This window comes from Diorhabda sublineata, unplaced genomic scaffold, assembly GCF_026230105.1.
Source record: "Diorhabda sublineata isolate icDioSubl1.1 unplaced genomic scaffold, icDioSubl1.1 Dsub_131, whole genome shotgun sequence".
Lineage (NCBI taxonomy): Eukaryota > Metazoa > Arthropoda > Insecta > Coleoptera > Chrysomelidae > Diorhabda > Diorhabda sublineata.
In genome coordinates, this window is record NW_026614058.1 from 1 (window position 1) to 55,663 (window position 55,663).

At 30.3% G+C, this 55,663-nt stretch overlaps 5 protein-coding genes across 5 annotated transcripts; 1 reads left to right on the plus strand and 4 right to left on the minus strand.

Annotated features, from left to right (window-relative positions):
- Window positions 1-15,627: 15,627 nt before the first annotated feature.
- On the plus strand, window positions 15,628-16,602 carry LOC130452070 (enhancer of split mbeta protein-like). The gene has a single exon (XM_056791394.1). The coding sequence runs from the start codon at window positions 15,691-15,693 to the stop codon at window positions 16,222-16,224; it is 534 nt and encodes a 177-aa protein (XP_056647372.1). The 5' UTR covers window positions 15,628-15,690; the 3' UTR covers window positions 16,225-16,602.
- A 1,386-nt stretch (window positions 16,603-17,988) lies between these two features.
- Window positions 17,989-28,967, minus strand: LOC130452072 (mucin-2-like). The gene is made up of 3 exons (XM_056791396.1): window positions 28,932-28,967; window positions 23,514-23,696; window positions 17,989-23,392 (listed from the first exon to the last, which is right to left on the minus strand). The coding sequence occupies exons 2-3, from the start codon at window positions 23,686-23,688 to the stop codon at window positions 18,177-18,179; spliced, it is 5,391 nt and encodes a 1,796-aa protein (XP_056647374.1). The 5' UTR covers window positions 23,689-23,696; window positions 28,932-28,967; the 3' UTR covers window positions 17,989-18,176.
- Window positions 28,968-31,385: 2,418 nt separating this feature from the next.
- Window positions 31,386-32,731, minus strand: LOC130452071 (uncharacterized). The gene is made up of 2 exons (XM_056791395.1): window positions 32,653-32,731; window positions 31,386-31,984 (listed from the first exon to the last, which is right to left on the minus strand). Exon 2 carries the CDS (start codon window positions 31,976-31,978, stop codon window positions 31,466-31,468), a length of 513 nt encoding a protein of 170 aa, XP_056647373.1. The 5' UTR covers window positions 31,979-31,984; window positions 32,653-32,731; the 3' UTR covers window positions 31,386-31,465.
- Window positions 32,732-33,115: 384 nt separating this feature from the next.
- On the minus strand, window positions 33,116-35,317 carry LOC130452069 (uncharacterized). The gene is made up of 3 exons (XM_056791393.1): window positions 34,676-35,317; window positions 34,392-34,562; window positions 33,116-34,080 (listed from the first exon to the last, which is right to left on the minus strand). The coding sequence occupies exons 2-3, from the start codon at window positions 34,558-34,560 to the stop codon at window positions 33,197-33,199; spliced, it is 1,053 nt and encodes a 350-aa protein (XP_056647371.1). The 5' UTR covers window positions 34,561-34,562; window positions 34,676-35,317; the 3' UTR covers window positions 33,116-33,196.
- Window positions 35,318-35,945: 628 nt separating this feature from the next.
- On the minus strand, window positions 35,946-49,384 carry LOC130452073 (espin-like; the record flags this gene model as incomplete). The annotated part of the gene is made up of 5 exons (XM_056791397.1): window positions 35,946-38,497; window positions 38,554-38,750; window positions 40,643-40,972; window positions 41,026-41,357; window positions 48,833-49,384. Coding segments are annotated over 5 exons (1,667 nt in total), but the record flags the coding sequence as incomplete, so codon positions are not given.
- Between the last annotated feature and the right edge of the window lie 6,279 nt (window positions 49,385-55,663).

Below are 55,663 nucleotides of genomic sequence, written 5' to 3' on the forward strand. Positions count from 1 at the left end.
TTTTTGCCATTTTTTTCTTGGAAATATCTTAATTTGGGAAAATCTAGATTTTTACACAATTTATTCCTTGGAATTTTTAGGTTTTTCTCTCCGAATTTCATAAATCCAGAAGTTTTTCGAGTTTATAACATTTTTCATGATAAATGCCACAAAGTTTTTGGGTTTTATGCCATTTTTTTTCTTGAAAATGTGTCAAATAGGGAAATTTAGGTTTTCTCACAATTTATACCTTAAAATTTTTGGGTTTTTGTCCCCGAATTCTATAAATTCAGAAGTTTTTCGGGTTTATAACATTTTTCTTGATAAATGCCACAAAGTTTTTGGGTTTTATGCCATTTTTTTTCTTGAAAATGTGTCAAATAGGGAAATTTAGGTTTTTTCACAATTTATACCTTAAAATTTTTGGGTTTTTGTCCCCGAATTTTATAAATTCAGAAGTTTTTCGAGTTTATAACATTTTTCTTGATAAATGCCACAAAGTTTTTGGGTTTTATGCCATTTTTTTCTTGAAAATGTGTCAAATAGGGAAATTTAGGTTTTTTCACAATTTATACCTTAAAATTTTTGGGTTTTTGTCCCCGAATTTTATAAATCCAGAAGTTTTTCGAGTTTATAACATTTTTCTTGAGAAATTCCACAAAATTTTTGGGTTTTTTGCCAATTTTTTCTTGGAAATATCTTAATTTGGGAAAATCTAGGTTTTTACACAATTTATTCCTTGAAATTTCTAGGTTTTCTCTCCGAATTTCATAAATCCAGAAGTTTTTCGAGTTTATAACATTTTTCTTGAGAAATGCCACAAAATTTTTGGGTTTTTTGCCAATTTTTTCTTGGAAATATCTTAATTTGGGAAAATCTAGGTTTTTACACAATTTATTCCTTGAAATTTTTAGGTTTTCTCTCCGAATTTCATAAATCCAGAAGTTTTTCGGGTTTATAACATTTTTCTTGATAAATGCCACAAAATTTTTGGGTTTTTTGCCAATTTTTTCTTGGAAATATCTTAATTTGGGAAAATCTAGGTTTTTACACAATTTATTCCTTGAAATTTTTAGGTTTTCTCTCCGAATTTCATAAATCCAGAAGTTTTTCGAGTTTATAACATTTTTCTTGAGAAATGCCACAAAATTTTTGGATTTTATGCCATTTTTTCATTGAAAATATCTTCAATAGGGAAAATCTAGGTTTTTACACAATTTATTCCTTGAAATTTTTAGGTTTTCTCTCCGAATTTCATAAATCCAGAAGTTTTTCGAGTTTATAACATTTTTCTTGAGAAATGCCACAAAATTTTTGGGTTTTTATGCCATTTTTTCTGGATTTATACCCAATATTATTGCCAATTTAGTAAAATTTTTTGATTTTAATCTACAAAATATTTAATTTCTCACTAAACTAAACATTTAACTACCGTCCTCCATTACAAATTATGATGATACGACACCAATAAGTTTCGTACGATGTCTACCCACCATCATGGAAAAAAATTACTGAGCTCCTGCACGTTTTCAAAGTGCTTTCCATCACCGATCCCCAACCAGGCTGCTAGAATGGAAACCACATTTGAAGAAAACCTTCATTTTGTATCGCAACTCGATACAATCTACTCACTATGGCCAATAACAGCAAACCACAACCATATCTGCTCGAGAGAACGCAAAATTTTTCAAAAAAACTAATTTTAAACCCAAACAAACTCGAAATCGCTAACATTTAGAAGCATTAATATATGAAAAGGTTCAAGAAATGAGTTTTTGAAGAAATTTACGAAATATCTTCGTACCTCAGCTCGATTTTTTCGATTTGGACGTGAAGAAAATTCAAGATGTTTGCGATAGGAGCAATTCGGTGAATAGCGCCTTCTCGGTTTTATTTTCTTTGGTTTTCGAGGGGGAAGAGCAAAATAAAGCAACAAGATTCACTTCTCGTAAACCGTGAGAACTCCAGACAGGTGTTTTGGAAAGTAATCATAACCATTTATCTGGGCTATACAATTAAGCTACCGTATTACTGACGTGGCCTTCTTTTTTAGGACCAATAAATTAGTTCCCCGTCGACGTTTTTTTTCTTATTATTTCAATAGTTCGTCGCTAATTTCCTTTTGTAAAAATAGCTCAAACGTAATTATATTTTCACTAAAATCAGCTTTAATACGCGTCGCGATTAAATTTGACTTAGATTAAGTCAATAGTCGGCGCTTGGTTTAATTTTCCGTACACTTGTTACAACCTCCGGTACTTTGTATGGCTTGAACGAACTGATGGGGTTTTCCCCGTAGGATATTTCCCGCGAAAAAATGTTTCTTTTCCCGAGAATGTTATTTTTGAGGGTTTTACGTGATACAAAGATTGATTCCGCTTTAATTGTTGAGCTGAATTTGTTCTATATTCGGATATTCGGTTTTCAAAACGGAACTCAAGTTTTTTTGGGCTGGGAATGGGATAGATCTCGAAAATTTATGATATTTGTCAAAAAAACTTATTATAAACGCAAAATGTATGAAATCTTATGGTGAAAATACGGAAATTTACGAGGTTTTTTTGATAAAAATTTAGAAAAAACCTAAATTTTTTCATTTTTGAAGATTTTAAAGGAAAAAATGGAATGAAATTCGTGAAAAATGCTATAAACCCGAAAAACTTCTGAATTTATAGAATTCGGGGACAAAAACCCAAAAATTTTAAGGTATAAATTGTGAAAAAACCTAAATTTCCTTATTTAACACATTTTCAAGAAAAAAAATAGCATAAAACCCAAAAATTTTGTGGCATTTATCAAGAAAAATGTTATAAACCCGAAAAACTTCTGAATTTATAGAATTCGGGGACAAAAACCCAAAAATTTTAAGGTATAAATTGTGAAAAAACCTAAATTTCCCTATTTAACATATTTTCAAGAAAAAAAATAGCATAAAACCCAAAAATTTTGTGGCATTTATCAAGAAAAATGTTATAAACCCGAAAAACTTCTGAATTTATAGAATTCGGGGACAAAAACCCAAAAATTTTAAGGTATAAATTGTGAAAAAACCTAAATTTCCCTATTTAACATATTTTCAAGAAAAAAAATAGCATAAAACCCAAAAATTTTGTGGCATTTATCAAGAAAAATGTTATAAACCCGAAAAACTTCTGAATTTATAGAATTCGGGGACAAAAACCCAAAAATTTTAAGGTATAAATTGTGAAAAAACCTAAATTTCCCTATTTGACACATTTTCAAGAAAAAAAATAGCATAAAACCCAAAAACTTTGTGGCATTTATCAAGAAAAATGTTATAAACCCGAAAAACTTCTGGATTTATGAAATTCGGAGAGAAAAACCTAAAAATTTTAAGGAATAAATTGTGAAAAAACCTAGATTTTCCCTATTTAAAACATTTTCAAGAATAAAATGGCAAAAAATCCAAAATTTTTGTGGCATTTCTCAAGAAAAATGTTATAAACCCGAAAAACTTCTGGATTTATGAAATTCGGAGAGAAAAACCTAAAAATTTTACGAAATAAATTGTAAAAAAACCTGTATTTTTAAGCTTTTGCCTGCTTGTGGTCCAGTAATTGTTATTATTACTATTCAGGGTGTCTAGTAATAACTGAAAACCAAATTTTCGTCTTCCTTTCAGTTTTTCCAGGTTGACTTTCATCGTACACTAAACTTTGGCCTTTAAGTGATCCTTTTTTTAATAAAATATCATATTTGATGTTGTTTCGATGCAATTTTCGAGATTAATCAAAAAAAACTTGCTATGCAACGTAAAAATTATAAAATTACCGGCTGTACAAGATTCCCGTCTTTTTCTAAACACCCTGTATTATCTTTATTATTATTATAATTATTATTATCAATTTATTGATTATCCTGATATATAAATTAAAAAATTGTTAAAAGATACGAATATATCTTGACGATTGTTCGTAGTTTTTGATTTTTTGTGATTCATCAAAATATTAAACATTCGATGTTACTTACGAATGTCCTGCTGTTCCAAATATTTATAATCCTGCGCAAATATTTACCTCTAATGAGTAAATTTTGTATTCCAACAAAGATTTAACAACTAACTACACAAATATTTTCAATAAACGGCACTTCTCTTTCAATACAGAAGAAATATTTTTAAGCAAAAGTGAGGTTATAAAACTGAAATTCAAATAAAACAATTTTCACACTATTAAGAACGCACTGGATTTCGTTTTATACATTAAACTACACTACTACGATATATCGGTCCACAATTTTCGGCTAACTAAACCCCCGTGTAGTTTTTCCCCGGATTTATAATATTTAACCCCTCATTTTTATCATTATCATTCTCTTTGGCCAATAGGAAGACCGGAACTAGGAAGTGGCGAAGGGCACGTGCCGTAAGGACAGATGTCTAAGGGTGCAACGTTATAAACAATAAACACCATCTCATTGCTTATTGTATTTTATTGGAGGGGAAAAATATACATAGGGAGAAAATTAAATAATCTATGGGAATTTAGGAGTAGATTTATTCCCATGAAAATTCTTTTGTACATTTCGTATAGTTTATGGAGAGCTCGAAATTATTGCTTACATCTAAATTAAAAGACCCTGTATGTATAATTTCTATTTAAAAAGCCATTAAAGAGATTTCAAATAAAAAGTATTTCAATTATATTCATAAAATTGGAAATTATAGAAATCTTCTTAGATTCATTCGTGTCAAGAAAATGGTTAGTTAGTTGATCCCCTCACTAATAGATGGCCGTACAAACCGTTTCACACTTTCGTCTTATGAAAAATGATAACTATTTGTGTTGATAGATAAATAAGTGTAGTTTTTAAAACATTAATAAGACTAATTATTTTATTTAAATTGTAGTTTTACAAGGAAATTTGAATTGTTCCGACCAGAAAAACTTTAATTTGTACGAGGAAATATTGTTGCAGAATATACGGAATATACAAGATTAGAAATAATAAATTTGAAAGAATTAATAAAAAAATTAACCAGGTTTTAGAGTACGAGCAGAACAAATGGGACGGGGTGAGGGTGTAGGTCGCGATCTACATCCATGTAAATTTACAGAGACGCTTTTAAAATTCAAACTCATTCGATTTACATCGATGGTTACCGCGCGGTTTAGCTGCTTCGCTGTGATTCAACCTTTCACTCGAAACTCCACATGAAAGGTGTCGTTTTTTAGTTAACTGACTGTTTCTTCTTCTATTTATTGGGTGGACTGATAACCGCTTGTTTGGTTGATCCTATCATCAGTATCCGAACTTGTTTAGAACCGCTGTGAATAAATGACAAATTGTCAACATGGCTGCCAGCCTTCGTACGAATATGGTGTTCTATTTAAAATAACAGTCGATTTCCGGTAGAACCGGAAGTCGGCCATCTTTGAAAATATTTTAGTTAAAAAGATTGTATCCGAAAACCCAAACGTAGAAATTTTCATGATTTTCCTATAAGTACTTCGACATATACAGATAGTTTTAGCTCGTCGTGGGACACCCTGTATACTATATCAATTAAAATAACCTTCGTTAACCATCCATCAAGAAGGTACAATACGTCCATCTTTTCACACAAAGGGAAGCCAATTTACAATATTTATTGTTGGAAAGAGATAATTTCGTGTTGTTAGACACGCCACGGGCTATTCAATCTTCTTTTTATCTTTCTTAGGGGTTCGAGAGGGTAGGTAAAAAAACTATTATTAGGAACGGCGTCAAGTGAACAAATACATTTTCTTACCCTTAAAGTTAATAATATTTTTATTTAAGAGAACGTGTCCTATTTTTAAAGAAATTGCATAATGTGCTGCCTACATTTAGGGGCATCACTCTTACTAACCTAAATATATCTCGCTAATGCTAAAATTTACGTAAATAAAAATTTGATTATAATTTAATTAATCCAAGAAGTTTAAGTTTTTTTTCTCAAAACGCACGTGTATGTTATGAGATCTCATTACGTGTAAATTGTCGTTAAATGTCACTTAGAAGGAATGTTGATAGTGCGATTTTTGACGTTCACAAACAATGGCGTAGAAAAATTAAACGAATTTTATAATATACTTATATCTCGAAATGATCTGACACTCATAAAAACGTTGGGATTAAACATTATCCTTGTTAGGATCAGGTATTAATACAAAAGTCATATTGCAATTCATATATTAACTGGAAGCTAATCACTTTCTTAGATCTATTTTTTGGTTGTTGTTGATTTTCAATTCTGTACTACGCCTGTAGGTATTAATCAAAATTGTCCTGACAAAGATAAGAAAATGATAATGGTAAATAAAATCTCCTCTTGAATTATAATAATGACTAAAATACAAATTTTTTTGTCGTTGTCCATGCCTATCGAAATTACGTGATTATAGTTTCTTAGATGGTTGCGGCGGCGGATGGGCGAAGAAGGGGGAAGGGGCTTAAAGAGAGAAGTGAAGTGTGTTGGCACGGTGCTGCTGTTTTGGGAAGTTTCTCGACTTGCGGTTCCCACGCTTCTGGGGCGTGCTGCGGGTAGGCGAAGGGAACGGGGAGACTAAGAACCGAGACTACTACCGTGCTGTGCTGGCGTGCGAGCACCACCTGCCTCTCATCTCGGAACCACGTGCTGATACTGTTAAAAGAAGTAACGGAGGAGGCGGGAAATCATAACGAAATTTATTCGAAAAGATAAACGATTTTTCTTAAAAATCCTTATTAATTTTTCTTTATTTTCTAGAATATTATAAACATTTATTTCAGTTTCATAAACTACTGTCAAAAAGTGATTTAAATGATTGTTTTTTTAAAGTAAATCTCTAAAAAGAACTTCAAAATCGTTCAGTGGAAACAACATGGCGGATTTTCGATGACAGTTCTCTCGACGATAATTAACAATTTATAAATTGATTTCGCAGTTTCCTGAGTTCACTATTAAAAATGTTTTAGTACTAGGACGCTTTTATTTACAAAATAATATTTACATACATAGAAATAAATATAAAGATGTAAGGAAAACTTCTAGATCTACTTTTTACGCGCTGGTTGTTTTTGAACGTCAAAAACATAACCTCACTAAAAATGACTTTTCTAAATGAAATAATTCGTATGAATATAAATTTAACAGTCTCGATTCATTTATGTGTTTTTAGGTTTATTTTATATCAAAAAATATATTAGCAAACTGAATTGAATATAATTAATGTGAAATAGTTCAAATTTGTCATGTATATTTCGAATTTCAAAGTATGGAACTTAAATATATGCAGACATTTTCTTATTATAGAAATTAAATATTTATTAATTTTGCACGGTTAATTAACAGTTTTTGGCATCATGTTACATCAATATTTTTTTCACTAAATAATCAAGAATTTTATAATACTTCTCAATAAAACCAAACCAGTTTTTATAATAAACAGGATGTCAAAAATTTAATGATTCATATAGTCGGGAAGCACAACTATATAAAGTACAAAAAGCGACGATGAAAACAAACATTTGTTGTGGTAAACGTTTCGAATTATAAGGAAAATATATATTTTTGACCGCTTTTTCGTGATCAATAACTTTGTAGTTAGTAGTGATTGGAATATTCGATGCGAAGAATCACAGTTCGAAATCAGCTCCTCGACTAAATTTCGTACTGAACGTTCACACGATCTTTTTGCTACTTTTAATTATTTTTTATAAGAAAATATAAACTTATATCGACCGCTTCATTCCAAGAATGACACAGCCGAAATTTATGAATGAAATCGAGATAAAAAATCAAAATTGGAAAACGTTTTGTTACGATCTATCGAGTGGAACTTAATAATTTTTTAGTCGCGTTCAAATTTTAAAGTACTTCATTATAAAAAGTTTTTACTTAACAATAAAATTCACTAATTCAAATAAATAAACGATGAGTCCACGTTGACAGATATGTTTATACGGGGGGTAAACGATATTTTTCGTTTCTTAATTTTGTTAGGTTAGGTTAACTATATTTCCATAAATAAATGTTGTATTAATATTATTTACACATTATGTAGTATTTATAAAAACAAATTCTGTGAAATTCAATATTTAAATGACGCATTAGCCACGTACTTATATAAAAAAGAAACCCACGACCACGCATCGCATACACAACGACGTAAAAAAATGAACCGGCCGTAAATTGATATGCACGGCGTCACCATTTTACCATTGTACACAAATGAATTAGTAAATTGTCGATGTATATCACACTAGACGAAAAGCAGACCTGACAAAATGCGTCCTTTGCAAGGACTTTTAATGTTTACTTAAGAAATACATGACAGAATGTGCTGGTGTCAGTTTCCGTTCGGTACGACGCGGCGGTCTCACGGATATTGACATTTCTTTGGGCCGATTCTTCACCTACAAACCACGTGTTCGTCACGTTTAAATTATATCGACATTGAAAAAACAAAATAAATATTAAGTAACGCCGTAGAATCGAAATTAATAGTCCGTTATTTTTCAATAACTCAATATTTTCGTATCTTAGTTAAATCTACTTGTATAAATTATATATAAAACAAAAAAATTATGGTTAACCTAATAACAAAAAACTACGTTTTATCAAACACCCACGAGTAATATCAATATTTCGAACCATCCCTTTTTACCCACCCACTTTATCAAACAACGATCGTGATTGCATGAAATCGGCGGCATTTTAAATAGTAATCGTGAAATCTAGAAGGCGTGGGGTTCGTGAGAACCGCAAGCGATGCGATTCGGCAACGCCGCCATCTTCTTGATTACTACTTCCGTTAACTGATTGAACGGTGTCCGGTCGAGGATGCAGGGAATGTATACATATATTCCATCTCGTAGTTTTCGACATATTTTTACATATACAAACGTTGCTAATTATTAAAAAAAAAAATTGTTAACCCGTGCAACGTCACAGTTGATAAAAATGATTGTAAGAGAGATAGCGAGATCGTTTTAGCACCTGTCCATCTATCCCACGGTTCGCCGGAAGTCCAATTATCCATAGCCATCTCTTCGAATTAAAAACCGGATTAGTTCAAGGCGTTTATTCTCGAGATCAAGTCAACCGTATGCGGTAATTAATTAATATAAGAAAATATTGTACTTAGAGAAACGGGACACAAGAAGAAGATATAAATAATAGAATTGCAATAATTAATTATACCGTGAATACCAAATTCATAAATATCTATTTCATCATGATGAGTAAATACACTATAAAACTTCACAGAAATGATAAAACGTCGGTATCAGTGCTGCCAACATAAAACGTTTTTCCACTAAATCCAAGCATGATTAGAGCATTATAAGTGGTTTGAAAATTGACTAATTTAAAGGTTAGATTCGATCAAGCAAGTGATAAAGATCGTTTATCCATTTTTGTTTTAACTGTCATACATTTAAATATCCGTATCAGCCGGTCCTGGAGCGGGTTTTGTAAAATTTTTACTATTCTTATAGCGTCCCCTGTATATAGAACAATTTTGACATTTGACATTTATGGGTATTGACGGAACGTTAAAAGTAGAATTCGTGCTACAGAAATGAAAGATTTAAGACTAAATATACGAATAGGCTAGTTGACAAAATTTGGGAATTAGTTTAAAACTATAACTTAACATCTATTTAACCCCAATAATATATTATTACAAGAAAAATGGATTTTATACGTTAGTATTTTGAGTTTTTAGAAATGAACTTGAAATTCACCGTGAAAAAGGCCACTGTCATGGCGTCTTGAATGAAGTAACGCCTCGCGAAACAGCAGTGTTTGTTTACTACAGTTAATTGTGTTTTTTAATAAATAATAAACTCGTATTATAAATACTGTATAGTGCCCTAATGTGGAAATCCAACGATAAAAACGCCAGACAAATTATTCATACACGTTCCAAACAATAAAGAGATACGAAGAAAGTGGTTAAAACGGGCAAGGAGGTAAAATGCTGTTACTTTATCAACTAATTCCACAAATTATTTCTGTGAAGATCATTTTGATGTAAGTACCAAACAAAACTTGATGTATCTATTTATAAACGTACAGTAAAAGTTATGAATTTTGCAAAATCTACCATAATATACCACACATAAAATGTTACGACTTAATTAAATTAAAGTTATTGAAACTTTGTATTCGCTAACCTCAAAATCAGTATTTTCATTATACAGTGGGTAAATTCGACTCTCTGACTAGTAATTGCTAATTAAATAAAACTTTGTTCATTCTTCACATAATATTTATATATAAGTTTTAACTCTGCGGATTTTCGATGAACAAAAATAGTTGTTAATTGTAAAAAATTTGTCATGCATAACGGCGTTAATTTTGGGCAAATTACCGCAGTTTGCTTTTATAAATTCTGATTCTATGGCAAATTGTACCTGTCTTTCAAGATTCAACTAAAAACGAACTTATTAATTTAACAATATTTGTTGAAAACTCGAAATGACTATACGAAAATATATATTTCGCAACGTGTGACGTCACGCTTTTCTGATTGGTGTTCAATGTCACGTGATTAAACGCCTCATTTTGTCGATTTTATTTTATATAAAAGTTGTTTTTTTATTTAATAATTATCATTGTTAATCATTAGAAACTCAAATCCATCCGATTTATTCTTAGTAGAAACAAGCCTTTAGATAAAACACCGTACTTTAAACCGATTCTAGAATAATCCTACGTCTAGTTTTTTTTGTTTTTATTGTAAGATTTTCCCACAGAATACAAATTGTTTATAATGTCGGGCACTTGTACATAATCACACCCATTAAACGAGCTGTATACAACGCTGCAATATTATAAAAGTTGAATATACATCGGTAGCATCTCGCTATTAATATTATATTAAATGGATGTGGTCAAATATTGAACACGAAAAGGCAGGGGCGTAGCAACAATAAAATAGTCCAGGAATCAGCGGTTTAAAAAAATATGAAACTTCGATTTTTATAAAAATTTTAATTCAAGCTCTATTTATTCAAAATGTACGGGGGATTCTTATTTTTTAGGGATGAAAATGAATTATTTTTTATAAAAATTTGAATTCAAGTTCTACGAAATCTTCCCTATACCGAATCATGATTTTTGTATTTTGGGGGTTTAAACTACCCCTTATGAAGTTTAAATGTATTATTCGTAAATTTATATTGATTTGAGAATATTTTTAGATATTTCAACTACAGTTTTATTATTTTCAATGAGCAAAAATTGTAGTTAAATTTTTTTACTGAAATAAAAAGAAATTAATTTGGAAAATAATTATTTTTCGTTATTACTAATATTTTCTTTGTATTGTCGTCCATGCAGCTTCACATTTTTCTTTTTTCAATAATTCAAAATTTGTGTCACGAAATTTTTTTAAAAAAAAAAGTAGTTTTTCGATAATAACTCGCTCAATTTTCAAGCTAGAAACTTTTTATAAAAAACGTTTCGTAGGGAATTTCAAGTACTTTAACGACATATCAAATAAAACTTTTATAAACCCCCGGTTTCGAAAAGGGTGCGGTTCAAAGGGGTTGCATTACCAATATTTGAACTTTGAACTAATGTATCTCGTACAATTTTTATGATACAGAAATTTTAAAAAATTCAATATTTTTAGCAAGAAAAACTCTACAAATTATATTCGAAACGTTTTTTCATAAAACGATTAGTTTTTGGTTTAATTAAGAAAAACCCAGATTACAGAAATGCAGGGCTCAATTTAATAGTTTTGACTAAATATGGCATGTTTTTTGGTGTTTTTGAAAAGTAGGAAATTTTTTTAGTAGAGATTTAGATGCCTGGGGGTCAGATCTGGACTATACGATGGATCCAATAACTATTGATTGCCTTTTTCTTTTGGAAAGTGAAACGGTGGATCCATCCCAGTCCAAATATGGATTTTAATAATCAACACGTTGTTTTCGATCGATTCTGATGTCTCATGGTCAAATATTGAAGCAAACAGCCTCAGAAATCTCACGCAATTGCAATTTACGATCAGACGTAACGAATTTTTGAAGTATCCACCTCAATAATCGATGTCTGTGTGACCACCAATAAAAAATTGTTCATATCGATAGTTTTGAGCTTGTACAGTATTTTTTTCAATCAGGAAATTGGTATTTCGTATTAATATCCTTTCTATACTAAAACCGGTACGTTCTGGTGGTACGATAGAGACTAATTTTAATAGTTTCCATAAGAAACGTTGCTGCAGGTATTTTTTCGACTTTCCCACGGTGTATGGTAATAGAGAATTCGAAAAAAACGATCAGAAACGACTTAAGACATGAACCAGTCACGAACCTACCGTTCGGAAAATTATAAATTAACTCGTTCCGTATAAAAAACGAAATGTTTCACTGAAGCTTCTGGTGAATTACGCATATTATAAACTGCTCCACCGAAAATTGCGTTCATAAAACTTTATATCGAATTTATGGTTTAGTTTGAGCGTTTTATCGAAAAACAAAAATGATAATTCGAATTTATAGTGAATCTACTTTAAATATTCGTCTAAAAATCGACTAATTTGTTGCCAAAAAGTAAAAAATTGATAAATAGAATCAGGTCACGTGGAAAACGCTTCCTCGGCATTCGTCGGGACAAAAGTCTCGTTAGAGATGGAGCCAAAGCGTTGGGCGAACTTCTTGGGGATCTATGCTCAAGAATATTTCATATTTAGAGGATTTCCCACCAGAAGTTTGGTTAGAATTGATTGAATTGGGTGCAATTACCAATAATTGAGACTTTACACCTTCGACCGGTACAGTTTATACCCAATTCGACGTCGAAGTTTCTTATTTACTGCCAGGATTCCAAAAAGGTTGTTTGGAAGGTTTTTTTCCCAATTTTCTTTAATAATCCTTCGTTCTAGATTTTGTCGAATGCTTTGGCGATTTCAAGAAAGCGCCCGAACAATATTTTCAAAAGATTCACACGCTCCTTTCTAATTGGATGGACTTATTCATTGGACACATGTTGTGTGCTCTAAATCGGTTCTTTAGTATTGAATTGGCATCCAAAAGACCGTCCGTACGATGTTGTTACTAATAAAACAATTTCTGATGGGTTTACGGTACGTACGTGTGTTTTTGCCTCGCCTAGGCCCGATTAATTCGTCCAAACGCGGAATTCCAAACACTTTTCTCGGTGTACAAAAAGATCCGTCCTTTTCTATGTATCCAGGTGGTGCGTGTGTTGTACGGTGTAAAGGCATCTGTAAATAGAAGCACTCGTGGGAACGTTCTCGTTTCAGAGTCTCACGAAAAGGAGCCCTCCGTCAAGTCATCCGTGCCCGGCTCGGATCACGGCTCGTGTTTTGTTTCTCGCGGGGCGGCGGCAACGAAAGCTCCGTCTATAGTTGGCGCGGGCCGGACGTTCGACCGGCATGCGAAATATTTTATAGGGGGGTCGACGCCGAAGTCTCCGAACACGACGAAATTATTATTTTTCGTTAACTAATCACGTCGATGTTCGAAATTTTGAATTATCATATCGTGAAAACGTTTGAAAAACAAACTTTAATCAAAACTACTCAAAACCGCGTAAATATCAATTATTTAGTCGAAAAAACCGAATACGTCTGTTAATTACAGTGAAAAAAAAAGTGTTTCACTTTAAAATTTTATTTTCCGATACACGAATTATTCGGAAATAATTAATTTTATACAGATTATGCAAACTAATAATCCGAGAAATGAATCGCTTGATCTAATTCGATGTTTTTATAAAATAAAATGAAATCGACGTTCAAACAAACCTATTTACTATTTTTGTCTGTTAATTTCGCCATAATTCGAATCGTTATATCATTAAAATTCGAAATATTGCTAAGAAATACAATAGAAAAGTTTTTTCATCACCAAACTTGAGATTGAAACGCCGGAAAAATTTTTATTTTCATTTAATTTTCGCTTCTAGGAGCCTGAACGTGATCTAGAGGCCGCGTAGACCTCCAATATTAACAAAATTTCCTATTCATCGAATTCGTAATTTTTTAAATTATTTAACAGATTTCAGTACTTCCAATATGCTCTCGTACAACGAGTACTGACCTGTATTAATGCATTTTATAAATATATGTACAAATTTCATCTCCTGCGTTCCTAATTCTCTACCAATGCCTGTCCCCTGATGATTTTATCGATTCATTATATGATATACCACTATTTTCTGTGCCCCTGATCTTCAATCAGTTTTTCCTCAATACCCGTTCCGTCTCCTGATAATTTTAGTTATACATTAGATGATATACAACTATTTTCTGTGTCCCTGATACTCTATTAGTTTTTTTTCTCATTACTTGTCCACTGACGATTTAATTTCACTTTGTAGGTACGAATAATTAACGAGACAAACGTTTTTTTGACATGCTAAACAAGAAAAATCGAATAAGAAAATGATTTTTAATTCTTAAATCCAAAGTCCGAAATCAAGAATGTGTTTTCTCAGTGTAGGAGGTTTAGTTTTAAAAATGTTAATCGGCAAAATCCAGTTTCTATGGGAACGTGAACTATATTAATAATTATTCAAGTAGCTGTGTGAGTTAAATTATGATAATGATTTATAAAATACGTTTACCGAGTATATACAAAAAGAAAATGTCGATGTCTGTCTGTTACAAACCACGCCGTTATTCAGAATTTAATACGAAATTCTAATGACGAATGTTATTATTTCATAAAAAAATATAGTGTTGAGAAAAAAATATTTTTTTCCCGCTCAATTCAGAAGGGGAAAAAAATTAAAATTCCCATAGTTGGGTCACACGCTCAGCACCCGTCTCGCTACGTAATAAATGTAGTGCACCCTTTTCAGTTCATAAAAACCACCAATTCCACTACATCGATAAAAAGAGATGGAATATAGAACTATACTAACGATCAGGGACGGCCTAAGATTAATTCTACGCTTTTCGTTAAAAAAGTTTTACAACTTTTAATTTCTGAATTTAGATTTAAAAAAACTGATCAGATACTTGATTTCAAAATATAATTGCTAAAATATTTCAGTACATGAAACGTTAAATTATATAAGACAAACTCCTATAATAAAAAAATATGAGAAATTAATCGATTATAGATAAAATTTAATACATTTCGATTTAAATATAAATAATTTTAATTGTAGTCTGCTTCTTTTTCGTATATTGAACATTGAATTGGTCCAATTGGCTCGATTGGTAAATTCTGTCAGTCAGTCAAACCAAATAGTGGATTTATTGAAGCTGCAGCTAAGGATTTAGTCCTGTCTGGACTGAATAGCTTCATAAAAACTTGGAGTACGTCAAAAAGTTGCTGATCCAACAATTTGGAGAAGTGGAGCTGGCGGGATCAGCTAAAAAGACCTACAGAAGCTCAGCTTCAATACGAACTGGTATCTTCATACTGTAGACGCCATTTAAATGATTTTGGTTGAAATATTCATTTATTAATTAATATACTAGAATTGCCGATGTCAAGTAACGGGTAAATTATTTCATGAATGAAAAATAATAATAAAATTAATTGCAGTTAAATTGGTATAAATTTTGTCCTGACGCCGGACCTGTCCAGTTTCGTTTCTACCCATTCATATAATACAACCTGCCCCACTCTTGTACGTTAACCAGGAACATCCGTATAAAACTAAAAAGGACCAAAACACAAGTTCATTCTTACGTCTAATACCCGACAATCTTTAATATATATACCGAGTGGTCGAAAAACGTTTTACGTAAAATGGCGCCTACTTCGTTTAGCACGAATATGAGTGAATTGAACGAGGAACCGATTTCTCGGACGTACCAATACAGAAAAGTGATGAAACCGATGCTGGAAAGGAAAAGAAGAGCCAGGATAAATCGTTGTTTGGACGAATTGAAGGAACTGATGGTGACGGCTCTACAAAACGAAGGCGAAAACGTATCGAAATTGGAAAAAGCCGATATATTAGAATTGACGGTTCGACATTTGCATAATTTGAAAAGTCATCATCAATTGGTTTTGTCTCCGGAACAATCGTACGCGGATCGATTTCGCGCGGGATTTACGCAATGCGCTCAAGAGGTGACGCATTTTATTACGAATCCATCGGACGTCGTGGATCCCGATGCCGGTAGGAAACTTCTGCAGCATCTCGGCGCTTGTGTACGTCAATTGGATTACGTGTCGCACAATTTCAACGTCCACTACACGCAGAAAAATAATTTAGTTTCCGTATCGTCGGATACGAAGACAAAAGATAATTCGGCGACTATGTGGAGACCGTGGTGAAGGAAAAACTATTTTTTTTTTTTTTTTAATATATATTTAGTGAAGTTTGTGATTTTTTTTTAATAATAGTTCGTTGTAAAGGTAACTATTGAATATTTTATTTGAAATTACTAACATTTTCGATAGTTTTTTTTAATATTATCAGTGCAATTGTTTTTAATGAATTTTATTTATTTATAAACTGAAATATGTTGGTAGTTTTTAATAAAAATTGTCTTCCGTAGCTTTAATACTGTGATAATACGATAAAAATATAATTGAATTTTTAATTTAATTTTCCGTTTCGATATTTGCAATAAAAATAATGGAAAGTGTCGTTTTGTATCGATTTGGCACTAATAAAATGTTTTTTTTTATATAAATAAACTATTTTTCGAATATTTATTTTCATTTCCGCCCGTATTTCAAATGAGAAAATTATTTGTACGACGATTTAAACAAAATTTCTCGTACGACCCTTCGTTTCTGAGTTGTAGGAGTTTAAAGTTTCGAAATCAAAACTGTTTTTTCTAAATTATACGTTCCGACGTTCGTCCTGATAGATTTCTCCGTTCCTTCAGCCGATTTCTCGATAAAAATTTGTTCAATTCGATAAAATTGGTGGTTCAGGATGTTTTTTAAATCGTTGTATGAAATCCTTTGCGTTGGTTTTCGTCCTGGTAGATTTCTCCGTTCCTTCAGCCGATTTCTCGATAAAAATTTGTTCAATTCGATAAAATTGGTGGTTCAGGATGTTTTTTTAAATCGTTGTATGAAATCCTTTGTGTTGGTTTTCGTCCTGATGGATTTCTCCGTTCCTTCAGCCGATTTCTCGATAAAAATTTGTTCAATTCGATAAAATTGGTGGTTCAGGATGTTTTTTAAATCGTTGTATGAAATCCTTTGCGTTGGTTTTCGTCCTGATGGATTTCTCCGTTCCTTCAGCCGATTTCTCGATAAAAATTTGTTCAATTCGATAAAATTGGTGGTTCAGGATGTTTTTTAAATCGTTGTATGAAATCCTTTGCGGTGGTTTTCGTCCTGATGGATTTCTCCGTTCCTTCAGCCGATTTCTCGATAAAAATTTGTTCAATTCGATAAAATTGGTGGTTCAGGATGTTTTTTTAAATCGTTGTATGAAATCCTTTGCGTTGGTTTTCGTCCTGATGGATTTCTCCGTTCCTTCAGCCGATTTCTCGATAAAAATTTGTTCAATTCGATAAAATTGGTGGTTCAGGATGTTTTTTAAATCGTTGTATGAAATCCTTTGCGGTGGTTTTCGTCCCGGTGGATTTCTCCGTTCCTTCAGCCGATTTCTCGATAAAAATTTGTTCAATTCGATAAAATTGGTGGTTCAGGATGTTTTTTTAAATCGTTGTATGAAATCCTTTGCGTTGGTTTTCGTCCTGATGGATTTCTCCGTTCCTTCAGCCGATTTCTCGATAAAAATTTGTTCAATTCGATAAAATTGGTGGTTCAGGATGTTTTTTTAAATCGTTGTATGAAATCCTTTGCGTTGGTTTTCGTCCTGATGGAATTCTCCGTTCCCTCAGCCGATTTCTCGATAAAAATTTGTTCAATTCGATAAAATTGGTGGTTCAGGATGTTTTTTAAATCGTTGTATGAAATCCTTTGCGGTGGTTTTCGTCCCGGTGGATTTCTCCGTTCCTTCAGCCGATTTTTCGTCCGTTTTACTACATCCTGGATTCACCATTTCCTTTGTAGTGATTACAGATCTCCGAATACAAGAAAAGATTTGGTTTTTCTCGGAGATATTTGCTCGAACCTATACTTTTTAGATCGTTGTACAATCCAAGGATCCGTTCGCTATAAAGAAACATTCTGAAAAGAATTACCATAAATTTTAACCCGGATAAATACAAAATTACAACAAAAAACGAATTCCACAAGTATATTTAAAAAAAAAAAATGAAATTAACATCTAATTACATACACAAAACGTAATTTATTTCTCAGATTTTTTCGTTATCATTATCGATTTCGTCATTTTCTTTCGATTCGTAATCATCGTAATTATCATCGTTATAATCATCATCGTAATCGTCGTTTTCTCCGTAATCATCTTCATCGCCATAATTATAATTGTCTTCGTCGTTTTTATCGTCTTCATCTTCGGCTTTTATGGGAAGTTTGATAACGCGTTTATCGTCTTCTGATGGTAGTTCTGGTCTATTGGGTGCATTATCCCCTTTATCGTTGTCACCATTTCCACTGTAATATCCATAATCGTCATCGTCGTCGCCGTTATCTTCGTCATCTGTTATAGTTCCTCCACCGCTACCTTCTTTATCTATGATCTTTGTAATTGAAATTTCCTTCGGAGTAGTAACTTCATTAACATCTGTAGCTTCGTCTCTTGTCGTTTTTGTATCTTCTACATCGTCGTTAATTCCTTCCGAAACGTCTTTTATCTTTTTCGTTGTTCCAAGCGTCATTCTTCGCAGATTGTGGATTATTTTTTTGATTATATCCAATATTTCTAATCCTTTTCTAAATTTTGTGTCAGTCGCGTCTGTGGTATCTGTATTTTTATCGGTAGTACTTTCGTCTGTATCTACTTCTTCGACTAATTCGGTATATTCAGTTTCCGGAACGCTACTCGGTAGCTTTTCCAGCTCCTCCGTTTTTTCTTTATCATCGTTATCGCTAAATCCTTCAGTTGATATTTCTATCGTACTCGTACTTGTTACTTCTGACTCCTCTTTCAATTTTTCTTTTGTTGTTTCGATATTAATAATTGTTGCGTCTGTTTCTTTAGTTTCTATAATCGTATCTTTGATATTTATAGTTATTTCTGTTATTTCCTTTCTTGTATTCGATTCTGTTGAATACGATAATTTTGGTATAGCTTCAGACGTAGATTTTGACCATCCGCTACTTATTTCTTCTTGTTTATCTTCTCTTATAGTAGTTTCAACAGATTCACTGCTTGTCGTTTTTTCTAATCCTTCTGGTATTTTCGTAACACTCGTAGTGGTTACGTTTAACGTAGCTGTTATTTTGGGGGATTCTGTAGATACTAATTCAGTGCTGGTTTCTTCTTGTACTTCTTCTGATGTTTTTGCGACAGTGGGAGTAGTTGTTGTTGATTTTGATAATTTGAAGCTTGTTCTTTGATGTAATTCCTCTGGTATTTCCATAAAACTATCAGTAGTTTCTGTCTTTTTTAGTGTAGCTTCTGTTTTTGTAGATACTGCATCACTATTTGTTTTTTCTTCTAAATCTTCTGGTATTTTGATAATACTGACAGTAGTTTTTCCATCTGTATCTACTGGAAACGAATTTCCATCTGTTGAACTCGTTAATTTTCCCGTTTCTGTTGCTAGTGATATTGTAGATGCTTTTTTATTGTTTTCTTCATCTTCTGTATCTTCTGTTATTCCACTATCATCGATAACTGTTTCTTTTTCCGTTGAAAACGATACCGAATTCGAAGATATCGTTGAAACTGTTCCAATACTTGATTTTTCTTCTAAATCTTCTGGTATTTTGATAATACTGTCACTAGTTTTTCCATCTGTATCTACTGGAAACGAATTTCCATCTGTTGAACTCGTCAATTTCATCGTTTCTGTTGCTAGGGATACTGTAGATGCTTTTTCATTGTTTTCTTCATCTTCAATATCTTCTGTTATTTCATTATCATCGATATCAGTTTTCCTTTTCGTTGATAACGATACCGAATTCGAAGATATCGTTGAAACTGTTCCAATTTTTGATTTTTCTTCTAAATTTTCTGGTATTTTGATAATACTGACAGTAGTTTTTCCATCTTTATGCACTGGAAACGAATTTCCATCAGTTGAACTCGATAATTTCCCCGTTTCTGTTGCTAGGAATATTGTAGATGCTTTTTCATTGTTTTCTTCATCTTCAATATCTTCTGTTATTTCATTATCATCGATATCAGTTTTCCTTTTCGTTGATAACGATACCGAAACCGAAGATATCGTTGAAACTGTTCCAATATTTGATTTTTCTTCTAAATCTTCTGTTATTTTGATAATACTGTCACTAGTTTTTCCATCTGTATCTACTGGAAACGAATTTCCATCTGTTGAACTCGTCAATTTCATCGTTTCTGTTGCTAGGAATACAGTAGATGCTTTTTCAATGTTTTCTTCATCTTCTGTATCTTCTGTTATTCCACTATCATCGATATCAGTTTTTCTTTTCGTTGATAACGATACCGAAACCGAAGATATCGTTGAAACTGTTCCAATATTTGATTTTTCTTCTAAATCTTCTGTTATTTTGATAATACTGTCACTAGTTTTTCCATCTGTATCTACTGGAAACGAATTTCCATCTGTTGAACTCGTTAATTTTCCCGTTTCTGTTGCTAGTGATATTGTAGATGCTTTTTTATTGTTTTCTTCATCTTCTGTATCTTCTGTTATTCCACTATCATCGATAACTGTTTCTTTTTCCGTTGAAAACGATACCGAATTCGAAGATATCGTTGAAACTGTTCCAATACTTGATTTTTCTTCTAAATCTTCTGGTATTTTGATAATACTGTCACTAGTTTTTCCATCTGTATCTACTGGAAACGAATTTCCATCTGTTGAACTCGTCAATTTCATCGTTTCTGTTGCTAGGGATACTGTAGATGCTTTTTCATTGTTTTCTTCATCTTCAATATCTTCTGTTATTTCATTATCATCGATATCAGTTTTCCTTTTCGTTGATAACGATACCGAATTCGAAGATATCGTTGAAACTGTTCCAATTTTTGATTTTTCTTCTAAATTTTCTGGTATTTTGATAATACTGACAGTAGTTTTTCCATCTTTATGCACTGGAAACGAATTTCCATCAGTTGAACTCGATAATTTCCCCGTTTCTGTTGCTAGGAATATTGTAGATGCTTTTTCATTGTTTTCTTCATCTTCAATATCTTCTGTTATTTCATTATCATCGATATCAGTTTTCCTTTTCGTTGATAACGATACCGAAACCGAAGATATCGTTGAAACTGTTCCAATATTTGATTTTTCTTCTAAATCTTCTGTTATTTTGATAATACTGTCACTAGTTTTTCCATCTGTATCTACTGGAAACGAATTTCCATCTGTTGAACTCGTCAATTTCATCGTTTCTGTTGCTAGGAATACAGTAGATGCTTTTTCAATGTTTTCTTCATCTTCTGTATCTTCTGTTATTCCACTATCATCGATATCAGTTTTTCTTTTCGTTGATAACGATACCGAAACCGAAGATATCGTTGAAACTGTTCCAATATTTGATTTTTCTTCTAAATCTTCTGTTATTTTGATAATACTGACAGTAGTTTTTCCATCTGTATCTACTAGAAACGAATTTCCATCTGTTGAACTCGTCAATTTCATCGTTTCTGTTGCTAGGGATACTGTAGATGCTTTTTCATTGTTTTCTTCATCTTCAATATCTTCTGTTATTTCATTATCATCGATATCAGTTTTCCTTTTCGTTGATAACGATACCGAAACCGAAGATATCGTTGAAACTGTTCCAATTTTTGATTTTTCTTCTAAATTTTCTGGTATTTTGATAATACTGACAGTAGTTTTTCCATCTTTATGCACTGGAAACGAATTTCCATCAGTTGAACTCGATAATTTCCCCGTTTCTGTTGCTAGGAATACAGTAGATGCTTTTTCAATGTTTTCTTCATCTTCTGTATCTTCTGTTATTCCACTATCATCTATATCAGTTTTCCTTTTCGTTGATAACGATACCGAAACCGAAGATATCGTTGAAACTGTTCCAATATTTGATTTTTCTTCTAAATCTTCTGTTATTTTGATAATACTGTCACTAGTTTTTCCATCTGTATCTACTGGAAACGAATTTCCATCTGTTGAACTCGTCAATTTCATCGTTTCTGTTGCTAGGAATACAGTAGATGCTTTTTCATTGTTTTCTTCATCTTCAATATCTTCTGTTATTTCATTATCATCGATATCAGTTTTCCTTTTCGTTGATAACGATACCGAAACCGAAGATATCGTTGAAACTGTTCCAATATTTGATTTTTCTTCTAAATCTTCTGTTATTTTGATAATACTGTCACTAGTTTTTCCATCTGTATCTACTGGAAACGAATTTCCATCTGTTGAACTCGTCAATTTCATCGTTTCTGTTGCTAGGAATACTGTAGATGCTTTTTCATTGTTTTCTTCATCTTCAATATCTTCTGTTATTTCATTATCATCGATATCAGTTTTCCTTTTCGTTGAAAACGATACCGAATTCGAAGATATCGTCGAAACTGTTCCAATTCTTGATTTTTCTTCTAAATTTTCTGGTATTTTGATAATACCGACAGTAGTTTTTCCATCTTTATGCACTGGAAACGAATTTCCATCAGTTGAACTCGATAATTTCCCCGTTTCTGTTGCTAGGAATATTGTAGATGCTTTTTCATTGTTTTCTTCATCTTCAATATCTTCTGTTATTTCATTATCATCGATATCAGTTTTCCTTTTCGTTGATAACGATACCGAATTCGAAGATATCGTTGAAACTGTTCCAATTCTTGATTTTTCTTCTAAATCTTCTGGTATTTTGATAATACTGTCACTAGTTTTTCCATCTGTATATACTGGAAACGAATTTCCATCTGTTGAACCCGATAATTTCATCGTTTCTTTTGCTAGGAATGTTGTAGATGGTATTTCACTGCTTGTTTCTTCCAGTAAATCTTCTGTTATATTGTTATTACTGACAGTAGTTTCTTTATCAGTTTGATCTAGTATCGAAGCAGTTGTATCTTCTGCTATTACTATTTCATCGTTTGTCTCTTCTGTTATTTCGTTTATATCAACGGCAGATTCAGTCTCAGTTTGTTCCGAATCTGTGGGATTCATCAATTTCGTTGTAGTTTCTGTTGTTGTAGATTTCATTTCTGAAACTGTTGATTCTTCTGGAGTTTTACCATTAATATCATCGATTGTTTCACTTGTCGCACTTGGAATTTTTGTAGTTGGTCGTTGAAGCTCCGCTGTAGGTATTTCTTCGTAATCCACACTCGGTTGGCAAATTTTGTGAACGAAACATTTAGTTTCGCAACATTTAAAACCTCTCGGACATTGGTAATCGGCGGTGCACTCAAATTGCGACGTTTCTTCCCTCGGATACGGTTCGGTGCATCGAAATTCGCCGAGAACGCATCTTCCCGGTCGATCTGAAACAACACGGAGCCGAATTTTATATTGTTAAACGTTTTTATCGCTAAAAACGTTTCGGGTTTTATACTACTAAATAAATTATTGGTTTAAACCTTCCGGGAAAGGATTTTTTCTCACCTCCTCTGTCGGCATGTTTTTGCTTGAAGGTTTTCGGAGATTTGACTTCCTGGAAGTTTCCAATTGGTCTGTCCGAATAAATAATATCGAAATAGTGGCCGTTCCATTTGTAGAAATACTTTTGTGTGTGCGCTTCCACAAGAACGAAGACGATAAAATAGAAATTGCTTCTCATGTTTGGATCTAAAAGAAAAACGACTGAAATTTTGAAATCAGACTCCAAATATTCTAATTTTGAGAAAAAAATGTTCTATAAAGTTTTCCAAAAAACTCAATACTTCTCAAGTTATTGGCAATTAAAAATTCGGAATTTTTCATCGGTTTTTTGCAAAATATCTCCGAAAATGTGCATTTTAACGAAAATTTTGTAATGACAAAAATTGTAGAAAATGAAAAACTGAACAAATCGGTTCTTTATTGAATGTTTCAAGTGCAATATTAAGCGAGATATTGAAAATCGAAATAATTTTTTATTTTGTCTGAAATTTAATCGATGTATTATTCAATGCCATCTAGCGGCGAGCAGATACATTTTATCGTTTTCCGTCTATAATTAACTTTAATACGAAAAGTTTGATGGATTCTAGTAGTTTGGCTGCTTTAGGACACGTATTTTTCAAAAAAATCACGATTTTAAGAGAAATTTTCGAATTTTTTAAAAAAACTAGTTTGACGAGTATGACACCAATATAGTCCGGTCAAATTAGACCAAAAAATTATGGCGAAGCTACATGAATTTCCATCAAACTAAAAATCGACAAAAATGCTTAAAATACAATTGAAAATAAAAATGTTCCCAATCATTTCCGTGTATGGAAAAAATTTTATTCGAGTTTAAAGGTCAAAAAAATGAGTTTTCCGCGATTATCTTCAAAACTGTGAGTTTTATCATGAAAATATCTTAGACAAAAATTGTAGATCTTAAAATTATCTAAAAAAAACGTATTAATATTTTTTTTCCCAAGAGCCACCGTTTCTGAGATATAACGATTCAAAGAATAAAAAAACAAAAATTTGGTTATTTCACTTTTTCACATAAAATTTGAGGTTATGTGAAAAAGTTGTAAGTCTTTTTATTACCTACAACTTTGCTATTTGACTTTTTCCCAAAGGACTTTTAGTTTTTCCGGAAATCGCGATAAACAAAAATTCAAGGTCAAATGTGAAAAACATGAGTTTTCTGCAATTTTCGCCAAAACCGCGAGTTTTATCATGAAAATACCTTAGACAAAAATTGTAGATCATAAAATTATCTTCAAAAAAAGTATTAGTACTTTTTTTCCTACGAGTCACCGTTTATGAGATATAACGATTCAAAAGTTTTAAAAATCAAAAATTTGGTTATTTCACTTTTTCACATAAAATTTGAGGTTATGTGAAAAAGTTGTAAATACAAAAGTTGTAAGTCTTTTTATTACCTACAACTTTGCTATTTGACTTTTTCCCAAAGGACTTTTAGTTTTTCCGGAAATCGCGATAAACAAAAATTCAAGGTCAAATGTGAAAAACATGAGTTTTCTGCAATTTTCGCCAAAACCGCGAGTTTTATCATGAAAATACCTTAGACAAAAATTGTAGATCATAAAATTATCTTCAAAAAAAGTATTAGTACTTTTTTTCCTACGAGTCACCGTTTATGAGATATAACGATTCAAAAGTTTTAAAAATCAAAAATTTGGTTATTTCACTTTTTCACATAAAATTTGAGGTTATGTGAAAAAGTTGTAAATACAAAAGTTGTAAGTCTTTTTATTACCTACAACTTTGCTATTTGACTTTTTCCCAAAGGACTTTTAGTTTTTCCGGAAATCGCGATAAACAAAAATTCAAGGTCAAATGTGAAAAACATGAGTTTTCTGCAATTTTCGCCAAAACCGCGAGTTTTATCATGAAAATACCTTAGACAAAAATTGTAGATCATAAAATTATCTTCAAAAAAAGTATTAGTACTTTTTTTCCTACGAGTCACCGTTTATGAGATATAACGATTCAAAAGTTTTAAAAATCAAAAATTTGGTTATTTCACTTTTTCACATAAAATTTGAGGTTATGTGAAAAAGTTGTAAATACAAAAGTTGTAAGTCTTTTTATTACCTACAACTTTGCTATTTGACTTTTTCCCAAAGGACTTTTAGTTTTTCCGGAAATCGCGATAAACAAAAATTCAAGGTCAAATGTGAAAAACATGAGTTTTCTGCAATTTTCGCCAAAACCGCGAGTTTTATCATGAAAATACCTTAGACAAAAATTGTAGATCATAAAATTATCTTCAAAAAAAGTATTAGTACTTTTTTTCCTACGAGTCACCGTTTATGAGATATAACGATTCAAAAGTTTTAAAAATCAAAAATTTGGTTATTTCACTTTTTCACATAAAATTTGAGGTTATGTGAAAAAGTTGTAAATACAAAAGTTGTAAGTCTTTTTATTACCTACAACTTTGCTATTTGACTTTTTCCCAAAGGACTTTTAGTTTTTCCGGAAATCGCGATAAACAAAAATTCAAGGTCAAATGTGAAAAACATGAGTTTTCTGCAATTTTCGCCAAAACCGCGAGTTTTATCATGAAAATACCTTAGACAAAAATTGTAGATCTTAAAATTATCTAAAAAAAACGTGTTAATACTTTTTTACCTTCGAGCCTCCGTTTCTGAGATATAATCATTCAAAAAGTTGTAAAAGTTCTGGTTCAGATTTACTGTATTTAATGGGTATAATGATAACAGGAGAAATACCAAAGCTGCAGAACAACATCGTCGAACTCTAGCAACATCTTCGTCAATAGATAATTTCTTACAAGTCTCAGTTCATTCCATTGTAAGAAAAGTTATTGGCGAAACCATTAAATACGACAACTTTTACAACTATTTGAATGATTATATCTCAGAAATGGTTGGTCGTAAGAAAAAACCTATTCGTACGTTTTTTGTAGATAATTTTATGATCTACAATTTTTGTCTAAGGTATTTTTATGATAAAATTCACCGCTTCGCTGAAAATTGCAAAAAACTCATTTTTTTGACCTTTTTGATATTTACTTTTTTTATTTTTTGAATCATTATATCTCAGAAACGGTGGCTCAAAGGAAAAAAGTATAAACATGTTTTTTGTAGATAATTTTATGATCTACAATTTTTGTCTAAGGTATTTTTATAATAAAACTGACGGTTTTGGTGAAAAACTCATTTGTTTCACATTTGACCTTGAATAAAATTTTTTGTATACACGGAAATGGCGGGGACCATTAAAAATAAAAGAATTTTACTGATTTTCAGCTTGATGAGAATTTATGTAACTTCGAATGTCTAAATTGACCGGATTATATCTTTTAATCATTCATAGGGGTCGATAAATTTTTGTTTTTCTGGATTTCCGGTAAAACTATGAGTTTTATGGAAAAAATCGAATAGAAAAGTTGTAGGTAATGAGGAGAACTACAACTTTTGTATTTACAACTTTTTCACATAACCTCAAATTTTATGTGAAAAAGTGAAATAACCAAATTTTTGTTTTTTTTTATTCTTTGAATCATTATATCTCAGAAACGGTGGCTCGTAGGAAAAAAATTATTGATAAGTTTTTTGAAGATAATTTCAAGATCTACAATTTTTGTCTAAGGTATTTTTGTGATAAAACTCACAGTTTTGGCGAAAATTGCAAAAAACTCATTTTTTTCGCATTTGACCTTGAAATTTTGTTTATCGTGATTTCCGGAAAAACAAAGTCCTGTGGGAAAACGTCAGATAGCGAAATTGTAGGTAATAAAAAGACCTACAACTTTTGTATTTACAACTTCTTCAGATAACCTCAAATTTTATGTAAAAAAGTGAAATGACCAAATTTTTGATTTTTTATTTTTTGAATTACTATATCTCAGAAACGGTGGCTCGTAGAAAAAAAAGTATTAATACGTTTTTTGTAGATAATTTCAAGATCTACAATTTTTGTCTAAGGTATTTTCATGATAAAACTCACAGTTTTGCTGAAAATTGCAGAAAACTCATGTTTTTCACATTTGACCTTGAATTTTTGTTTATCGCGATTTCCGGAAAAACTAAAAGTCCTATGGAAAAAAGTCAAATAGAAAAGTTGTAGGTAATGAGGAGAACTACAACTTTTGTATTTACAACTTTTTCACATAACCTCAAATTTTATGTGAAAAAGTGAAATAACCAAATTTTTGTTTTTTTTTATTCTTTGAATCATTATATCTCAGAAACGGTGGCTCGTAGGAAAAAAATTATTGATAAGTTTTTTGAAGATAATTTCAAGATCTACAATTTTTGTCTAAGGTATTTTTGTGATAAAACTCACAGTTTTGGCGAAAATTGCAAAAAACTCATTTTTTTCGCATTTGACCTTGAAATTTTGTTTATCGTGATTTCCGGAAAAACTAAAAATCCTGTGGGAAAACGTCACATAGCGAAATTGTAGGTAATAAAAAGACCTACAACTTTTGTATTTACAACTTCTTCACATAACCTCAAACTTTATGTAAAAAAGTGAAATGACCAAATTTTTGATTTTTTATTTTTTGAATCACTATATCTCAGAAACGGTGGCTCGTAGAAAAAAAAGTATTAATACGTTTTTTGTAGATAATTTCAAGATCTACAATTTTTGTCTAAGGTATTTTCATGATAAAACTCACAGTTTTGCTGAAAATTGCAGAAAACTCATGTTTTTCACATTTGACCTTGAATTTTTGTTTATCGCGATTTCCGGAAAAACTAAAAGTCCTATGGAAAAAAGTCAAATAGAAAAGTTGTAGGTAATGAGGAGAACTACAACTTTTGTATTTACAACTTTTTCACATAACCTCAAATTTTATGTGAAAAAGTGAAATAACCAAATTTTTGTTTTTTTTTTATTCTTTGAATCATTATATCTCAGAAACGGTGGCTCGTAGGAAAAAAAGTATTGATAAGTTTTTTGAAGATAATTTCAAGATCTACAATTTTTGTCTAAGGTATTTTCATGATAAAACTCACAGTTTTGCTGAAAATTGCAAAAAACTCATTTTTTGCACATTTGACCTTGAATAAAATTTTTTTGCATATAAGGAAATGGCGGGGAACATTCAAATTTCATTTTCACTTGTATTTTAAACAATTTTACCGATTTTCAGCTTGATAGGAATTTATGTAACTTCGAATATCTAAATTGACCGGATTAATATTGACATTGAAAAGATTTCGATAGAACAAATGGATTGTACTTTGAGGTTAGGTTATTTAAAATTTATCTCCAGTTTTTAATAAACTAATTCCTATCGTATAAAAATACAGGATTAATTACAGTTTTTTTTTACTTCTTTTTATTTCTGCTAAAACAGTTTACAAAAGGAGTCGAATGATATGTAAAAATTTCAAAAAAATAACAATAAATAAAATAATTTGAATAAAATTCGAATCTTACCTTAGTACAAACTATCACTATAGTACACATTCAAACTTTGTTAGAGAAATGATGATACGACAAAACCCACACTATTAGGAAAACATAAATTTCTTCAAATATAATTTTATCGTGCGATATTTGTTCATAATTTCTTATCTCGAATAACGCCGAAAAGAGGAAATTAGGTATCATATAGAATATAAAGGATTCTTTTCAATTCACCCCGCGACCTTCGTTTTATTTAAGCAAATTTAATAAATATTTAACATCAATAAGAACATCCAGGAATTCGTAAACTTGTTTGGATTATATTTAATACATCGCAAAAAGTATTTCTCCTACTATCGTCGCTTTAAATAACAAATTTTCCCATTTAAATTCATTATTAATATCAATTAGTTATCTGCAACGACTCTCAGTTGGGACGTTTGTCCAGTGTCGGATTCGAACTTTCCGAAATAGGCCAGGTATTGAGGCGTTTCCCCTCCGAATTTTTTAATGCGTCACCGATTTATTTGAAATTTTGACGGACGATAGTTGTGGATCCAAAAAGCGATTTCTACGTGGTGACGAAACGCGTAACACCCCCTTCCTCAACGGGGGGAGATGCCACCCCTTTTCGGGGGGTGGAAAATTTTTCACCAAAAATAACACCGGAAATCGTAAGATCAGTAAATTTAAAGTAAAAAATGTCGTATAAAGTTTTTTCGTCAGATCGATAGTTTTTGAGTTATTCGCAATTGAAAAGTACGATTTTTCGTCAAAAAAACAGTTTTTTACGAATAATTTTGTAAAGATGCATTTTATCGAAAAAAGTGTAATGAACAAAAATGAAGCTTATAAAAAAACAAAGAAAATAAACTATATTTCAAGATCTTAATGTTTTGTTTAAACCAAGTTATAGATACTTGAATAATTTTTGTTTTACGTAATTGACCATTTAACCTCAAATAACGGGAAGAGGGTACATTTTTCAATAAAAAGTCATTCAATACTTTTTAAAGAGCTTAAAAATACCTTTCGAATGACTACTGATAAAAGTCGTTTTAACTGAAATTTTAGTGAGATATGATGTAAAATAGTCGAAGTTAAAAAAAAATTGTACTAAAACTAATGCCATTTCGTTGAAAATCAAAATTAAACTTATGTCTTGTACCAAATACTTTATTTTGATATTATTCACGATACATGAAAGTTTGGCTGATTAGAAATGCATAATTTTGAAAAAAAAATTAACATTAAATAAAATTGATTTTTCAAAAATTTTTTTATCCAGTTTTCCTCCATAACTATAAGAGATACAAAAACAAATAAACCATCAAATTAAAGCTTTTTTTATGACGATTATTTTGATTATTTAAATTTTTTTGTAGCATAAAAATTAACGGAGTTATAACCAAATTAATCTGTCACTATAGTACTAGGATTGCTTATCCACAGCCCTTTGACCCTTTATTGATAAAATGTGTAGGGTTTCAGGCCCTTTTAACATACATAGACTTGTAGCCCTGAAAATTACCTTTAAAATTGTTTTTTTGCAGGATGTGATAACCTCAAAAATAATAAAGTTACATAAAAACTAACTAAAAATGAAATAGCTATGTTTTAAGGGTAGTTTTTAAAGATTTTTAAGGGTTGATTTATCAAAATATATAAATTTTCCATTATACATTTAAGATATTTATGCTGCACAAACGTAAAACATTCGAATTGAAAAAAAAAAGTATGAAAAACTGCATATATTTGGTCTTTTTTCGATAAGGGGTGGTTTTCACCCCTTAAAAACAATTTTCACACCTTGCGACCATGAAAATATTTCATTAAATTTATGGTTCATGCACTATGGAGACCAAAATGATGTAAAACATCCATTTTCATGGCCACCGCGTTCTCCTGAATTAAATACAAGTGATTATTTTATTGGGAGATATCTTAAGTATATGAAACACCGGTAAACACGAAATTAGGAAAATTTGATTGTGTTTTCCATGAATAATTACAATTTATGATAATTTTTTTTTCAGAATAGCGAACGGATATCACCGATCTATAAATCTAAATATCTCCTAAACCATAAATTTTATCGACTTGTACAAAGTGTACCTTTTTGTCAAAAAATCTATTAAAAAATTCATTTCCGCTATCTTCAGATTGTACAGATTGTCCCCGTAAAAGTTACAGATCGTTAACCATCGGGCATGATCCGCCCCTGGCCGTTTACACATTTTTTAAGATATCTTGGTACAGAAAAAAGATATCGACATGCAATTTTCGGTATTTTAATGTTAATTTAATTCATTTTCGAAAGATCCATTCGAAATTTTATGAAAAATGTCACAATATCCCAAAAAAAAAAATAAACGAAACGAAAAATTCACATTCAAACCAAGTTTACAGATATTGGCTACGCAGAACCGGACTCACAGGTATTTATAGACCTTAAGGTAGAGATTTTAACTCAACAACACTAAATCGTTTTATATACAGTCGTATTTATTTATTTATTCGATTATAAACATCTACAGATAAAAATAAAGTTTGAGATAACAAAACTAACAATATATAATGATATTATCACTAATTTCATTAGTAAATATACGACATTTCATATTTTTACTTCTTATTATTTCGATTACATCCGCGTTTATTTCGTTTGGGCTTTCCTTAGAAACGCAATTGACTTCCTTAATTTCATTCGCCTCAAATTCCCAACCTTCTTTGTTCGAATCTTTATTCGATTGTTCGAAGGTCGAATTCATTCCCGCGGAAACATTATACGTAATATCGAGCTCGAAATATCCGCTTCCGTTATCATCATCATCATCATTATCGTCGTTCGATTTATTCGAAACGGTCGAAAATCCACGTGGATCGTTGAAAAAATCTTCATCATCCGTCGGCTGGTATCCGCTACCATTTTGATTATAATCCTCGAAGGATCCGTCTCCGCTTTGGTCGACGATGTCATCTGCTCCGTAGTCTTCGGGTTTTATCATTAAGTCGAACAGCTGGTCACCGATCGCGCTTTGATACAGTCCGAAAATGAAGTAGAAAATTACCTTCATTTCAACCTACCAACAGGAATTTATCGTGAGATAATTAACTTCCAAAGGTCTGAGCCTTTATAATGGATCAAACACGGAGCAATTTGAAGCGAACCAAATTCAAATAAAAACGTTTTTGAACAAGCTGGTTGATGTTTCGAAGGTATTGATCTTGATGGATCCAATTTTGGTGCTACACGTCAAGAAAACAGAAGATAATTTACACAAAGAGCTTCCTGGTGGATTCAATCCAATGCATATGAAGAGGAAGAAACATAGAAAACAATGGAAGGATCAGAAATCTATAGGAAATAGGATAACGCGTCTAAAAGATGGTAAAACGCCGGATTTTGATCACGTACAAGCAAAATTCAAACTGCTTGATACCGAATTACGAAACCAGAAGCAATTGGTGCAAAATCTTATACGGAGGAGTTTAATAGACTATGAAAAGGCATTCGATCGAACGATTTATGCAAAAACGATGGAGATACTTAAGAAAAAAAGGGATTAATTGCAAGAGGAGTCGGTGGAGGTTGAGGATTATCAACGACGATGTCCTATAAGAGTCGGAATACCAAAGAAAATGGTTTCCTCCAGAGATTTAGTTGAGAAGAACAAAGATTCGTTAAAATTGACCTTTTCCTGGACGAATTTTGGATTAAATAGATGGAATTAATTTTATAAAAACTTACGGTAAATTTATGATGCACGTTCCAAATGACATTCAATTACTGATGCAATACGAAAAGTGTAATCGCGTAAGACGTTTCCATCAGCTTATCTTATCAAGGTATATAATTTCACTGAAAGTCTGACTAATATATCGAAATGTCAGCAATATTGAATCACTAACTTGCCCGCACACGTTCTCAATAATAATAAATCAACTTTATTTAAGCGCAATATTATATATACGATGGTATTTAAGCTCGGAGTGGTTGTAAACAGTTAGAACAAGACTTGAGGCAGTTAACCTCGAGTCAAAAAACCCAGTTATCGACCCCAAAACAACCAGAAATCGCCGAGCAGCCCGTTTTTGTAAAGTCGTAGAGAAAATACAGTTTTCTACCCGCGTGTAATTGCTATTATTTAACCGCAATCATTATACGCTAGATTGTGTTATCATTTTTTCCCATAAAACAAAATAACACACCGATTTATTCAAAATTTATTATGAATTATTTTATAAAAAAAAAGTATAATCTTATCAAAAATAACATTTGACGTTTTTAAATCCTATTTTCCTTCGCTATAATCCTCGTTGAGGACTTCGACATTTTCACTATAAAAAAATTCGGGGTAAATTGCATTCGGATCCCAAGTTGAACTATCGGAATCGGCAGTTGAACTTTCGGAGTTCGCAGTTGAATCATCGAAATCCGCAGTTGAAAAATCGGAATCCGCAGTTGAAAAATCGGAATCCGCAGTTGAAAAATCGGAATCCGCAGTTGAAAAATCGGAATCCGCAGTTGAAAAATCGGAATCCGCAGTTGAAAAATCGGAATCCGCAGTTGAATAATCGGAATCCGCAGTTGAATAATCGGAATCCGCAGTTGAAAAATCGGAATCCGCAGTTGAAAAATCGGAATCCGCAGTTGAATAATCGGAATCCGCAGTTGAATAATCGGAATCCGCAGTGGAACTATCGAAATTTTGCGTTGTTCCGCTATCTAGGGTAGTAGTTGTAGCGGTTTTTACTGTTTTTCTCAATTCTTCTACGTGCACAACTTCCTTTGAACAAATTTTATGTTTAAAACAATTTTGTCGACAGCACAAATAATATTTTGGACATTGTGTATCAGATTCGCATTTAAATGGATATGAAAAACTTTCAGGATAAATATTTGAACAAGGAAACGGCCATTTTTGGCATTTTTTCGATTCGGCGTCTAAGGAAATCGAATTGTTTTTGGAGTTAGAAGTCCAATATGGGTTTTTAATGCTTCTGAATACGCCTTTCGAGCAAACTTTGTGTTTGAAGCAATTTTGACTACAACACAAGTAATTCTTCGGACATTGTGTATCGTATTCACATTCGAATTGGTACGTTGATGATTTGGCATACGGTTCGTCACAGATGAATTTCTGTTTAGGACAACTCAGTCCCCGGGTATCAGTTTCTGAAACAATTATAGCAAATGAAACTCGCATCATTTATTTTTCGAGATATTTTTAACTAAAATAATATTAGAAAAAAATCTGTAGTCCCTCGTATACTAATAACGTAATTTTTTAATTTGTCAAACATGCCGACGTCGGGAATATTAGCCATAACGTATAGTTGCTGACGTAATCAATCACGTGTCAGAAAAGATGCAGCGTTTAGATGACATATAATCAAAGTCGAATCAAAAATATTTACGTCACTACATGTTATTCAAAAACGATGTATTTATTTAAATCTATGTGAAAAATTACGAAAATCACTCACTTTTATTTCGTCTGGTTAAATATTTAGGAGCTCGTATAATTTTGAATCCTTCCGGTAAGTTATTTAATGTAGCATAAGATAGAACTTGATTTGTATCTGCGTTGTAAATATAATACGAAGATATTCCTTGAATAATAATAATCACTAATAGTATTTTTTGAAATCCCATAACTAAAAAATGAAAAAAAAAACGTGAAAAGCATGGGTATAATACAAAGGGACAAATCTAACCTAACAAATATTTTCATATTAATCAAAAAACTAATTATTATGATTCTACTTACCTGTAAAATCAACTCTCACCTTTTTGCAACTACTGTGACTTTTACAATAATTCTGCAAATTAATATCAGTAACGTATTTTCCTTATCATTTTGGTCGTATTAAGTAAATATTGAGAGGGTAGGTTAACACTTAAATAATGATAAAATGACAACAAAAGTATTCATAACAAAACTACTCAAGGTCCCAAAAAAACGACATAATAATAAATAAACTATTGTATATTGTATTCATATTTATTCAAGTATAAGATAAAAAAAACATACTGGTTTGCCGTTACATATTTATCCCGAATATTAATTAAGACTCCCTTTATCTCATTATGAAACACTTTCAAATTAAAACTGTTCGAAATTTTCAATCAAATAGTTCGTGTTTGATTTCGTACTGTCCACTAAGTTCCACCGACATAATATGGCTTTGCCTTGGTTACTTAAACAACTATCTCTTCTACTTATATGCACTAATAACTCGCACTTTATCACATTTATCAATTTCTGTCTCTTCCTCATTAGACCATAAATAATTCCACATCCGTGAAGTTAGCCCCCTGATTATATTTTGTTTTTAAATTTCGTTAATGCTAATCGTATATTAAGTGTGAAGTTTGGCGATAAAAATGAACTTGGACGTTGAATCGGGAAGCCAACTTCAGACAATTCGTGAAATGTTAAAATAATGAAATCAAGGGGCCAACTTCACGGCGGTAAACAATCTTATAATCGACACTTCATTCAATTACTTATTGTGAGTTGCTTAATTTAGTACTTATTTATTCTGTTTTTTTTTATTGTATGAAGAAATTGTATTTGTTTAATTATCTACTAGTTGGGATGATTTATTTATCTATGGTTAACAATAATTGTCTGATTATCTGTAGTGAAGCTGTCATCGGAATATAATAAAAAGAAGAAGAATTTGAGGCTATAGTAAGCGTTTGTAGATTGATTTAGGAATAAACTTTCGTATCTTTTCTTTGTTTTCAGGTAAAATTTCACGTAATAAAGTACTTATATAGAGTTATTAATATTATTGGAACTTGATTAAAATAATGTAATTCTTAGTTTCTAAAGTAACACATTTCTTTCTTCAATTGTAAAACTATAAGAGTGGTAATCGTTGTATAAAGCAACATTTGACGTTTAGGTCTTTATATTTCTCCTAAAATATATATTTTCAAGAAAACTTCAAATATTATAATGTTTATTATATTCTTATTTACTTAGTTTATTTAGTTGACAAGTAGATTATAAGCACTTTGTTTCTATTTTTCAAGAACTTTTCTAGTGTTTTAAATAGGATTTTTCTTTCAACATAATATACTGTGATTAGAAATAAAACAACAATCAATATTTTTAAAAAATTTATTTCTTATACATACGAAATAATTCTGTACAAACCCAAACCTCGAAAGCACCTTATAAATATAAACAATAGTTTAAGCTAATAATATAATGGAGTTTTATTTAACAAAAAATACAATAAATCACAATATATTGACTAAATGTGTTGAAAAATTACAGTTACAATTTTTATTTTTTGTTCAATTTATACAGCAATTTATAGATAGATTTTAATTTTAGTAATACCTGGTATAATTTGAATATTCTACCTCTAACCATTTTACGTAAATTCTGGAAGCCGCCACTTTTCATTTGAAATTTACTTGTTACTTTATGTCTCCTTTCAATATGATTCTAAATGCTTTGAAAAAATTTTTCATAATAAAAAATAGGTTGTGTAAAGTTCTGAAAATATATCAAAAAAACATAATAAAACGTGTATAAGTAAACAATAATCACTTATTATTCAATGCGAAGTTATCATATGTGTAATAATCCTATATAGATAGTTGGTATGGTTCGAAGCACTTTATCTATACTGTGCATGCTTGCATACGCAGAACCGAGCTGGAACCTCGGAGGATAGAGAAATCTATTCCATTCTGTCTTCCTTAGTCGGAACAGCTTCAACTTATAGAAAATGTCTGCATAGAAGTATTATATATATGGAAATTATGAAAGGATCATAACATATGACTAAGACCCGATGAAATAATCGATTCACGAACAATAATGAACATGATCCGGATTAGATCATGATAAGATTGTCCCGATTTTGAACATTTTTATAGTTATAGTTGCTGACGTATCAGTCACGTGATGGAAGACCTCAGTCATTTTTTATTTCATATTTTCTGCTACTTAAAATAACGTTGTTTATCTGTACCTAAACATTTTCGGATTCAATGTAGCTTCTCTAACATTATTTTAGTTCTGTATCTGTATTTAACATTATGTAAATAGACGAACTAAATAAAGACAATATTTATATAAATACTAATTGAAATTCGCTTTATATGTTCGATAAATTAATAATATACATTAAATCAACGAAGAAAAACTTAAATAATAGCAAATGGAGGTTAATAATTTCGTATTTATTTATAAATCTAATTATACACACTGGGTTTAAAGAAGTCAATCTACATCAAAGTGGCAGTAAGTAATTTATTTTCTTGTATGTGTGTTAGTTTTTCCGGTAAGGTAGTTGTTTTATTATTTCATGATGTTAATAGAACTTCATAGATACAATTTACATTTGTTTCATACTTCAAGAATTATTTAAAACAATTTACAAAATGTACTAATTTTGTGCTTAAATTACGGGAACATTAACCTGTAATGTAATGTATGTAAGAGTTCATACGCACGACGTGTGCCTCGACAGGCCCCAGTTCTATGTAAGATTCATTATTCTTATGGACATTAAAGTTTTTTTTAATTACGAGTAATTTGTTTCATTAACCACGTACCTTAACAAGTAGGCTGCAAAACGATAACCCAGTGGCAGCATAAGTATACAAACTTAAAGTGAAATGAACTTGTTTTCATTAGATGTAAAGAGCTTTAGTTAGAATCCTTCTCATTTTCCACAAGTTTTAAGATTATATTTACCGTTTGCTTACACTGAATACATCACTGCATAGTGGAAAAAAACTAACAAATCCACTTTCTGGGAGCAAATTTTTTACTTTAAAATCGATCACAAACCATAAAAATTTAAGACAAAAGCTTTTGTTTACCACACATCGCCTCAATTGAAATGATTCATCCAAATCATTTATGTTCTTCTTCTTTTTTATATAACTGTCATAAATATAGAACCAGAACCTACCTAATAAAACTAAAAAGTCTGATATACATTAAAACCAAGTATTAGAACGAAATTAATATTTAAATTTCTAATTTTTATTGTATCTGCACGTGTCTTTTATTAGACTAATTTAATAAATAGTATATCGAGACTACGTTTGTCATTATTCTTTCCCTCTTATAAAATAGCCTTTACCTATACGATTAAGTAGTCGGTAGATAGAAAATGAATTTTAGATAAACGTCAAAATTTAATTCACACTACATTTATTGTGGTATTCCTGATTCTAATTATGCAATCTGTCACTGTCATATTATTAATCGATTTAGTTTCAATAATTACAAGATGTTTAGTTAATCGATGAAGTCCTGGTTATAATTTTATTCTAAACGTTTACCTACGAATGGCTAATTCACTCCAACAGATTCAATTTGCTGTTAGTTTTCCTCAGATGCGCCCTCCAAGGGATGATATTAGGAGTGTCTTCTTCTGACTGTTCTTCCGTTTCGTTATTTTCGTTTTCGAATTTGATGCTTTCGTCGTTATTAACATCGTCGTAACCGTTATCTTCTGTAGTTCTATCGTTTGACGTCGTGTTATTATTATCTAAATCTAGTTTTTTCGATATCCTTGATTCGTCTACTACTTTCGGAGTATACAGGGTTGATCTAAAAAGAAAAATATTTTAATTATTCACATAATTATAATTGCGATATATATTTACCGCATTTTAGATTCGGCTTCTTCTTTTTTTTGTAATAATTGCCGTTTCCATTGAGGTATGGCTCTTAATCGTTTCTCTTCGGCGTCTCTCAGCAATTTTTCTTCTAATTCTTTCCTAGCCTTTTCGGCAGCTTTTTTTGCCAGCATTTGTCGTTTCCACTCTGGTATTATATTTCCCGTGTTGTCTTTTTCTGGTACCTAAATAAAAAAATGGTTTTTTTGTTTATTTCCTCCCTTATAACCTACGCCATTTTATCGTACTAATCTTACCTATAATGGGTAGTATTCTATATTTTATGGTATTTTGAAAACAAAATTAAATTTCGGCTCCTATTTTGATTTGGGGATCTAGTGGGGTGAGAAACTTTAAAGTGATTTTAGATTTGGATACGTTCCATTTTTCTGACCAATCTATTTGGCGATTAGGATCGTTGAGGTCATCGTGAATATGTCAAAAAACGAAGATTTGTAACCTAACCTAATAAAAATTTTGTTTTGAGAGGTTATTATTTACCTCGACGCTCAAAACGTCAAAAGTTTTTCAAAAGATAAAGTCGCTTTGTTTTTGAAGCAGATCGTCTTTAAAGACAGTTTTTTTAATGAAAAGGACTGTTTCCAAAGATAAATGGTCGGTTTGAATATGAAAAGGACTGTTTTCAAAGTCAAATATCAGTTTTTTTGGAGAAAGGACTGTTTCCATATATAAATGTCGTTTTATTTTGAAAATAAAACTGTCTAAAGACGTTTTTTTATGAAAAGGACTGTTTCTAAAGATAAATGGTCGACTTGAATATGAAAAGGACGGTTTCCACAGTCAAATATCAGTTTGTTTACGAAAAGGACTGTTTTCAAAGACAAATATCAGTTTTTTTGGAGAAAGGTCTGTTTCCATACATAAATGTTTTATTTTGAAAATAAAACTGTCTAAAGACGTTTTTTTATGAAAAGGACTGTTTGTAAAGATAAATGGTAGGTTTGTTTACGAAAAGGACTGTTTTCAAAGACAAATATCAGTTTTTTTGGAGAAAGGACTGTTTCCATACATAAATGTCCTTTTATTTTGAAAATAAAACTGTCTAAAGACGTTTTTTTATGAAAAGGACTGTTCCCAAAGATAAATGGTCGACTTGAATATGAAAAGGACTGTTTTCAAAGACAAATATCAGTTTGTTTATGAAAAGGACTGTTTGTAAAGATAAATGGTCGACTTGAATATGAAAAGGACTGTTTTCAAAGACAAATATCAGTTTTTTTGGAGAAAGGACTGTTTCCATACATAAATGTCGTTTTATTTTGAAAATAAAACTGTCTAAAGACGTTTTTTTATGAAAAGGACTGTTCCCAAAGATAAATGGTCGACTTGAATATGAAAAGGACTGTTTTCAAAGACAAATATCAGTTTGTTTATGAAAAGGACTGTTTGTAAAGATAAATGGTCGACTTGAATATGAAAAGGACTGTTTTCAAAGACAAATATAAGTTTTTTTGGAGAAAGGACTGTTTCCATACATAAATGTCGTTTTATTTTGAAAATAAAACTGTCTAAAGACGTTTTTTTATGAAAAGGACTGTTCCCAAAGATAAATGGTCGACTTGAATATGAAAAGGACTGTTTTCAAAGACAAATATCATTTTTTTATGAAAAGGACTGTTTCCATAGATAAATGACGTTTTATTTTGAAAATAAAACTGTCTAAAAACGTTTTTTTATGAAAAGGACTGTTCCCAAAGATAAATGTCGTTTTATTTTGAAAAGAAAACTGTCTAAAGACGTTTTTTTATGAAAAGGACTGTTCCCAAAGATAAATGGTCGACTTGAATATGAAAAGGACTGTTTTCAAAGACAAATATCAGTTTTTTTATGAAAAGGACTGTTTCCATAGATAAATGTCGTTTTATTTTGAAAAGAAAACTGTCTAAAGACGTTTTTTTATGAAAAGGACTGTTCCCAAAGATAAATGTCGCTTGTTTTTGATAAAAAAACTGTCTAATGACAATTTTTTTATGGAATGGACTATTCACAAAGACAAATTTGGTTCCTTCATGAAAAAGATTGTTTCCAAAGTAATTGATTAATTTAATTAGCTCACCTTTTCGACAAACTTTGTGGTCGTCAATTGCTTGGTAATCTCCGAAAATATTTCCTTTTCTTTGCTCTCCTCGCATTTAGCTTTCTCGATTTTCATCTTTTTAATCCCCGTTATGTCCTTGGACATTTTCAATTCGGCGATCAGATCAGTTTTCTGCGCCAAAAACGGTTCGCTCTGAAGACATTGCAAACTCACGCTTCTCGTCGGAGCGGAAAACGTTTTAGAAGCCGCCACCTTTTCGGTCCGCCTCAATTGAACCGAATTGAGATCCTGGATGCTGATCGCCGACAGAGGTTGATTCTGCTTCTTAACCATTTCGGCATTCGCCTCCTGCGCCCAAAATTCAAATTTAACAATCTACACAAAATCTCCTTCAGACTCACCTCTCTGGGTTGCAGATCCGGCAAAGGAGGCGGAGGAGGCCCGGCGCTTCTATTCGTATCCTTCTTATCTTCGAACTTGGAACATTCGGCGTCTTCGCTTTCCGACAAGCTTCTCATCGAGCGGCTCGACGATGATCTTTTATCGCAGATGCTCTTCAAATACTCGGACGGTTTGATCAAATTGTTGGAATCGGCCGAACCCGGAAACGATGGGGGGACGAATGGCAACACCCTCTGTTTGTTCACTAGATTCGGAGCGTGTTTGTCGGCTTCGTCTCCGTCTAGACTGACGATCGTGAGATCCGAACAGGACGAATTCAAACGTCTAGCGGCTACCAGGTGGGGAGGAGGAGGGGGAGGAAGAAAACACGGTTCTTATTAATCTACTTTTACTTCTTATTCGTTCATTGATACGAAGATGTGGCGCAAAAGTTGAATTAATTGCACGTCGGCGCGGTTACCGTAACTAATAAATCGAATTTTATTCATTTTTTTTTACCTAGAAACCCAAAAATTATATTCGAAACTTGTAAAATGCAAATAGCGACGGAACCGTTCGCGTTTCGGGGGAAATTATCGACGAAAATCCGGTTCGACTGGACAAATTTCGATCCCCGGAATCGGATAAATCGCGGTTTTACTGGAAAACGTTATTTTTTCCCACGGTAAACGGGAAAACAAGATCGGACGGTTGAAATATTGACTAAATGTCCATTTTGACAAAAGATGTCGCTGTGGGGAAGCTCGGTGTTGAAATGATTTCGAAAAACCTTTCGGATGAGCCGAGACCGAGACAAATCGCCGAAAACGCTTCACAAAAGTATCATTTGGAGTCTTGAAAGATTTTGAAAAAGTTGTATCAGTGTCACTATGTATTCGGTGTTGCCATCCTAATCGCCGGATCTATCACCCAGCGATGATATTTCAAACGATTTAGGATCGTTTAGGACTTAGTTTGTTTAGTTTTTTTTTTTGGGTACGTGTCGATCGGAAATTGACTTGTTTTGAAATTAGTTTGAGTTTAATTTTGTAAAAAATGGTTTTTTTTGAATTTGATTTGGTCCTAAAATGACTTTGGTCTAATTTGATCGAGAATTGATTCTTCTAAGGTCGATAATTGATTAAAAAATCGTTTGGTGGAAATTAATTTGGTCAAATTTTATCGAAAAATTGACCATTTTGGAATTATTTTAATTTCAATTTTGCCCGGAATCGTTTGATTAGGTTTTATTGAGATTTGTTTGCTGAAAAAATTGATTTTTAAGTGAAACTTGATCGAATTTTGACTGTCAGTCTTTCTTGGGTGTATTTTTTGAAAAAAAAAATGTTTTTTTCATATGAAATTTATCCGATTATTGACTGTTTTATGTTTAATTTTATCATAAATGGTTTTTTTGAGTTTGATTTGGTCAAAAAATGACTAATTTGATCAAGAATTGATTCTTCTAAGATCGATAATTGATTAAAAAATGATTTTTCTATGCCTATTTTGGTCAAAAATGTCTTTTTCGACCATACTATGGACGAGAATTGGCGTTGTCGATGTTTTTGATATTTTTCTTGAGTCCAGTCGTCTCGAAAAATCAAACGTGATCAAATGTAAAATTTTTAATGTTTTTTGAGTTTGGTATGTTCAAAAAATGACTTGAGTCTAATCTATTCAAAAATTGTTTGTATTCAATGAATTTTCTATGCCCAAATTGGTCTAAAATGTCTTTGTTTGGTACAATATAGTCGAAAATTAGTCTTCCTGAAATTAATTAGTTCGATTTTGTCAAAAATCGCTTTTCGGTGATTACAATCGATCAAAAATGGCATTTGAAGAATAATTTTTATTGTTTCAATTGACTTTTTGTTATTTAATTTGTTTAAAAATGGTTTTTTGGGAGTAGTTTAGCCTTTCTGAATAAGTTCGAGCTTAATCGTCTAAAATTAATTTGATTAAACATTGACGTCTCTGTGTTCATTATTTTGTTTAAAAAATGGTTTTATTTGTAAAAAAATATATTTTGGCTGAAATTTTGTGAAAAATGGGCTTTTCTAAAATTAATTTTATCAAAAAGAGACTTTTTTGGGTTTGATTTTGTCTGTAAGAGACTTTTTTGAGTTTGAATTTGCCAAAAAATGACTCTGATGTAATTTAATCGAAAAATGACATTTCTGAAACTAATTTTTACAAAATTTTAGGTTATAAAATGGTTTTTCTAGACCTTATTTAGTGAAATATGTCTTTTTTGAGTTCAATTTTGTAAGAAATTGGCTTTTCTGGATTGAATTTTATCGAAAAGAGACTTTTTTGAGTATGATATTGTCAAAAAATAACTTTTTTGGGTTTGATTTTGTCAAAAAGAGACTTTTTAGGTTTGATTTTGTCAAAAAGAGACTTTTTTGATTAATTTTGTCATTAACAGACTTTTTTGAGTTTGATTTTGTCATTAAGAGACTTTTTTGAGTTTGATTTTGTCAAAAAGAAACTTTTTTGATTAATTTTGTCATTAACAGACTTTTTTTAGTTTGATTTTGTCATTAAGAGACTTTTTTGATTAATTTTGTCATTAACAGACTTTTTTGAGTTTTATTTTGTCATTAAGAGACTTTTTTGAGTTTGATTTTGTCAAAAAGAGACTTTTTTGAGTTTGATTTTGTCATTAACAGACTTTTTTGAGTTTGATTTTGTCATTAAGAGACTTTTTTGAATTTGATTTTGTCATTAACAGACTTTTTTGAGTTTGATTTTGTCAAAAAGAGACTTTTTTGATTAATTTTGTCATTAACAGACTTTTTTGAGTTTGATTTTGTCAAAAAGAGATTTTTTTGAGTTTGAATTTGCCAAAAAATGACTCTGATGTAATTTAATCGAAAAATGACATTTCTGAAACTAATTTTTACAAAATTTTAGGTTATAAAATGGTTTTTCTAGACCTTATTTAGTGAAATATGTCTTTTTTGAGTTCAATTTTGTAAGAAATTGGCTTTTCTGGATTGAATTTTATCGAAAAGAGACTTTTTTGAGTATGATATTGTCAAAAAATAACTTTTTTGGGTTTGATTTTGTCAAAAAGAGACTTTTTAGGTTTGATTTTGTCAAAAAGAGACTTTTTTGATTAATTTTGTCATTAACAGACTTTTTTGAGTTTGATTTTGTCATTAAGAGACTTTTTTGAGTTTGATTTTGTCAAAAAGAAACTTTTTTGATTAATTTTGTCATTAACAGACTTTTTTTAGTTTGATTTTGTCATTAAGAGACTTTTTTGATTAATTTTGTCATTAACAGACTTTTTTGAGTTTTATTTTGTCATTAAGAGACTTTTTTGAGTTTGATTTTGTCAAAAAGAGACTTTTTTGAGTTTGATTTTGTCAAAAAGAGACTTTTTTGAGTAATTTTGTCATTAACAGACTTTTTTGAGTTTGATTTTGTCATTAAGAGACTTTTTTGAGTTTGATTTTGTCAAAAAGAGACTTTTTTGATTAATTTTGTCATTAACAGACTTTTTTGAGTTTGATTTTGTCATTAAGAGACTTTTTTGAGTAATTTTGTCATTAACAAATTTTTTTGAGTTTGATTTTGTCAAAAAGAGACTTTTTTGAGTTTGATTTTGTCAAAAAGAGACTTTTTTGATTAATTTTGTCATTAACAGACTTTTTTGAGTTTGATTTTGTCATTAAGAGACTTTTTTGAGTTTGATTTTGTCAAAAAGAGACTTTTTTGAGTTTGATTTTGTCAAAAAGAGACTTTTTAGGTTTGATTTTGTCAAAAAGAGACTTTTTTGATTAATTTTGTCATTAACAGACTTTTTTGAGTTTGATTTTGTCATTAAGAGACTTTTTTGAGTTTGATTTTGTCATTAAGAGACTTTTTTGAGTTTGATTTTGTCAAAAAGAGACTTTTTTGAGTTTGATTTTGTCAAAAAGAGACTTTTTAGGTTTGATTTTGTCAAAAAGAGACTTTTTTGATTAATTTTGTCATTAACAGACTTTTTTGAGTTTGATTTTGTCATTAAGAGACTTTTTTGAGTTTGATTTTGTCAAAAAGAAACTTTTTTGATTAATTTTGTCATTAACAGACTTTTTTTAGTTTGATTTTCTCATTAAGAGACTTTTTTGATTAATTTTGTCATTAACAGACTTTTTTGAGTTTGATTTTGTCATTAAGAGACTTTTTTGAGTTTGATTTTGTCAAAAAGAGACTTTTTTGAGTTTGATTTTGTCAAAAAGAGACTTTTTTGAGTAATTTTGTCATTAACAGACTTTTTTGAGTTTGATTTTGTCATTAAGAGACTTTTTTGAATTTGATTTTGTCATTAACAGACTTTTTTGAGTTTGATTTTGTCAAAAAGAGACTTTTTTGATTAATTTTGTCATTAACAGACTTTTTTGAGTTTGATTTTGTCAAAAAGAGATTTTTTTGACTTTGATTTTGTCTTTAAGAGACTTTTTTGAGTTTGATTTTGTCAAAAAGAGACTTTTTTGAGTAATTTTGTCATTAACAGACTTTTTTGAGTTTGATTTTGTCATTAAGAGACTTTTTTGAGTTTGATTTTGTCAAAAAGAGACTTTTTTGATTAATTTTGTCATTAACAGACTTTTTTGAGTTTGATTTTGTCATTAAGAGACTGTTTTGAGTTTGATTTTGTCAAAAAGAAACTTTTTTGATTAATTTTGTCATTAACAGACTTTTTTGAGTTTGATTTTGTCATTAAGAGACTTTTTTGAGTAATTTTGTCATTAACAAATTTTTTTGAGTTTGATTTTGTCAAAAAGAGACTTTTTTGAGTTTGATTTTGTCAAAAAGAGTCTTTTTTGATTAATTTTGTCATTAACAGACTTTTTTGAGTTTGATTTTGTCATTAAGAGACTTTTTTGAGTTTGATTTTGTCAAAAAGAGACTTTTTTGAGTTTGATTTTGTCAAAAAGAGACTTTTTTGAGTTTGATTTTGTCAATAAGAGACTTTTTTGAGTTTGATTTTGTCAAAAAGAGACTTTTTTGAGTAATTTTGTCATTAACAGACTTTTTGAGTTTGATTTTGTCAAAAAGAGACTTTTTTGAGATTGATTTCGCCAAAAAGAGACTTTTTTTAGATTGATTTTGTCAAAAAGAGACTTTTTTGAGTTTGATTTTGTCAAAAAGAGACTTTTTTGATTAATTTTGTCATTAACAGACTTTTTTGAGTTTGATTTTGTCAAAAAGAGACTTTTTTGAGATTGATTTCGCCAAAAAGAGACTTTTTTTAGATTGATTTTGTCAATAAGAGACTTTTTTGAGTTTGATTTTGTCAAAAAGAGACTTTTTTGATTAATTTTGTCATTAACAGACTTTTTTGAGTTTGATTTTGTCAAAAAGAGACTTTTTTGAGTTTGATTTTGTCAATAAGAGACTTTTTTGAGTTTGATTTTGTCAAAAAGAGACTTTTTTGAGTAATTTTGTCATTAACAGACTTTTTTGAGTTTGATTTTGTCAAAAAGAGACTTTTTTGAGATTGATTTCGCCAAAAAGAGACTTTTTTTAGATTGATTTTGTCAAAAAGAGACTTTTTTGAGTTTGATTTTGTCAAAAAGAGACTTTTTTGATTAATTTTGTCATTAACAGACTTTTTTGAGTTTGATTTTGTCAAAAAGAGACTTTTTTGAGATTGATTTCGCCAAAAAGAGACTTTTTTTAGATTGATTTTGTCAAAAAGAGACTGTTTTGAGTTTGATTTTGTCAAAAAGAAACTTTTTTGATTAATTTTGTCATTAACAGACTTTTTTGAGTTTGATTTTGTCATTAAGAGACTTTTTTGAGTAATTTTGTCATTAACAAATTTTTTTGAGTTTGATTTTGTCAAAAAGAGACTTTTTTGAGTTTGATTTTGTCAAAAAGAGTCTTTTTTGATTAATTTTGTCATTAACAGACTTTTTTGAGTTTGATTTTGTCATTAAGAGACTTTTTTGAGTTTGATTTTGTCAAAAAGAGACTTTTTTGAGTTTGATTTTGTCAAAAAGAGACTTTTTTGAGTTTGATTTTGTCAATAAGAGACTTTTTTGAGTTTGATTTTGTCAAAAAGAGACTTTTTTGAGTAATTTTGTCATTAACAGACTTTTTGAGTTTGATTTTGTCAAAAAGAGACTTTTTTGAGATTGATTTCGCCAAAAAGAGACTTTTTTTAGATTGATTTTGTCAAAAAGAGACTTTTTTGAGTTTGATTTTGTCAAAAAGAGACTTTTTTGATTAATTTTGTCATTAACAGACTTTTTTGAGTTTGATTTTGTCAAAAAGAGACTTTTTTGAGATTGATTTCGCCAAAAAGAGACTTTTTTTAGATTGATTTTGTCAATAAGAGACTTTTTTGAGTTTGATTTTGTCAAAAAGAGACTTTTTTGATTAATTTTGTCATTAACAGACTTTTTTGAGTTTGATTTTGTCAAAAAGAGACTTTTTTGAGTTTGATTTTGTCAATAAGAGACTTTTTTGAGTTTGATTTTGTCAAAAAGAGACTTTTTTGAGTAATTTTGTCATTAACAGACTTTTTTGAGTTTGATTTTGTCAAAAAGAGACTTTTTTGAGATTGATTTCGCCAAAAAGAGACTTTTTTTAGATTGATTTTGTCAAAAAGAGACTTTTTTGAGTTTGATTTTGTCAAAAAGAGACTTTTTTGATTAATTTTGTCATTAACAGACTTTTTTGAGTTTGATTTTGTCAAAAAGAGACTTTTTTGAGATTGATTTCGCCAAAAAGAGACTTTTTTTAGATTGATTTTGTCAATAAGAGACTTTTTTGAGTTTGATTTTGTCAAAAAATAGCTCCGATGTAATTTAATCGAAAATTAACATTTCTAAAACTAATTTTGCCAAAATTTAAGGTTATAAAATGGTTTTTCTGAACTTTATTTAGTGGAAAAATCTTTCTTGTGTCCAATTTTATAAAAAATAGGCTTTCCCATGTTGAATTTTATCAAAAACACATTTTTTTTTTGATTTTTTGAGATTCTTTCTGAAATCAATTTTACCATAAATGTTTTTTTAACTAAAACATAATAGAAAAATTGATTTTTAATATTTATTCCGATCGATATCGATCACCCAGCGACGAAATTTAAACCGATTCAGAACCTTGTTGAGGTTATGTTCGAGGATTCGAATCATAAATTTGCCACAACGAACGCCCGGTGGTAAATTTGCTGGATGCGAAGAGAATCACTTTGAATAAGTTATCGTCGAATTATTTTCTAAAGCACCAATCTCACTATTTAATTATCAGACGTTGATTTATTAAAAAATACAAAACAACAAAAACTAACGAAGCGAATTCGGCGTCTTTTTTTAATATAATTATCAGATCAGTTTCGAAAGCGCTTAATCCATCATCTCATTAAAAAATTTTACTAGTACCACATAACTAACCGACCGAAAATAACATTTCATTATACGAGGCGTCTCAAAAAAAAACACAAACACTTAATAATCAATCACGATTCGGTAAATGACAGATTTTGTTAGCGTAACCTCAAAATTTGACGTAATTCCATTTGAAAAAGTCCATAGGCGTTAAATCGGGACTGTCTAAAGGCGAACTTGGTTATAACCGCCAAAATTTTGCAAATTAGGTACGAAAATATCGTCTAACCACTTTGAATTCATTCCTCGAGTGCGTCCATTAAGATAGAAATGTTAAAAAAGATCGGAAAGCAAACAATAATCCGGTCGGCGTCCTCAGATTAAGATCTACGCACGTGTGAAGCAAAAGTACACAAATAAGGATCGTCGCGAGTGACATACCAGCGTTCAACCAACAAAAAAAATTGTTTTTCATACATTTTCTAATACTTACATAGAGCTGACATACTTCTGCACATCCCCTTCAAAATATCGGACGGTTTCAAAGTCGGTTCTTCGATAATTTCGACGATTTCGGCTCCTCTCGGTTCATCTTCGGTTTCGGGGCGCGAAGCCTTCGGCGGAGGCGGTGGCGGTGGCGGCGGACGAGCTTCCAGAGGAACCGAAGTCACCCGCTTCAAGATTTTACCGTTGTCGGATTTCGTCGGAAGGGAATGTCGTTGGGCGAGTTTCGTTTTTTCCGGTTCTTCTTCGGGTATTTCTGTTTTATCTCCGTCGTTATTATTTTTGTCCGCGGCGAGTACTACGAGTCCTCCGGAATGCGAAGAAGTCAATGACGCGGATCTACTGTGCGATCCCGAATCTCTGGATCTCGATCTGGTTTTGTTTGTCTCTTTAGTTTCCTCTCTGATCGTGTAGATGTCTTCGTAGTCGTGTTCGTTGTCGCCGGATCGTTCGGAGAGATCGGACGAACTTAAATTCTCGTCCGAACCAGCGCCGCTGCTGCTGGAATGAACCTCCACTTTCACTGAAACGAACAGTAACACTGAGTGTAGTGGAAACTTGTTTTTTTCAGTGTAGGTTATTGAATAAATCGATTGAGCATTGAACGAGTTCACGATTGACCTGCGACGAACAATGCATCGACGAATCGTCGTGATGTATTAATAGGGAAATTGATAATTATATATATATATATATATACATGTACGGTGTTTTTGTTTTGAGGAATTTGTGGAAATTTGAATAATATTGTTTATGGTCGATGGTGCTAATTTGAAAGATAATTTGTAAATGTGTGAACCCCACCGGAAATTAACGCCGATACCTTATATAAAATTTTCTAATTTCGTATCGCGAGATTCTTTCGGTTACGTAATACAATGAATGGAAACATAAAAAACGTGTGCAGTAACGAACGTCAGTCAGGGTGTAATTTGATAGTTTCGTACGATTCTGTCAAACTTTTGACAACTACGAAACACGATTGTTTTTAGAAACAACGTATATTGTTCGAAATAATGAATTTTTCGATGTTTACATAAATTTTCTTAGAAAAATTGACGATTAATTGACTTTTTGTTATTAAATTTGTTGAAAAATGGTTTTTTCAGAGTGGTTTAGCCTTTCTGAAATCAGTTCGATCTTAATTTTGCCATAAATGTTATTTTTTTTTTTTTGATAAAACTTTATCGAAAAATTGCTTTTTAGTATTTATTTTTGATAGAAAATCGCCTAAAATTAATTTGGTTAAACATTGACGTTTCTGTGTTCATAATTTTGTTATAAAATGGTTTTTCCAAACTTTATTTGGTGAAAAATATCTTTTTTGAGTTCAATTTTATAAAAAATAGGCTTTCCTATGTTGAATTTTGTCAAAAAGACACTTTTTTTAATTTGATTCTGTTAAAAACTAGATATTTTGAGTTTGATTTTGTCAAAAAATGTCTGATGTAATTTAATTGAAAATTAACATTTCTAAAACTAATTTTGCCAAAATTTTAGGTTAGAAAATGGTTTTTCCAAACTTTATTTAGTGAAAAAATCTTTCTTGTGCCCAATTTTGAAAGAAATTGGCTTTTCTGGATTTAATTTTGTCAAAAAGAGACTTTTTTGAGTTTGATTTTGTCAAAAAATGGCTGTGATGTAATTTAATCGAAAATTAACATTTCTAAAACTAATTTTGCCAAAATTTTAGGTTATAAAATAGTTTTTCCAAACTTTATTTAGTGAAAAAATCTTTCTTGTGCCCAATTTTGAAAGAAATTGGCTTTTCTGGATTTAATTTTGTTAAAAAGAGACTTTTTTGAGTTTGATTTTGTCAAAAAAAGACTTTTTTGAGTTTGATTTTGTCAAAAAATGGCTGTGATGTAATTTAATCGAAAATTAACATTTCTAAAACTAATTTTGCCAAAATTTTAGGTTATAAAATAGTTTTTCCAAACTTTATTTAGTGAAAAAATCTTTCTTGTGCCCAATTTTGAAAGAAATTGGCTTTTCTGGATTTAATTTTGTTAAAAAGAGACTTTTTTGAGTTTGATTTTGTCAAAAAATGGCTGTGATGTAATTTAATCGAAAATTAACATTTCTAAAACTAATTTTGCCAAAATTTTAGGTTATAAAATAGTTTTTCCAAACTTTATTTAGTGAAAAAATCTTTCTTGTGCCCAATTTTGAAAGAAATTGGCTTTTCTGGATTTAATTTTGTTAAAAAGAGACTTTTTTGAGTTTGATTTTGTCAAAAAAAGACTTTTTTGAGTTTGATTTTGTCAAAAAATGGCTGTGATGTAATTTAATCGAAAATTAACATTTCTAAAACTAATTTTGCCAAAATTTTAGGTTATAAAATAGTTTTTCCAAACTTTATTTAGTGAAAAAATCTTTCTTGTGCCCAATTTTGAAAGAAATTGGCTTTTCTGGATTTAATTTTGTTAAAAAGAGACTTTTTTGAGTTTGATTTTGTCAAAAAATGGCTGTGATGTAATTTAATCGAAAATTAACATTTCTAAAACTAATTTTGCCAAAATTTTAGGTTATAAAATAGTTTTTCCAAACTTTATTTAGTGAAAAAATCTTTCTTGTGCCCAATTTTGAAAGAAATTGGCTTTTCTGGATTTAATTTTGTTAAAAAGAGACTTTTTTGAGTTTGATTTTGTCAAAAAAAGACTTTTTTGAGTTTGATTTTGTCAAAAAATGGCTGTGATGTAATTTAATCGAAAATTAACATTTCTAAAACTAATTTTGCCAAAATTTTAGGTTATAAAATAGTTTTTCCAAACTTTATTTAGTGAAAAAATCTTTCTTGTGCCCAATTTTGAAAGAAATTGGCTTTTCTGGATTTAATTTTGTTAAAAAGAGACTTTTTTGAGTTTGATTTTGTCAAAAAAAGACTTTTTTGAGTTTGATTTTGTCAAAAAATGGCTGTGATGTAATTTAATCGAAAATTAACATTTCTAAAACTAATTTTGCCAAAATTTTAGGTTATAAAATGGTTTTTCCAAACTTTATTTAGTGAAAAAATCTTTCTTGTGCCCAATTTTGAAAGAAATTGGCTTTTCTGGATTTAATTTTGTTAAAAAGAGACTTTTTTGAGTTTGATTTTCTCAAAAAAAGACTTTTTTGAGTTTGATTTTGTCAAAAAATGGCTGTGATGTAATTTAATCGAAAATTAACATTTCTAAAACTAATTTTGCCAAAATTTTAGGTTAGAAAATGGTTTTTCCAAACTTTATTTAGTGCAAAAATCTTTCTTGTGCCCAATTTTGAAAGAAATTGGCTTTTCTGGATTTAATTTTGTTAAAAAGAGACTTTTTTGAGTTTGATTTTGTCAAAAAATGGCTGTGATGTAATTTAATCGAAAATTAACATTTCTAAAACTAATTTTGCCAAAATTTTAGGTTATAAAATGGTTTTTCCAAACTTTATTTAGTGAAAAAATCTTTCTTGTGCCCAATTTTGAAAGAAATTGGCTTTTCTGGATTTAATTTTGTTAAAAAGAGACTTTCTTGAGTTTGATTTTGTCAAAAAAAGACTTTTTTGAGTTTGATTTTGTCAAAAAATGGCTGTGATGTAATTTAATCGAAAATTAACATTTCTAAAACTAATTTTGCCAAAATTTTAGGTTATAAAATAGTTTTTTCCAAACTTTATTTAGTGAAAAAATCTTTCTTGTGCCCAATTTTGAAAGAAATTGGCTTTTCTGGATTTAATTTTGTTAAAAAGAGACTTTTTTGAGTTTGATTTTCTCAAAAAAAGACTTTTTTGAGTTTGATTTTGTCAAAAAATGGCTGTGATGTAATTTAATCGAAAATTAACATTTCTAAAACTAATTTTGCCAAAATTTTAGGTTAGAAAATGGTTTTTCCAAACTTTATTTAGTGAAAAAATCTTTCTTGTGCCCAATTTTGAAAGAAATTGGCTTTTCTGGATTTAATTTTGTCAAAAAGAGACTTTTTTGAGTTTGATTTTGTCAAAAAATGGCTGTGATGTAATTTAATCGAAAATTAACATTTCTAAAACTAATTTTGCCAAAATTTTAGGTTAGAAAATGGTTTTTCCAAACTTTATTTAGTGAAAAAATCTTTCTTGTGCCCAATTTTGAAAGAAATTGGCTTTTCTGGATTTAATTTTGTTAAAAAGAGACTTTTTTGAGTTTGATTTTCTCAAAAAAAGACTTTTTTGAGTTTGATTTTGTCAAAAAATGGCTGTGATGTAATTTAATCGAAAATTAACATTTCTAAAACTAATTTTGCCAAAATTTTAGGTTAGAAAATGGTTTTTCCAAACTTTATTTAGTGAAAAAATCTTTCTTGTGCCCAATTTTGAAAGAAATTGGCTTTTCTGGATTTAATTTTGTCAAAAAGAGACTTTTTTGAGTTTGATTTTGTCAAAAAATGGCTGTGATGTAATTTAATCGAAAATTAACATTTCTAAAACTAATTTTGCCAAAATTTTAGGTTAGAAAATGGTTTTTCCAAACTTTATTTAGTGAAAAAATCTTTCTTGTGCCCAATTTTGAAAGAAATTGGCTTTTCTGGATTTAATTTTGTCAAAAAGAGACTTTTTTGAGTTTGATTTTGTCAAAAAATGGCTGTGATGTAATTTAATCGAAAATTAACATTTCTAAAACTAATTTTGCCAAAATTTTAGGTTAGAAAATGGTTTTTCCAAACTTTATTTAGTGAAAAAATCTTTCTTGTGCCCAATTTTGGAAGAAATTGGCTTTTCTGGATTTAATTTTGTCAAAAAGAGACTTTTTTGAGTTTGATTTTGTCAAAAAATGGCTTTGATGTAATTTAATCGAAAATTAACATTTCTAAAACTAATTTTGCCAAAATTTTAGGTTATAAAATAGTTTTTCCAAACTTTATTTAGTGAAAAAATCTTTCTTGTGCCCAATTTTGAAAGAAATTGGCTTTTCTGGATTTAATTTTGTTAAAAAGAGACTTTTTTGAGTTTGATTTTCTCAAAAAAAGACTTTTTTGAGTTTGATTTTGTCAAAAAATGGCTGTGATGTAATTTAATCGAAAATTAACATTTCTAAAACTAATTTTGCCAAAATTTTAGGTTAGAAAATGGTTTTTCCAAACTTTATTTAGTGAAAAAATCTTTCTTGTGCCCAATTTTGAAAGAAATTGGCTTTTCTGGATTTAATTTTGTCAAAAAGAGACTTTTTTGAGTTTGATTTTGTCAAAAAATGGCTGTGATGTAATTTAATCGAAAATTAACATTTCTAAAACTAATTTTGCCAAAATTTTAGGTTAGAAAATGGTTTTTCCAAACTTTATTTAGTGAAAAAATCTTTCTTGTGCCCAATTTTGAAAGAAATTGGCTTTTCTGGATTTAATTTTGTCAAAAAGAGACTTTTTTGAGTTTGATTTTGTCAAAAAATGGCTGTGATGTAATTTAATCGAAAATTAACATTTCTAAAACTAATTTTGCCAAAATTTTAGGTTATAAAATAGTTTTTCCAAACTTTATTTAGTGAAAAAATCTTTCTTGTGCCCAATTTTGAAAGAAATTGGCTTTTCTGGATTTAATTTTGTTAAAAAGAGACTTTTTTGAGTTTGATTTTGTCAAAAAATGGCTGTGATGTAATTTAATCGAAAATTAACATTTCTAAAACTAATTTTGCCAAATTTTAGGTTATAAAATAGTTTTTCCAAACTTTATTTAGTGAAAAAATCTTTCTTGTGCCCAATTTTGAAAGAAATTGGCTTTTCTGGATTTAATTTTGTTAAAAAGAGACTTTTTTGAGTTTGATTTTGTCAAAAAAAGACTTTTTTGAGTTTGATTTTGTCAAAAAATGGCTGTGATGTAATTTAATCGAAAATTAACATTTCTAAAACTAATTTTGCCAAAATTTTAGGTTATAAAATAGTTTTTCCAAACTTTATTTAGTGAAAAAATCTTTCTTGTGCCCAATTTTGAAAGAAATTGGCTTTTCTGGATTTAATTTTGTTAAAAAGAGACTTTTTTGAGTTTGATTTTGTCAAAAAAAGACTTTTTTGAGTTTGATTTTGTCAAAAAATGGCTGTGATGTAATTTAATCGAAAATTAACATTTCTAAAACTAATTTTGCCAAAATTTTAGGTTATAAAATGGTTTTTCCAAACTTTATTTAGTGAAAAAATCTTTCTTGTGCCCAATTTTGAAAGAAATTGGCTTTTCTGGATTTAATTTTGTTAAAAAGAGACTTTTTTGAGTTTGATTTTCTCAAAAAAAGACTTTTTTGAGTTTGATTTTGTCAAAAAATGGCTGTGATGTAATTTAATCGAAAATTAACATTTCTAAAACTAATTTTGCCAAAATTTTAGGTTAGAAAATGGTTTTTCCAAACTTTATTTAGTGCAAAAATCTTTCTTGTGCCCAATTTTGAAAGAAATTGGCTTTTCTGGATTTAATTTTGTTAAAAAGAGACTTTTTTGAGTTTGATTTTGTCAAAAAATGGCTGTGATGTAATTTAATCGAAAATTAACATTTCTAAAACTAATTTTGCCAAAATTTTAGGTTATAAAATAGTTTTTCCAAACTTTATTTAGTGAAAAAATCTTTCTTGTGCCCAATTTTGAAAGAAATTGGCTTTTCTGGATTTAATTTTGTCAAAAAGAGACTTTTTTGAGTTTGATTTTGTCAAAAAATGGCTGTGATGTAATTTAATCGAAAATTAACATTTCTAAAACTAATTTTGCCAAAATTTTAGGTTATAAAATGGTTTTTCCAAACTTTATTTAGTGAAAAAATCTTTCTTGTGCCCAATTTTGAAAGAAATTGGCTTTTCTGGATTTAATTTTGTTAAAAAGAGACTTTCTTGAGTTTGATTTTA

Bases quoted from the DNA above. Each gene is read 5' to 3' on its own strand.
- LOC130452070 (XM_056791394.1), top strand. From the start codon at position 15,691: ATGGCGCCTACTTCGTTTAGCACGAATATGAGTGAATTGAACGAGGAA.
- LOC130452072 (XM_056791396.1), bottom strand. From the start codon at position 23,688: ATGAGAAGCAATTTCTATTTTATCGTCTTCGTTCTTGTGGAAGCGCAC. The intron at 23,393-23,513 runs GTGAGAAAAAAT...GTGTTGTTTCAG, and splicing joins AAAACATGCCGACAGAGGAG to ATCGACCGGGAAGATGCGTT.
- LOC130452071 (XM_056791395.1), bottom strand. From the start codon at position 31,978: ATGAAGGTAATTTTCTACTTCATTTTCGGACTGTATCAAAGCGCGATC.
- LOC130452069 (XM_056791393.1), bottom strand. From the start codon at position 34,560: ATGGGATTTCAAAAAATACTATTAGTGATTATTATTATTCAAGGAATA. The intron at 34,081-34,391 runs GTGAGTGATTTT...TAATTGTTTCAG, and splicing joins TTTAACCAGACGAAATAAAA to AAACTGATACCCGGGGACTG.